Here is a 72089-nt window from a genome sequence, read left to right as displayed (position 1 = left end):
TACAAGCTTTACAATCAATAAATTCAAAGGCCTCAGAATTGCAAAAGAACAGCAAGGCTTCAAAAGCCATTCAGTCCCGAAAGATGATGTTTTGGTAATTGGATATCATCACTGGCCAACAGAACCAAGCTCTAAAGAGGGTTCAAACTGACCAACCAAGTCTTTTATTGGGAAAACAAAATACTAAAGAAAAGCATTACAATCAATCAATTCATAGGCCTCAGAATTGCAGAATAACAGCAAGGCTTCAATGCCATTCAGTCCCGAAAGATGGTATTTTGGTAAATGGATATCATCACTGGCCGACAGCTCAAAGCTTTGAAAGGTCAAGCTCTAGCCAGGATTTAATATCACATGACTAAAAATATATTTTATATGACCTCAAAGCATAATTAAATGTTGAGAAAGAACAAATGCCACAGAGGATTTTTATGGTTTCAGTCAGTGCAAAAATATGATTTTTTTTTTAAAAAAAAAATCTCGTGATAACATCACAAGATTTTGAAAAACTCATCAGATTTTAAATATTGCATTCTTATACAAATATATTAATATATATTTACATTTTAGATGTATAATATATACTCTTAAAATATTCTCCACTAAGACACCATTTTCAATAAAATACTAAAACAAATAGTGATTTAAGTTTGCAAGAAACACCATCAATCATGGAACCCATCAAAAAAAGGTTATGCAAGCTGAACATGAATGACACTTGCAGTGGAACGCAGAGGAAGTGAGACTCAAGAAAAACACACCTTAACTGTACACTATTCAACTAATTATTTAAACTGAAACAGTTAGATAAAGCTTTAACCGAAAATAATAAAATTAAGTGAACACCGAGATGTCAGAAGAAGGAACAATAACAGATGGCTAGGAAATGTATGTCTCATGGCCTGTCCAAGGAGGTCATGGCAGCAACACCGCTCCTCGAGGCAATGGAATATGAGACCTGCACAGTGACGGAAGAGCTCCACAAGGAAGCACCCTCAACATCAATGGGCATTTTTATGTGACGTTTACAGAGGAATATACAAACATTGGATGTCTGCTCCATTATGTAAAGGAAGTTTTTACCCAAAAACCTCCCCCGTCACAAAATTTAGGAAAGAGGTTTAAAAGGAAAATGAAAATATAATGTGAAAGATGAATTTAGGGGTTGTCTGAGGTTAGGGATTTGAGGAAAGGAATTGTTAAATGCATGTATTTCCTAAATCCACACCAGCATTAAATCATGGATTTGGGGTAAATCCAAATCTTTAAAAAAAAAAAAAAAAAAAAAAAAACAAAGGACTTTCAACATCAACGAAATGAAAGACTTCTTGCAATAAAAGTTATTTCTTTGCAATAATGGCCTGAGATCTCCACAGAGATGCTCTCAAATCCAAAGATGTGTATATCTTCATTGCAAAACAGTGAACTTTGAGATTTGCCAAGTAAAGAAATCCAATGCAAATCCATGAATTTGCCTAGCTCATAGATTTTTCAAATTCGTGGTTCATTTTCCTAATCCCAAACAGGACCTTGGAACAAAAAAATGGAAGCTTCAAGTCCAGCATGAGAATAAGGTATGATAACAGTTGGCTAGGAAATGTATGTCTCATGGCCTGTCCAAGGAGGTCATGGCAGCAACGCCGCTCCTCAAGGCAATGGAATATGAGACCTGCACATTGACGGAAGAACTCCACAAGGAAGCACTTCAACATCAATGGGCATTTCTATGTGACGTTTACAAAGGAATATACAAACATTGGATGTCTGCTCCATTATGTGAAGGAAGTTTTTACCCAAAAACCTCCCCCCGTCACAAAATTGAGGAAAGAAGTTTAAAGGAAAATAAAAGTATAATGTGAAGGATGAATTTACGGGCTGTCTGAGGTTAGGGATTTGAGGCAAGGAATTTTTAAATGCATGGATTTCTTAAATCCACTCCAGCATAAAATCATGGATTTGGGGTAAATCCAAATCCCACCCCCAATAAAAACCAAAAAAAAAAAAAAAAAAACCAACAAAAAAAACCGAGGACTTTGAACATCAACGAAATGAAAGACTTGTTACGATAAAAGTTATTTCTTTGCAATAATGGCCTAAGATCTCCATAGATGCTCTCAAAACCAAAGATGTGTATATCTTCATTACATAACAGTGAACTTTGAGATTTGCCAAGTAAAGAAATCCAATGCAAATCCATGAATTTGCCTAGCTAATAGATTTATCAATTTCATGATTCATTTTCCTAAATCGAAACAGGGCCTTGGAACAAAACAAATGGAAGCTTCAAGTCCAACATGAGAAACTGGAAGGCAATTTAAAACAAAAAACTAGAAACAGCCAAATAAAGAAATCCAATGCAAATCCATGAATTTGCCTAGTTAATAGATTTATCAATTTCATGATTCATTTTCCTAAATCGAAACAGGGCCTTGGAACCAAAAAAAAGGAAGCTTCAAGTCCAACATGAAAAATTGGAAGGCAATTTAAAACAAGCTGGAAAGAGTAAATTAATCCAATCAGACCAACACAAAGATGTTAAAAATAAGGAACCATAATAGTGCAATTCAACAAATGGCTAAGACATGTATGTCTCATGGCCTGTCCAAGGAGTTCATGGCAGCAAAGCTGCTCCTCAAGGCAATGGAATATGAGACCAGCACCTTGACGGAGGAGCCCCCACAAAGGAAGGACCCTCAACATCAACAGGCATTTTTTTGTGACGTTTACAAAGGAATATACAAACATTGGATGTCTGCTCCATTAGGTGAAGGAAGTTTTTACCCAAAAACCTCCCCCGTCACATAACTGAGAGGAAATAAGTCAATGAAGCATAATTAAAATCCAAATACATAATGAACAGAAGAATCAAAAGCTTCTTTACTACATATTAACATTTGCAATAGAACCCATATAACCAACCCATAATTTTAGGGGAAAAAATCTGAGGAAAAAAATCTTACCGGGAATCTTCTCCGTGAGCCCAAGTGATCGGCACAAATCAATAGTCTGCTTCCGCCGAGCAATGAAAACAACAATATCCAACAATTCATCGACATCAAAAGAAGAAACCAGGCCATATGCCGACAGAAGATGCAAAAATGCCACGCCCTCTAAAGGGTTTTCACCATTTTTACTAACCTTCCCCTCCCATTCCTCAGCCAATTTCTTGGCCCTATCCTTTACATCATTCGAGATCTCCGGTGAGATCGACATCAGCCGGTCAAGAAGAAGAATGCAGGTACGTCGGACTGCAGCCAGCTGGACGTCCTTATCGCCCTTCGATTTCACAGGGTAGAAACCCTCCATCGACTCCAACACCATTTTTGCGGGATCTGACGCAGTCCGGAGGGCCGCGCTGAGCTCCTCCCGCATGTCCTGCAGATCTTTACGATGTGCAATGACAAACAACCGCAAGCCCTGGCCATCCATATTGGCGCAGAGAGACTTCAGCTTGGGCCGTGGGACAACATCCGACGATTCAAGCTCGACGGCGGAGGAGAAAGCGGCCGCCGCAGCAGGGGCCGCCTGCTGCTCTTTGGACTCAAGGTCCTTGAAGCGCTGCTCGATCGATTTCTCGATCGAAGCGAAGTGATCCTCAAGATCCTGCCATTGGAGATTGAAGGAAGCGAGGCATTCGGAATGCGATCGGAGGGCTTCAAAGGCCTTTTGAAGCTTCTCCTTCGTCGAAGGAACGGATTGAATGGATGCAGAAATCGACTTCAGAGAAGCCATGGATCTCTGCAAAGGATCTAAGAAGAACAAGAGGGAGAGAAAAAAAACCCTAGAAAGGGAGACGATCGAAACCCTAAAAACATATGAACGAAAGACCAAAACCCTAACCCTAGTATGAATCTCCTAAAACCCTAGAACGCGTAGAGACGTCCTAAAACCCTAACCCTAGAAAAATCTCATCCCCGGAGGAATACCTTGCGGCGCCTGTTGGGAGAGATGCAGGAGAATACCGAGCGAGCGGCAGCATTTACAGGGCTAAGCCATTTACTACCGCCGTTGGATTATAATCGTGCCGTTCTAGTTACTTTAAGACAGGGAACTATTTTGGACCGTTGATTTCTCGAGATGTGCGGATTATATGCACTTTTGGCGTGGGCAGTGGCGCAATGGTTCTTGGATTCTATACGCGGATTTCCTTCGGAAGACCGTTCATCCACTGAGATGTAAGTGGGTCCCACCGTAATGGTTGTCAGAAATCCGGCCGAAAGCGGATTGGCTCGTGTACCTCACACCAGCTATATACAGCTGCTGTATTGACGTCAACAAGTTCTGGGCGTCTGATCATGAGGTATATGTTATATCCAAACCGTCCACTCATTTTGTGAGCTCATATTAAGGCTTGAGACTAAAAATAAGACAGATCTATGTATCAAGTAGACCACACTGCAAAAGGCAGTGGGGGATTGAACGTTTACCATTGAAACCTTTATGAGTCAAAGAAGTTTTGTATTAATATGAAATTTGTTTTTCTCCTTCATTCAAGTATTTGTGACCTTATGAACAGACTGTATTGACAATAAACGTTACGGTAGGCCCTGCGAATTGTTAAACGGTGAAAATCATTATATCCGCTGCTATTTGTAGTGTGGTCCAGATGATCTTTGGATATGATTCACTTTTTGGATAATGCTCTAAAATGATCTCCAAAAATAGATGAACGGTGTAGATATGATAAATACATCACTGTGGGGCCATCTAACTTTGATCTCCTTTGAACCGTTCCTACAACTGGGAGCTCGAGGAGCGCCAGTGCTCGTCTTCGAGTGACACGTATCTACAGCAGCTATACAGCTGATATGTGGCACACCAGCCAATCCGCTTACTAATGTGCAGGGCTCAGGCCTGAAATATCATAAATTTAAATAGGGGCGGCCTGACGTCCCAGCCCCAAACATTTCAAAATCCGCGATGACACCTGCCACAGGCCCAAACCATTGACAGCCCTAACAATGACACTTAATTTCTCTGTACCTCCTACACAATCCATACAGACGTTGCGTTAGAGTGGATTAGAAAGGATGGGATTGTATTCAAGGTAACGAGAGGTTTGTCCTGGGTTGTCCAGGACTTCCAATGGATTGGAATAACCGGGATGATTTCCATTTTCTATTTGGATGGGTGATGGGATTCGTCCATCCTCAACTGTAAATTCATGGGAGTGTTTGGAAATGCAAAATATATTGCATTACATTATGCGTTTTTCAACAATGGGCGTTTGTAGCACCACTGCTTCCTACGGTGTGGTCCATTGCAGCCTTAGATCTACATTTGTTTTGGTCCAATTCTCTATACTAAATGGACTTTATGTACGGACAGCGTGGATCAAAGTTATACATTACGATAGGCTACCTGTAAGGCGGCCTTTGGTCCCATCTCGTATCACATGCTGTGTTGAGGGATGGTCTAAATCTGGAGGGATTTTACGAATCCCTTAGGGCCTGTCTGGCCGAGTCAGATTGGATGGGATTGGAAGGGATTGGCCAGGCATGCCAAATAGACAACGGATCCTGATCCAGGGATATAGTAATCATGGATCTTAAGACAATCCACTTACATCACCATCATTACCTTTAAATCCCATCCAATCCACCCTAATCCCTTCAAAATTGCTTGGGACGTGTTTGGTTCGAGGGATTGAAAGGGATTGGAAGGTTTAATCCCGGGATTGGCCGGGCGTGCCTAATAGACTCGATATAGCAATCTCATAGATCTTGCACCAATCTACTAATGCAACTATCATTACCTTGAAATCCATGCAATCCACTCTAATACCATCCAATCCCTTCCGGTATTGGAAGGGATTGGAAGTTAAATCCTAGGATTGGCCGGGCATGCCAAACAGGCTGGGTGACCTGATTCGGGATATAGCAATCCCATGGATCTTAAGACAATCCATTGACAACACCATCGTTACCTTTAAATCCCATCCAATCCACCCTAATCCGTTCAAATTTGCTTGGGACGTGTTTGGTTCGAGGGATTGACGGGGATGGGAAGGTTTAATCTTGGGATTGGCTGGGTGTTCCAAACAGACTCGATATAGCAATCCCATGGATCTTAAGACAATCCACTGACAACACCATCATTACCTTGAAATCCATGCCATCCACCCTAATACCATTCAATACCTTTCAATCCACCCGGCCAAACAGGCCCTATCTGCGAGGCGTTCAGCGATGGAGTAACATCCAGCCATCCAAACATACCGTTGGATGGAAATAAGGATTAAATCCCACTTAATACCATCCAATTCCATCAAATACATCATGCCAAACACGCCCTTAGTAAAAGAGTTGATTAATTTTACCTAGGGATTGTTTAGAACATGGGATTAGGTGGGATTGGGTGGTATAGAATTGCATATAGTGACGTATAAATTTTGTCTGGGGTTTACCGTGAGAAGGATTTGATTAGTATATGCATTTGATGTTTCAATCCCACCAGAAGATGCATATTTGGTCCATGGAATTGAATTGTATTAGATGGGATTAACATCATTATTGCATAATGATTGCATGTCTGGAAATACCATGGTATTGTAGCCATCTAATCCCATGTTTGGGATAAAAATTTTGTTATTCACATCAGATGTCATTCACTTATACACATATAACCAGAATGTCATGTGTAAATGGTGTATATAGATGGATGACATGGATAAACACATATATCAATGTGGGGCCCACATGTGTAGTGGATTTCAAAATCCACGGAAATCCTGCATGGGACCAAATGCAATTCCATGGGACTAAATGCAATTCCATCTCAGCTAATCCCAACCTTTCCCATCCTCTCCCAATGCGGGATGGAATTGCACGGGACTAAATGCAATTATATCCCACCTAATCCCATCTAATACACTGCGTTAAACGCCCCAAAGGGATTTTCTTATGGAATTTGAAATCACCGCATATACAGGCCCCACGTTAATGCATGTCTTTTTATCCATGTTATCCATCCATATGCATCATTTATAAATGATACTCGAGTTGTGTATGAATATATATGATTTGTGTTATGGGTAAAAATGAACTGACCAGATGTACAGACTCGAAGATTATGGATTGCTTGAAGGTTGAAAAATCACCTCGGCCTTAGATACCAACATCGACCAAAGACCTCGACCTAGGAGATCGGCCTTGGATATTGACCTCAGCTTCGGGTACCGACCTCGACTTCAGGTACCAACCTCGACCTCGTATATCAACCACCATTAATACCGACCTTGGCTTCGGGTACCAACCTCGGCCTCGGATATCAACCACCACTTCGGAATATAAATACACTTACAATATCTTAAGATAGGATTATCCTACGAGATATTTGTTAATGATCTCAAGAAGTCAACCATGACATGTTTGGAGGAAGATCTCTTCCATAATATGCAATCACCATCCAAGAAGCATTAACATATACGTCTTCAAGACCAAAAGCAGCCTATAAATACACATGCTACCATGAGTAAAGGTGTATGCAATAAATATCCCGATTCTTATACCTCTCTTGCGAAACTACCAGACTTAGGCAACGGAGGGTCCCCGGCCTTGACTGACGCCCCCAATGTCTTCTTTTGTTCTTTAATAAATTGCTGATACTCGGACTAGCAAGATATGAGGCAGAATTGACAAAATTTCTGCATTAACAGTTTGTCGCTGTCAATGGGAAACGGCATCAAAGCCACTCCCATCTTCTACATTGATTCTACAATGACGAAAAGCATGAAGAGGGCCCAGGCTGTGATCACAGCAGCTGCTCCCCTACCAGTGGAGCAGTCTGCGGACCATGAAGACCCGTCCTCATAACTTCAGGATGATTTCGCACCTGTAGGCCCTATGCAGCGGTCCCGAAAACAAAGGAGGTCGGCTCGTCTCTCTGGAACATTAAGTCGAAGCATTGACCGGTAACATTAACCGGATAATGCAAATTTTGGAGAGACAAAATGCCTAATAGATAGAACATACATTCGATGATATCGAACATCAGCAATCGATGACATCGAAGGTCAGTCAATATCATTGAAGGACTTAGTGCATTATCCAGTAAATCATCTAGGAAAATATTTTGATATTGCTTGAGTAATCAAACGAGATTCGATGTTATCAAAATTCAAATTTCGATGACATCGAGAAGGGTTCAATGATATCAAATCTGAACAAGTTTGTGTCTAGCAAACTTAATAGGAAAATCTGTGAAAATGTTCGGATTCGAGATAGCCTCGATGTCATCGATATTCGAACTCCAATGACATCGAGGAATTCTCGATGAAATCGAAATGGGGACAAAAGTGTCCAACGAGCTTTCATAGAATATCATCTAAAAAGATCAAGGAATCAAACTAGGATTCGATGATATCAGAATTTGAATTTCAATAACATCGAATCAGGATCGATAACATCGATGCCTTCCTACAAAAGTCTAGCAAGCTCTATTTAATGTCATGTCGAGGAATCGAACAGTGATTCGATGACATCGAAGTTCAAATTTCGATGATATCGAATCTGTTTCGATGACTTCGATCTTCTATCAAAAAGTTCCCGGAATGTGTTTTTAGTTGAGTTCGTATCATTGAACCGATACTCGATGGCATCGAAAGTATACATCGATGAGATCGAATCAGGTTCGATGACATCAAACTCAGTCAATCACTGACAATTTTATTTCCATTGGGACTTTTTGCCTTTATGAGGAGAGCTTGTTTTTGGTTGCTGCATTGAGAAAAAGAGAGAGCTTTGAGAGAGAGCTTTGAGAGAAATCAATAGAGTGAACCAGCTCTCCGCTATGAAGATGGTCCTGGATGATGAATTGCAGGCTTTGCTATTGCTCAGTTCATTGCCTGAAAGTTGGGAGACATTGGTGGTGTCTCTAAGTAATTCCGCGCCAGACGGAAAGATATCCATGGAACAGGTTACTAAATGTCTCTTCAATAAGGAGACAAGGAGAAAATCTTAGAGGTCTACTCAGCAAGAGACCCTTGTGACATAGGAACGGGGAAGAGGAAAGAACAGGAAGGGCGGGAAGGCTCGAGATAAATCAAGAGGCAAGTCGAGTACCAGGAAGGATGTTGAATGCTGGAATTGTGGCAAGAAGGGCCACTATAAGTATGAATGTCGTAGTAAGAAGAACGATAAGAAAGGAAAAGGAAAGGAGAAGGAAGATGAATCAGATTCCACTGCGGTCGCTACAGATGGCAATGTTGTTATTATTCTTTCAGCAGATCACGATGTATGTCTCACAGCTACGAGTCAGGACACCGACTAGGTGATTGACTCGGGAGCCTCTTTTCATGCGACTCCACACAGGGACTTCTTCACAAGCTACAAGTCAGGTGACTTTAGGACCGTGAAGATGAGAAATTCTGGCCTATTGAAGATCGTAGGGGTTGGTGATATTTATGTGAAGACCGATGTGGGCTACACATTGGTTCTAAGGGATGTGAGACATATCCCTAACCTTCGCCTTAACTTGATATCGACGGGAAGGTTGGATGATGATGGCTATGAAAGCTGGTTTGCTGGTGGACACTGGAAGCTCATCAATGGTTCATTGATTGTGGCTAGAGGAAAGAAGTGTTGCACCCTTTACAAGGCAAGTGTCAGTGTGTGTAAGGGTGGGTTAAACGCAGCGGAAGATTCAGCTATTGACATGTGGCACAGGTGTCTAGGCCACATAAGTGAAAAAGGGCTTCAGCTACTAGCGGAAGCGGCTCCTTCCAGACGTGACAGGTACACCTCTTAAAACCTGTCTTGATTGTTTATCAGGGAAACAACATAGAGTTTCATTTGTTAAAATTGCTTCTCATGTTAATAAAGTGCATGCATTAGATTTGGTTTATTCTGATGTTTGTGGTCCTATAAGGACAAAAACCTTGGGTGGGGCATTATATTTTGTCACTTTTATAGATGATGCATCTAAGAAGGTTTGAGTTTATGCTTTGAAATCTAAGGATGAGGTCTTTGGTGTGTTTAAATTGTTTCATGCTATGGTCGAGAGAGAGATAAGTAGATCATTGAAGTGCATCCACACTGACAATGGTGGTGAATACATTGGCAACTTTCATGAGTACTGCAAGTCCTTGGGTATACGGCATGAACAGACGGTTCCCAAGGCCCCCCAGCATAATGGTGTAGCTGAGCGAATGAATTGCACCATTGTTAAGAGAATCAGATGCATGTTATCCCATGCGAAGTTACCCAAGACGTTCTGAGGAGAAGCAATGTACACGGAAGTGTATTTGATAAACAGGTCTTCATCAACCCCATTGAATGGAGAAGTACCTGAGAAGGTGTGGACTGGACAGGATCCATCGTGCAGTCATCTCAGGGTGTTTAGATGCAGGGCATCCGTTCACATACCAAAGGACGAGAGGTCTAAGCTCGATATGAAGATCAGGCAGTGTGTGTTCTTGGGGTACGGTGATGAAAAATTCGGTTACAGATTGTGGGATCCGACCGAGAGGAAGCTCGTCAGGAGCAAAGATGTGGTTTTCTTTGAAGATCAGTGTATAGAAGACATTGGTAAGCCAGAGAAGAATCAGCCTAGTTCAGGTGAGCTAGAGGACATGGATCCAATTATTCCTCCCATGGTGCCTGATGACGAGGGAGTACAGCAAGGTATAGAGGACAAGGGAGTTCCTACAGAAGATGGACTGGGGGAGCAACCCCCACTTGATCCACCTGCTGAGCCACAAGTGAGGAGGTCATCTAGGGACAGACAGCCGTCTAAGAGGTACTCGCCGCATGAGTACATTATGCTGAATGATGGGGCAGAGTCAGAAGATTATTCTGAGGCTCTAGCCGATGAGTATATGGGGAGTGGTTGAAAGCTATGCAAGAGGAGATGAAATTCTTACATAAGAACCACACCTATGATATGGTGAAACTACCTAAGGGCAAGAAAGCTTTGAGCAACAAGTGGGTGTTTAAAAAGAAGATTGAGCAGAAGAATTCACAGATGAGGTTCAAGAGCAGACTTGTGGTGAAAGGGTTTGGTTAGAGGAAATGTATAGACTTCGAGGAGATATTCTCACCAATGGTGAAGATGACATCTAAACGGGTGTTGCTTAGGTTGGTGGCAAGCATGGATCTGGAGATAGAGCAGTTAGATATTAAAACTGTCTTTCTCCATGGTGACCTGGAAGAAGAGATCTACATGCACCAACCAGAGGGGTTCGAAGTCAAGGGCAATAAGCATATGGTGTCTAGGCTGAGGAAAAGCTTGTATGGGCTAAAACAAGCTCCACGGCAATGGTACAAGAAGTTCGACTCGTTTATGTTGAAGCATGGGTATGACAGAACGGAGTCGGACCACTATGTGTTCACGCGCAAGTTCTCAGATGGTGATTTCTTAGTTCTACTGTTATACGTTAATGACATGCTCATCATGGGAAAAGACATCAAGAAGATCGATAGGCTGAAACAGGAGTTGGGTAAGTCGTTTGCGATGAAAGACTTAAACGCGGCTAAACAGATCGTAGGAATGGAGATAACCCGTGACGAAAGCAACAGGAAACTTTGACTGTCACAAGAGCGGTATATTGAGAAAGTCCTAGAGCGGTTCAATATGAATGCAGCGAAACCGGTTAGTACTCCACTGGATGGTCACTTCAGATTGAGCGACAGGCAGTGTCCCAAGACGAAGACAGAGGTGGAAGAGATGCAGAAGATACCCTACGCGTCAGCAGTAGGAAGTTTGATGTATGCTATGGTGTGTACACACCTAAACATAGCATATGCGGTTAGTGTTATCAGCTGGTATCTTGTCAATCTTGACAAAGAGCATTGGGCAGTGGTGAAATGGATATTGCGATATCGAAGAGGCTCATCCAGGTTGAGTTTATGCTATGGTGACGAAAAACCTGTGTTAGAGGGCTACACAGATACAGATATGGCAGGCGATATAGACTCCAGGAAGTCTACATCGAGGTTCATATTCACGTTTACAGGGGGAGCGGTTTCTTGGCAGAGCAAGCTACAGAAGGTCGTAGCATTGTCGATGACAGAGGCCGAGTACATTGCAGTTACAAAGGCATGTAAAGAGATGCTTTCGAAGAAGAGGTTCCTACAGGAACTTAGCCTGAAGCAGGAGTAGCACGTGGTCTATTGCGATAGTTAAAGTGCTATATACTTGAGCAAGAATCCAAGTCAGCACTCCAAGTCGAAGCACATAGAGATTCGGTATCACTGGATCAGGGATACTTTGGAACAGAAAGTGTTACAACTTAAGAAGGTCCACACGGATGATAATGGGTCAGACATGATGATTAAGGCTTTGCTCAAGGGCAAATTTGAGGTTTGTAGAAACCAAGCTGGCTTGAAGAAGGTGAATCCTTCCTGAGTCAAAAAGGGGGAGATTTGATGGAGATTTTCTCCTCATTGCTGGATTCGATGAAATCGAACCAGTTTCGATATCATCGATAATTATCGAATTTTTCACCGCTAGTCGCTGGACAGTTTTTGTCCTATTTCGATATCATCGAAGGACTTTCGATGATATCGAAGGCTGTCATCGAGAGACCTTTAATTGTCAAAAAATTTCACCCCTGCTCATTGTACAGTTTTGGTCCTGTTTCGATATCATCGAAGGACCTTAAATGATATCGAAGGCTATCATCGAGAGACGTTCGATATCATCGAAGAGTTACGCAGATGCGATTGCGGAAACGCAGATTCTGCGAAAATTGTTTCCTATTTTGATTCTACCTCTTTCTATTCTTATATAAAGGGGTGTATGCAGGATTGGGGTGGATTCTAGGGTATTCTAAGATTTCCTAAAGGTTTTCTAGGAGGGCTTAGGGCTATAAAAGGAGAGAGAAAGAGAGAGAGGAAGCTTATGGAAGGGTGGTTCTACTCATAGAGGTGATCTACTTCGCAGTCCACGTGTCAGCGCTTCTACGTCCTCGTGACCGGTGATATCCCTCTGTTTTTCCATTATTCTCTTATTATTCATCCACTCCTGTGTGAATGAAAAAGGTTTGATCCAAGCGGTGTGTGCTTGTGATCGTTTGTAACGTTCTGCTTTATAGTGGATTGTTGATCTGGACGAGGTCCCGTGGTTTTTTCTCTTTGAGGGTTTTTCACGAAAATTCCCTTGTGTCGTGTGGTTTATGCTCTAATTTATTTCATTGCTTTATTATTCCATAATTCTGGTTTGTTTCAGGAGGCTAGATCCTAAGGTATTGTGCAAGGCCCCCAACACTAAGGACAGGCTGAAGCACATCTGAAACGCTGTCCTTAAAGTGTTATTTGCCCCTACTCAAGTGAATTGAGTATGCTGATAGGTTACAGGCAAACCGCTTCTAGGATACGACGAGCCTGGTGTGGGTCTGCGTTCAGCAAACATGAAGGCCCACCAAATGGAACTCTGTTACACAATCTGGCAGAAATACAAAAGAAAAATCCCAGAAGAAAAGAGAGAAGAAGAATATTTAATTTAGACCACTGCACTGGTCAATTCTTCAGTCACTGGTTCAGTTGAACCGTTCTAGACCACACCGTTGGTCTGTTCTTCAAGCAAAGGTTCAACCCTTACTGTCTTGCTGGAATCACTGGAGTATATAAGAGGAGTAGTGGGCTGTCTCAGTTCGTATGGGTCTGCTGGAGTAGGTTGAGAGATGGTTTGGAAACCCATCTAGGCCCTCCTTTTATAGGCTATGGTGGTTGGGAGTTATGGTCCAGGGAAACAAATCCCATGACCGTTTTCTAGCTGTTGGAGAAAACTAGCCAATTTATGGCCGTTTTCTGACTGTTGTGCATGGGCCATTAAGCTCCTGCATGTTGACTACTGTGAGACAATAGCTAGCCATTTTCTAGCTATTCTTTTTTAGCTCTCTATATATATTGTAGGACTCTCATTCAGTCCTCTAGTCTTCCCTTCATCTGGTCATCCGCCTTAGCCACTTAGTCGCACCGCGACTTGCACACATCTCGCTCCGATTCGCTCAAGGTCACGAGGGAGTGACCCTCTGCGGACGTGCAAAGTGCCAGTGCCAAAGACCGAGCTCGTGCCCGTGCTAGTGCCCGAGCCAGAGCGCAAGCGCGTGAGTGTTCCAGTGCGCAAGGTCCATAGTCCTTAGACTAGGTAAGCAAATATTATAATACTCCACTGTTTTCATTTAAACCCCAAAAGGTTCTTCTCTTTTTTCAATGTAGGACTATTCCCAAAACCCACAAAAAGGTATTTTTTCAAACACTTTTTATATATTATATATTATTTTTTATTTTATTAAAATATATTTTTAAAATCAATATTTTACAACAATCCCCTACTTGATTTTAAAAAATATTTTTTCTCGATTAAACATTTCTGCCAGAATAATCAGCTTATATGCATAAAGAAAGATATCTTTAAATTTTAATCTTCCCTAAGTGTAAGTATCTCAAAACTCTGTCGAAATGACTGGTAGCCGTAGCGTTGAACTAGTTATTCCTAGATAACAGTCAGAGAAACCACACACATATTTACTATGTGTTTGTTAGAGTTCCCACAATCTTGCTTAACACAATTAATGGTCATGTACTTATCCTAATTCGTGAACGATCCTGAGAAAAAACTTCTAACTCTCATGAGAGATGACACCATCTCTATATTTATATAGGTGAAATCCTTCTAGTGTCTCCGTTACTATAAGACACTTGTCCTATAGATTGGATTTCATTAAGAGTTCTAAGACTCAACCCTCTTTCGTAACGCTCAACACTTATCTATTATGGATGAGGCTTTATAATTTAGTACTGAAACTTTTCACATATCAGTAACTTGTTCTTACCCATTGAACCCAAAATTAGAGATTTTCTGACTTAAGCTTGGGTTAGCATCACTGGTGGAACTTTGGTTGAAGAGTTTCAACCCCATCCCTCTAGATGTAGCCTTTACTACCTCTCTCAGTAGAAGTTTAGTGAAAGGATCTGCTAGGTTTTTACTGGATTTCACATAGAAAATTGCAATGATTCCATCTCGAATCAATTGTCTGACATAATCATGTCGAAGACTGATATGTCTAGACTTACCATTATATGTGCCATTATAGGCTCTACCTAATGCGGCTTCACTATCACAATGTAGTGACACAGCCGATATAAGCTTTACACAGAAAAAGATTTCTAATAGAAGATCCCTTAGCCACTCAGCCTCTTTGCTTGTTGCAGCTAGGGCTATGAATTCAAACTCCATAGTCGAGTGCATTATGCAAGTCTCTTTCATGGATCCCCAAGATACAACTGCACCTCCTAGGGTGAATACCCACCCTGTAGTAGACTTGTTGTCCCCTACACTCGATATTCAGCTCGCATCGGTATATCCTTCCAATACGGTAAGAAACTCTGAATAAAATAGTCCTAAGTCTTTGGTTGCTTTTTAAGTAACCAAGGACTCTACTGATTGTATTCCAGTGTTCAGTACTGGGGTTACTAGTAAACCTACTGAGTTTACTCACAGCATATGCAATATCAGGTCTAGTGCATTGCATAACATATATAAGACTCCCTATAGCACTCGCATATTCTAATTGTGCAACTGTTCTTTCAGTATTTTCTTTTAGCTTGATACTTGGATCAAATGGGGTCTTTGCTTCTTTTATATTTAGATGGTTAAACTTGTGTAGTATCTTCTCAATATAATGAGAATGATACAAAGTATAACCCCGACAATATTTTTAACTTTGATACCTAGGATGGTATTCACTTGTCCAAGATCCTTCATTTTAAATACGGAAGATAAAAACCTCTTTGTTTCAGTCACACATTTCATTTTATTACTTATTATTAACATGTCATCAACATACAGACAAATAATAATGATATAACTACCATCTACTTTAGAATACATGCATTTGTTAGCTACATTATGCATGAAACCATGAGATAGTATTTTGGAATTAAACTTCTCATGCCACTGTTTTGGTGCTTGTTTTAATCCATACAAAGATTTGATTAATCTACATACTTTATTTTCATTTTCTGGTAGAACGAAACATTCAGGTTGTTCCATGTATACCTCCTTATTAAGGTCACCATTCAGGAATGCGGTCTTTATATCCATTTGGTGGATGTGAAGATGATGTATGGAAGCTAGCGCAAATAATATTCTAATAGATGTTATCCTAGCTACAGGTAGTATGTGTCAAAGTAATCAATTCCTTCTTTTTGTTTAAAACCCTTAGCTATTAATCGAGTTTTAAAGGTTTGGATAATCCCGTCAGTGTGATATTTCTTCCTAAATACCCACTTACAACCTGTGGGTCTAGAACCTAGAGGTAAGTTAACTAGTTCTCATGTTTGATTTGATATTATAGATTCTATTTCATCATTTATAGTTTCTTTCCAGAAAGCCGAGTCTCTAGAGGATACAGCCTCTTTATATGTTTTAGGATCATCTTCTATAGTCATCACTATAGGTATTTTTCTTATAACATTTTCTCTATCTCCTTCTCCAAGATGGAAAATGATGCATTGTGAGTCTATGTAATCATCTCGTAGACTCTTCTCTATTCTTATCATTTGACTCCTACGAGTTTCAACAGGAGTTTCCACTATCTGTGGAGCTGTACTATCTGGTTCTCTATTAGGAGTTTGGATTTCATTATCCTTTGACTCCAAGGATAGTGAGTTATCAAAGAACTCAACGTCTCTTGATTCTATTATTGTATTAGACTCTATATCTAGAAATCTATAAGCTTTACTATTTTGTGCATACTTTACGAAGGCACACTTAATAGCTCTTGGTCCTAACTTAATTCTTTTTGGATCAGGGGTTCTACAATATATAAGACACCCCCACACTTTTAGATATCCTAGGTTAGGTTTTCTTCCTCTCCATGTTCCATATGAAGATATTTTATATTTTTTAGACGAAATTCTGTTTAGTATATGGCACGCTGCAAGCAGTGCCTCACCCCATAGACTTAGTGGCAACTTTGCTCTTATCAGTATTAAGTTGATCATCTCTACTAACGTTTTATTCTTCCTTTCAGCTATTTCATTTTGTTGAGGTGTATATGGCGTTATACATTGATGTATTAGTCCATGTTCTTTACATAAGTTATCGAATTCATTGGAGAAGTATTCTCCTCCTCTATTACTACGAAAAATTTTTATCTTCTTATTTAGTTGATTCTCTACTTCTGCTTTATATATTTCAAACATGTTCAATGCTTCATCTTTGCTCTTTAACAGATAAACATACAAAATATTTAGAGCAATCATCTATAAAGGTTATGAAGTACCGTTTACCTCCACGAGTAAGAATGCCGTTTAACTCACAGATGTCACTGTGCACAAGATCCAATATTCGAAACGATCTTTCAACACTTGGAAAAGGTTTTTTCGTCATTTTGGATCGTGTGCAAATTTCACATTTATCGGTTTCATTATCTATGTATGAGATTAAACCATTTTTAGCCATGAACTTCAAGGTACTATACCCTATATGGGCTAGTCTATCATGCCACAGTCCAACGGATTCAACCATATACGTAAAAGTGCTACTTTCATTTAGAGAAAACTTAACAATCTCATTACAAGCATATCCCTTTACGACAAAATTCTCATTCTTGGACAGAATCAGTTTTCCTGATTCGTACACCACCCTTATGCCTGGTTTACCCAGAAGATCCTCAGAAACTAAGTTTCACCTCATGTCTGAGACGTGCAGTACATTAGTCAGAATCACTTTCTTCCAAGAGGTGGATATCAGTTCGACAGTTCCTTTTCCGACAAACTTCGATCGAACTTCATTACCCATTTAGACTTCTTGACCATCAGTCAATTCCTCATAGGTTTTGAAGGCTGATTTGTTGTAGCACACATGTACTGTAGCGACAGTATCATACCACTAACCTAGAACTTTGCCTTGGATAGTATTCACCTCAATGATCATAGCCATAATATCGCCTTCTTCTACTGCACTTGCCTCTTTTTTAGATTTGCGATATCGGCATACTCAAGTATAGTGCCCAGTTTTCCCATAGACATGGCATGGGCCTTTGAACTTTTTGTTCTTCTTTTGGGTGTTTTTCTTGAATTTTCCTTTATTAGGTTTCAGGGAATCTTCCTTCTCGGGATTCTTGTTACTAGTATTCTCTACTGCATGTACCTTGGATGAGGCATTCCCATTATCATTCTTTCTGTCGTGGTTACGGGATTCTTCCTCAATTCTGAGGTATTCTGGATTTGTTCTAGTGTGTAGTCCTCAGTTTTATGCAGCAACTTCTTTCTATAGTCTTTCCACATCGGTGGCAATTTGGCGATTATAGCCCCGACTTAGAATGATTCAGGAAGATCAATTTTGATTGCTTTGATTTTATTTACTATTAGCTGCAGTTCTTGGATTTGGGGTAGCAACGGTTTGTTATCTATTATGTTGAAGTCAAAATACCTGGCGATGAGAAACTTGTTGGTACCTTCTTCTTCAGCCTTGTATTTGAACTCCAGAGCGGCCCAGATCTCCTTTGCTGATGACGTCTGTTGGTACAGATTATACAGGCGGTCGGAGAGCGCGTTCAGAATATGTCCTCGATACAAGAGTTCGTCTTCAGCTCGTTTGGTGCAAGCAGCCACCTGTTCAGGTGTGTCTGTGTCGGATGCTTCAGGTAGTGCTTGCAGATTTGGATCTAATATGTAATAGATCTTTAGCGCCATCAGAAGAAATTTCAGCTTGTCTTGCCATCTTGTAAAATTGGTTCCATCAAACCGATCAAAATGGATCAAGTCTTGATTCATCAACTTGATGGATGAAACACTTTCGGCTTCCATTTAATAACACTTTAAGATTGTTGGAAATTATATAGGATAAAATATTTCTGTAAAATATAGAAACCGAAAAATTACTATGATCAGAACCAAGGACAAGCTGAAGCACATCTGAAACGCTGTCCTTAAAGCGTTATTTGCCCCTACTCAAGTGAATTGAGTATGCTGATAGGTTACAGGCAAACTGCTTCTAGGATATGACGAGCCTGTTGTCGGTCTGCCAGATTATATAACAGAGTTCCATTTGGTGGGGCCTTCGTGTTTGCTGATCCATGTCTTTAATCAAATTAATCTTAGTAGAAGAAAGTTTCTATTGGCCTAAGATGAGCAGAGACGTCTCCAAGCATGTGGAGAGGTGCACAAAATACTAGTCTGTATACACTCAGATTTCAAGGAGTGGAGAGCCATAATCAATTTTGCATTTTCTTCATTGCATTGTGCTTTGCCAACTATGTGACCGTTCAGCTTGGTCACTACATCCAGTGCTTCATAACATGTATGCATGTTTCTTTCTATTTTTTTTTATTTTTTTTTTCATTTCACAGCAACGTTCAGATCCCAATGCTGTTGATAGTTTTACAGGACCTAAAATCTAAATAAAAATGCAAGACTTGAGTTCTCAAATACCAAGTCAATTTTAAGTATTATCAATTATTGATCTTTTAACAAAAAGTTTCACATTCTATCGCAAGGCAAAGTTCTTCGCAACTATGCTTCCATTCTCGTTAGATTCCATCAATTATTATTTTAAAAATGCATTGCTCAAAGCATGTATTAGTCAATTTGATTTTATTTTTGGCAGTGCATTGCTCTCTTTTATGATCCGAATGTCAATTAGATTTGTCTGTTTTGGGCGAATGCACATACAATATTGCCCAATATATGAATAGATAGGTGATGCCTGTAAAATGGAGAAAGAAACCTTGGTATTCTCGTGCCAAAATGTGTTTTCCTTGTAACGCCTCCATCTTTACCTTAAAGCTAACAGTGTTTTATGGAAATACATTTTTATGTTTGTAATTTGGATATGTTCGGAATTTGGATGATATATCTGATTTTGATTTCTTCCTTCTTTTGTGTAGACGTTGCTTTAGGGCTTTGGAGAAATGGGTATATCTAGTTTTGGATGTGTGCGTTGATTAGGCAATTAAATTTCATTATTTTTTTTTCAAATTGAGATGCTCTGGATTAGGTTTTGGGTCTGGGCATAGATCAGACTCTGTTTCTGGACCCAGGTTCTAGGTTTGGGCAGTGATTTGGGAAGATATCAAGCAGCAAGCCCATAAGGCCCTGTCCCAATACAAGAACGATCAGCTATGGAATAAGCCATGAATAATGTATCAAATCCAAATTCCATATAAATACTATCGTTTTTATTAAGTTTTAATAGCAGGTTTCATAATATCGAGAATATCACAAGGGATTATCATAGTTCCTGCTGTCAGTGGGCAGGACTTGGGCCTAGATATTGAATTGTCGGGCTGGACGTGTTCAAAATTTTGTATTTGCTTGGCCTAGGCCCAGCATATCTACAACCCCGATTATACATGCCAACATTTTGAAACTGAAGCTTCCCTGATCCCAAACCCAAATCAATAACAGTTTTTGCATGTAAAAAAAAAAAAAAAAAAGGTTTGTTTTATTTGTTTTTTTTTTTTTTTTTTTTTTTGTGAAATTTACTTTTGTATTTTTAATTAGTGAAGCCAGTAACCTTGTTTACTTGGACATTTGCAGAAGATTGCTAGTGGCCTTGTATTATTGTATCTAGTGCTAACACTTGTTCCCTAACCTGAGATTCTAGCAAATATCCTAATCATGCTAAACATACTTCTTGAAATTGGATCTAGTTGTTGATGTCAGAAATGTAACAAAAGCAAGTTACATAGGAACCATGAGAAAGAAAAAGTTATCTCTATGATGCAAAACCAAAACACAATTCACAATTGCAATAGACTGAATTTTCTATCTCTATTGATAACACCACCAGAAGCTACTTCTGGCAGCTTCTCGTACAAAATAGAAGGTATTCTAAAGTGTAGAATGGCTCTACTTTGAAAAAAGAAGCTGCCCCCAAATGCACTTTACCTCGTTTCAACACTGAGGTCTTGGTATCGATCCCTAGTGGGGGTGGCTAACAGTGACTTGTGAACTGATAGTGTTGTGTACTAACAAGCTAACAAAAAAAAAAAAAAAAAGAAGAAGCTGCCACCAAATGCACTTTTAGCCTAAAAACTTTGAAATCTAGAAATCCTTCTTAGACTCAAAAAATCGAAGGACTCCAACATCCTAAGCTAATTTCTAGCACCGGAATCAACTAAGACTCCCTAAGAATGTCATAAAATAACATTACTTGTTGAAAATTAAGAACAGTTGACCCTATGAATTTTTTATCCCACTAGAAGTGGGATGACCCCACAGTGATGTCAGCATCATTTCATGGTAACCTCACCAGATCATGAGTCCTAGTGACCCTATCCTTTGGCCTTGTTTCTTCTTTCACTGTGTCCAATCGACTCTAGATATCAGAAACAAGATAGGCAACTAATGTCAAATTTCATGTGGACCATACCATTATGTGATAAATCAAGTTGGAGGAGTTAAGTTTGAAGCTCTTACTCAACCCTTTGCAACCCCTTTTTGGTATCATAGAATGAATTTTTATAAAAATTAAATATCAATAAAAATCACTATCCCAATTTTTATCGTTGCAGCTTTGTCACAGACAACTGTATTTCAAAATGCAGTGTGTTAATTTAAATTAAGGAAAGCTTTTGAAAATCAAATATCAAATAGAAATCAATATCTCAATTTTTTATCATTATAGCTTTGTCATGGACAACTACAGATTGAAATTTCAAAATGATGTGTGTGTGTGTGTATGTTTGTGTTTCTTGATCAGATATGCAGTGTAGGTGTTTCACCAAGGTCTTCTAATATAATTTTGTAGGGGCATTACTTTCATTGATACTCCAAGAAGGATGGGTGGAAAAGAGATACATTTGATTCGGCAGCAGGGTTCATATTCCCAGAGGTCAAGAAAGCCCCACCAAGTATGACGATTCTCTTCACCTTGCTAGCGAATGATGAATCCTTTTTAATTGCCTTATGAAACAAACAAAACAAAAATCATAGATTTAGGTCTGATTACAATGGATACTGCATTGAAGACAAATAGTTCACTTAAAATGGTTATAGAGCATTGAGCATCAGTATACTGCATCTCTCTCTCTCTCTCTCTCTCTCTCTCTCTCTCTCTCTCTCTCTCTCATGTTTCCACTAGTCTTATGTTTTGAATGACATGTATGCAAGGGGTTCTTACTTCCATCTTTTATCAAGAGCAGCAAAAACAACAGCCTTCTTTATTTTTAGCTGTCAATGGTCAGTCTATTGTTCAGCAGGTCACACCAACAGTCGGCGGAGCTCCAAACAATCAAGTAACTCATTCCATTGTGTGAGTTCTGGTCTGGGGATGCAGTTGCTCCTGCTGGAGTAGCAGCTTGGCCCTGCTCTGCAGCAGCTGGCACATTCGCCACTTGTGCTAGAGGCTGTTCGCCCTATCCAACCAATGAAAACAGTAAATCAGAAACACAAAATGTTTAAACTAATGTTGTAATTCAGGTAGGAATGGTGTGTTAGACTTACAAGGCAGATCTGTGAGTTTTCAAGTTTGGTGGATGGATGGTCTTCATCCAAGTACTTATGCCCATTTCATGTTATCCAGGAAAAAGCGGAAAATCAACTTAAGAAACTACGTCAAAACCTTGGTTTCAGGTAACTTAGTGTCGTTTTCTAAACTATATCATTCATCTCTTAGTGAAATTGGTTATTGTTAGTATATGAGAGACATTATTATAATTTATATCAGGGCATGTACTACAATGGTAAGAAATAGCATTATTATAATTTCTTTTCTTTATACACACACACACACACACACACACACACACACACACACACATATATACACATATATATATATATAGGCTATTGCTACAGCTATTAACCGTAGCTTTTTATCTTGAAACTGTAGCTGTTGCTGACTTCAGCCTATCTACGATTAAATACAAATATAATCCGTAGCTATATGTCTTTTGAGTTATGGAAAGTATAGCTACGGATTTAACTCATATGATTTATTCGTAGCCATATCTTTAAGACCTATGACACGGTGCCAATTGTTACCAGTGTGCTACGGACGATTACCATAGTAATATTTATTTAGCCACGGCCTTTATCCGTAGGTTTTACACTTTTTCTGTTAGTGTAAGTTAATACAATCTGTTGCATAAATTGTGTTTTTGGTTTCATATTTTTAGGGCACCTTTGGGCGTCCATAGTGGGCCCCACGTACATGATATGTTGGGGGCCACCACTTTAAATTTCTAAACTATACATATTTCTAGAAAAATGATATTTTACTTTGGCCAAAATGAGATCCATGTGATCGGGAATCAAATCCCAAAATGGGACAAGTTGAACATAGTGGGCCACTACAATAGAACATTTTGTAAGTAGTTTTCCAGAAGGTGTTTCTTAAGGCAAGGTTGCAAGTGGTGGTTGGATATGCCTATTTCTTGAGTGGTTTGTAGAGATGCCTGTCAAGCTCTCTCTCTCTCTCTCTCTCTCTCTTTCTCTCTCTCTCTCTCTCTCTCTTAAACTTTTGTTTTTTCCTTTCATTAATTTTTTTTTTTAATCTTCTATGTTAAAAGATGTACCGTTACTTGATTGTTTCATCTGCAATGATAGATCTTCGGCCATATAATCTGCAACCATGGGAGTCTGGTTTTCAATCCTGGGACAGGTTGAATGCTTATTCCATTTAAAGGAGTCATGAAATCATACATGCATCCTTTATCATGTGAAGGATTTATAAATTTATTTATTTTTTTAAAAGAAAGAAGCCTGGAATGAACATTGCTATCTTAATTTGCTATGCTTGCTGCTGCAATACAGAGCTGCTATGCAAGAAATTCTTTGTTATGTTAGCATGACCATGAGTTGTAACATGCACGCTTTGCTTTGGGCTACATGCTGTGTACTATTCTTTTCGCTTCCTTGCATAAAGCCATCTCAGGCCTGTTGTAGAATTATTCTGCAAGAATCCTCTCTCACCCATATTTAATGTAACTTCACTGCAATGTAACCACAAATGTGTTGTTTTTACAAGAGATGTTTGTTTCTTGCAGGGGCCAAGGAGCAGCAATAGCTCTTCATCGAAGCCGGAATCCAAAACTAAAGACAAGTGTGCTGTAATGTAGAGAAAGCATTTGTATATGATGTATTTCCCTCCCATTTTTGGCCAATTTGTTGTAATACATGATAAGAACATCACCTAAGCAATCATCATTTGTGTGAATTTCCAATCAGCTTTTGTTTTTTGGTTATGAAAATAAAATAAAAATTATCTAAAGCAATAGCCTTGTTAAAGGACTTTCATTTCAAGATAAGCCAAACATCGATCATTTCATTTAATCATATTCCCATATGTTCATCATACAACCTCTAGTTTCCCACCTATTGTAAGTCACACAACGTTGAATTAGAAGCCAATCATCGAGCATTTCACAGGGACTTTAATATACCCATTTAATCATCATGCAATCACTAGCTTTCCACCTTCTATCAAGCCACAATGCATCGAATTAGAAGCAAAGAGCGCAACAAGCAGGGGGTTCCTTCTTAGGCAGGCCTTGAAATTGTCGGAACGAATAGCACCGTCATTGTCACTGTCAAACAAGTTGAATAGCTCAGATACCTGCATCCATGAACAATTGTTTCAGAACCCAAACAGGGATGGTGGAATATATATAGGAGCAGTTGCTTCTGCGCATACTTCCATTATTGTCATTCATGCTCGGCATTGCAGAATGGATGGCATCTCCTAAATGTGCACACAATAGGATCAGAGACAAGGGGGCAAAAAAGGGAAAAAGCTTGTTACGGGAAAACAACAGAGCAGATGTTACCTGTTGCCTTGTGATGTAACCCTTTCCTTTGTCATCACAACCATTAAAGGCTGCTGTGCAAACTTGCTGAAACAACGGCTGCTTCATTATATGGGCTGTTCCAAGCAAGAACTGTGGGGTAATCAATTGGAAACAATCTCGAAATTCGGTGACTCTCTTGTAGGCAAAGGAAAGTAAAAAAACATAAATTAAAAACCCAACCAACCCATTTGGAAAGATCTCAGTTCCCTCTGAAGTGTTGTTTTCATCCCATCAAGAAGAACACAGAACCAGAAAGAAAGAAAAGGAAATCCCAGATATGGGAAGGGCTCCTTGCTGTGACAAGGCAAATGTGAAAAAAGGGCCATGGTCTCCGAAAGAAGACTGCAAGCTCAAAGATTTCATTGAGAAACATGGCACTGGTGGGAATTGGATTGCTCTCCCTCACAAAGCTAGTCTGAAGAGATGTGGGAAGAGTTGTTGAGATGGATTGAGATGGCTTAACTATCTAAGGCCCAACATCAAACATGGAGAATTCACTGATGAAGCACTTGAGAACTCACGCCTTGCATTTTTATTTAGATTTTAGGTCCTGTAAAACTGTCAACAGCATTTAGATCTAAACGTTGCTGTGAAATGATATAAAAAAATAAAAATAAAAAAAACAGAAAGAAACATGCATACATGTTATGAAGCACTTGGATGTAGTGACCAAGCTGAATGGTCACATGGTTGGCGAAGCACAATGCAATGAAGAAAATGCAAAATTGATTATGGCTCTCCACTCCTTGAAATCTGAGTGTATACAGACTAGTATTTTGTGCACCTCTCCAAATGCTTGGAGACGTCTCCACGCATCTTAGGCCAATAGAAACTTTCTTCTACTAAGATTAATTTGATTAAAGAGATGGATGAGCAAATCAATTTCAGTAACTTGCTACCTGATGAAAACTCATAAATGCTACCATCAAATTGAAACTCAGAAACATTTCACAATAAGCATTTGTAGTCAGGAATCATAGGATACTGAACTTCAACAAACATACAGTTTGTTGAGGTGCAGCAACCCAGACATGTGGGGTCTACGAGTGCTTACGTTGTAAGCACTCTGTGGATAGGAGGCCTCAAATCTCTCAGGCTGCAAGATCCTAACTCTTTGATCAAAGGCCTACAAATAAACGGTTAAGTGTAACTATTGAAAGAATGGATGAAGATCCTCCAACCCCGAAGATTTTTGGGGCATCCCCCATCCAGAGCATCTCAATCTGATCCAGAGACAGTCTGATCCATGCCCAGAAACCCAGAACCTGGATCCAGAGCCAGAGTCTGATCCATGCCCAGACCCAGAACCTGATCCAGAGCATCTCAATCTGGAAAAAAAAAAACCCAAAAAACAGAGGCCTTACCTGTAACACACAATCCGAGGCTGCACAGCGTGGTGGTAGGGGCCTTACTTGTAATGCTCAATCCAAGGCTGCACAGCGTGGTAGTAGGGAATGAGGGAGAGAGAGGTGGAGGCGGTCTCGGCTGCTGGTACAGATTGAGGGAGAGAAGGAGAGAGAGATAGGTGGAGGCGAACGTTGCTGGTGGTCGGGATTGAGGGAGAGAGAGGGCTGCACAAGGACGTGGCTGGTGGTAGGGATTGAGGGAGAGAGAGGGCTGCACGGGGTGTGGCTGTTGGTAGGTATCGAGGGCTAGAGAGAGAAGGTTGCACGGCTAGGGACTCAAATGTAACTGGAACAACCGGTCTCTCTCCTGGAAATCCCATCTTGAGGATAGCCGTTGATTTTAAATTTCAGCATCCGACGGCCAGCAGAATGACAACGCTCGACCTTACGGAAGGCTACGGTAAGGTCGAGCGTATAGTACCTTTTCCCATATATATATATATATAATTTAAATCAGACCTGTTAAAATCATCTAAGTATTTTTGCATTGAAGGCCCAATTTAATCCTTTTCTGAGCATTTTTAAGTATTTGACTAATTGCATTGAAGGCATATGATCTCAACCGTAAGATGATGGTCCCATCAGGTCTTTCAAATTAAGATACAAAATAGTAAATTTAGCCTAGGGCACTTGTTTTCTAGTATGAAGTGTTTAATGTAAATTTTAAAATATTTGCATTTTTCTACTATGTATTTAATGGTTCCCATTGCCATGCAATAGTAGCTGATCCAAAAAACTAAGTTATGGTGCTCTTAGTTGCAATGGGATACTCAAACGATACAATCCATTAATCTAGACTATTGGTTAGGTCCAGTGCACATTCCATGGGCTACCTGAACCATCACACTTATCTGAGAAATATTAACAATTTGATCAATGGTCTTTATTACTATGGACGGTCAAGATTATTTACACAAAATAGGTCCAATAAAAATTTGATCCATCTATTTGTTAGGGCCCATCATAGATTGCTTATGATGTCGAAGAATCATTTTCATCAGGCATTCGTAACAATCCGCATCACGTCGATCACCTACAGCATGCTGCCTGTTTAGCTAAGCAATAAACCATCTTACTTGCCAGACGTGTAGAGGACATCTCAGCCATGCAAATGGTGGGACACATGGAAGATCACCTGGCCCCAAAAATAATAATAATAATAATAATTTAAAAAAAAAAAAAAAAACCATGGCACTCATCAACTAATCGTGTGAGCAACACAGGTATTTTGAATCAGAGACTGGACAGGTAGATCAAGCTTAACCCAAAACATCATTTCCAAAGAATACACCAACCACTGCAATAAGCAATGTGGTGTACATGCACAGCTCATATTGACACAACTTACAAGTGGGAAGCGGGGTTGACATACTGAAGTTAGAGTTACCTGGCCATAAAATCAATCTCAAGAATCAAATGATGAGGGATAATAAGTCTGCTGCCATTCCAAACTGCTAGGCTGCTGCAGCAAACCACCAGATACTTGATAACTGCCATAGCCCACTCGCGAGAACAAACTAGACGACAGCCCTGCAGTGGAGTAGAGATGAGGACTCGGTGGGCTCTTGTTCACACCGTAACCTAAGGCATTCCCAGAAGGCTAGAAACTGATGAGCCGTTGTAGAGATCAGCAGATCCAACACCAGGCCCCGCCAAGCCATAAGGTGCAGCAGCAGGAGCCAAAGATTGAGGAGCTTGGTAAGCTGATAGGGGGGAGGAAGCCAAAATACCTCGGTCAGAAAGGGCGAATGCAACCGCTGGTCGAGGCCGCTTGTTTAATGGTGGTCGCTGCAGGGGCTTCATGGCAGCCATTGTTGCTACAGAGCATTTCTTGAATTTCTTCTTCCTTTTCAACTTAGCAACAACCTTTTCATGATGCTTCCTATCTTCCTCCCACTTCTCCGACTCAGCAGTAGGCTTCTTATCATGCATCAGTTCTGCTTTCTGCTTCTCCAACTCAGCAATTCGCTTTTCAATGTCATCTGGTGGGTACTCAGATTTCAGATTGTGCTCTTCGATGCATTTCAGCACTGCTCTCAAAGCGGTAAGTTCTAAGCCAATGGCCTCAATCTGTGACAGCAGGATATTGCATCACCCAATAAGCTAAAGACGATCCCTACAAGTGGTTAGGGCTGTCAATGGGTTGGGTTTGAGTCAGGTCCTATAATACCTGTAGCCACGCTAGCCAGGTTTGGGTCTTGTTCTTGAAGACCTAGACCTGGATCCAATCATGTTCTGGTAACTCGTCAGGTCTTTGGATCTAGGTTTTGAGTTGAGGTCGGGAAAAATAAGAGCATTTACATGATTGGGCCCACCCAGTGGATGGATTAGAATGTGCACACATGTGCCACTTCAACACGTGCATGGTGTGTAAACGGGCTCCCTTACATAGTGTGCAGATTTGTATAGAGATTGAAAAAGAAGAAAGCAAGAGAAAAGAAGAAAGAGAGAGAGAGAGAGAGAGAGAGAGAGAGAGAGAGAGAGAGAGAGAGAGAGAGAGAGAGTGGGGGGGAGGGAGATTTGAGAAAATAAAAGAGATGGTGTGGAAGCAAAAATGGCGAAAATACCCCTAATACAAATATCGATATGTCTAACAAATCCCAAGACCAAAAAGACTAAGAAACAAGAGGACCACAGGCCCATAACCAAATCCAAGTGAGCCATATGCCCATACCCATAACCATTAACAGTGTGGCTTAGTAAACCTCATTTCTTTTACTAGAATAATCAATATATATCTTAAATTTTTATATAATTTTACTAATAAAACCAACTGGACCCAACCCAAACCCAACTAGAACTAATTTTTAACCAGGTCCAAAAGTGAGACCCAACCCAAGCCCAACCCAATTTCTAAACGAGTCAAAAAAATGGGACCCGGACCCGTTAAAATCTGGATGGGTCCAGGTACCCATTGACGGCCTTAAGTGTGGTGCATGGGGGCCCAGGGCAGTATACCTGCGACTCTGTTGAGCTGTTTCCACTATTCACAACCTCCTGAGCAGCCTTCTTGGATGTATTCATGTAGGCCTTCAAAAGGGGCACAGGATGGAAGTCGTCTACAAGATCAAAAGCATATGCAAAGTCAACAGCATTTTTTGTCTTCCCTGATGGATCAGCTTTCTTATGAGATCTGTGACAAGCAAGAAGCTAGTGAGTATTATGTCATCAGAAGACCAAAAGGTTGGTAAATACAATGAGAAAATAGACATGAGAAACACATCTTCCAGTTCTAAATATAAAAAGCCGAGCTAATAATGTTTCAAGTGCACCAAAAGCATGCAGATGGAGTGAAAACGAATATTTTCAAGGCTGCAGTGCATAAACAAACAGATTTGAGAGCCGACCTCAGAGTTGCAAAATAACAGCAACGTTGCAAAAGCTGCTGTCCCAAAAGATGGTATTTTTTGGTATAAGATATCATCACTGGAAAACGTAATTCAGACACTCATGCACACATTTGGTTGCCCCTCGGCCAGGCTTCCTAAATTTATATCCTTTTTTTTTTCATCTGACATGAAACACAGCCAGATGGAGGCAGAAAAGACCAAATTTCTGCATAAACAAAAATATAGTAATCTTTTCAACCAACACATTAAAGCAACTGTCGGGTGCATAATAAACTGCCCAACTTATGGGTACCAGATTGGATGTATCATGAACCAAACATTATCTTTACTTGGTCATCTAATTATTAGATTGTTGGACATCTATTGGACAGTCAAAATGAAAAATATCCAATAGTCTTATTTCAAAAAACAAGTGTCCACAAATCAGAGGTTGGGACTGTCCAAACTATCTGATTTTCAGACTTTAACTAAGCCAGTGGACTCCACAATTTAGCTGGTTTAATTTGAGTTCATATATTTAATGAGTGCCATTTCAACTGCCCATAACTCAAATTAAACCAACTAAAGCGTCTTACACAGCCAGAGTATCAGATAACTGCTCTCGAAATGCACCCTGAATGAACAGTACATAGCCATGAGGCGGAATCTCCACCAAAGTCCATGAGGTGGAAAAAACAGAAATAGAAAGTACATACAGAAAATAGAAGTATGCAGGAACATAACATAGCCACATGCCCATGAAGGTAAAGATGCTATTATGAAAGGGGACCTCAGTTAATGAAGTAGAAATTACGGAAATAGATTTACAACTAGCCAAGATATAGAGAGTTAAAAAAATACTTCAGCACAGCCATCTGTGAATTTAGCAACAGGCCAATTCCAAACAGAAAATTTTTAAACAAAAACAGGACCGACCAACCAATTGAAAATCCAGGCCAAATCCTATTTTCATCCAACTCATATCTTCATAAGCAGCAAACAAAAAAAAAGAAAAAATCCATAGGTAAATGAAAGTGAAGCAAAAAATTTTAAAAGAGGGATGCTGATTTTTATTTTTTTTTAAATGTATATCATGGCCCAAGAGGAAATAGCAGCAAAAGCTGCTCCTCAAGCATGAAAAATCCAAACATAGCATATAACAAAACTAGGTGTGCAATGGGCCGGGTGCAGGTCAGTTGAAGGGGTACCCATACCCATACTGGCCAATGGGTACTACTGTCACTCATACCCATACCCACCAGATAGACAAATAATCTAATTAGACCAACAACAAAATGTCAAAAACAAAAGAACCATAAAAATACAATCCAACAAATGGCTAGGAAAAATGTATGTCTCATGCCCAGTCCTGGGAGGTAATGACAGCAAAGATGCTCCCCAAGGCAATGGAATATCAGACCTGCCCCTTGACGGAAGACCTTCAGGATGGAAGGACCATCAACATCTAAGGGCTTTTCTTGTGACATTTAAAAAAGGAATACACAAACATTGAAGGTCTGCTCCATTGTGTTAAGGAAGTTTTTACTAAAAACCCTCCCATTCACAAAAACTAAAGAGAGGCGAAATGAGAAAAGGGTGAAGTCCAGCATGAAAAAACAGAATGCAGTTCAAAACAATGCCCATCTCAGTTCAGACAGAAGTGAAAGACTATCTACAGACATTCATAACTCCATAGGAAAATGTACCCAAATTCTGCATCCAATGCTCTAATAAGAGAGAATACTCTTCAAAGAAATGTCCTTGAAGCAAAATGAAGGTTCTGTAGCAGAGGCTGTCTCGGACACCCCACCAGCGACCAATTCTACCCCCACTCCCATGGTCCTACCTCAAATAATATTCCCCCTTGCCTCATTTAACCTACCTTCCACTTCAGCCCATTATCAATCCCCTCTCTCTGAACCTCATTCTTTCTCTAACCCATCATATTTCAAAGCATGTTCCATAGCCAAGAATGCCTTGAATCCCACTTCAACCCCTAACCCAGTCATTCTTCCACCCTTCTACAACCCAGGTAACCACACAAACACATCCATTGATCACATCGAACCCCTTGTTTCATCAGGCGATATTTAGCAAGAAAAATGCTAGTGTATTGGCTGCAGTTTCTTAACAAGGTGCAAGGGTGCAGGTTTTTGTGCATTAGTTGCTGAAGCTTAGAAGGTTTTAAATTCTCGTGCACTTTATAGAAGTGTTTGGGGACTAAGCTTCAATTCTCTAGTGTATATCATCTTCAAATAGATAGCCAAACTGAGGTAGTCAAAAGGAGCCTTGTCATCCTCTTAAGGTGTATTGTGGCAACAATGTATCTTAATAGGACTTACCTTTATCCAAACCGAGTTCACCTACAACGAAGTAAATTGTACCACAGGAAAATGTTCGTTTGAGATCATAAATGGAAAAAGTCCACATTATGCCCTTACGGCCTGTTTGTTTTTCAATTTTCCACCGTAAATGGTGGTAATCAACAATGATGACTTCTCGCCAAAGTTTTGGAAGAGAGGGAAATAGCGGGTTAATTACAGCCTAAAAAATTGTGATTGCATGCATCCAAATCCGACAGGGATTGCGTGAGTAAAATCTGTTGGCCCCACCTTGATGCATGTGTTTGATCCACGCCGTGCTCTATTTTACCATCTCATTTAGAGCATGAGCCCAAAAATCAGGTAGACGATAAGCTCAAGTGGACCACACCATAGGAAACAAGGGGGATAATGATATCCACCATTGAAAGCTGAAACCTTCCTAGGGTCCACGGAGATGTGTATCAATCATCCAACATGTTCATAAGGTCACACAGACATGGATGAAGGGAAAACACAAATATCAGCTTGATCCAAAACTTGTGGCACCCAAGAAGTTTTCAATGGTAGGCGTTTAATTCCCCCTACTTCCTGTGGTTTGGTACACTTGTGCTTCGGATTTGCTGCATTTTTTCGCTCATGCCCTAAAATGAGCAGGTAAAATGGATGGACAACGTGGATCAGACACATACATAATGATGGCCCCCACAGATTTTTACGGGTATAGTGTTTTAATTCCTCCATTTTAGCGTCAAAGCCTTTCAAACAGGTGTAGCTGTCAACGTCATGGGGAGGCAACTGGCATGAATTACTATAGTAAATAAAAATTGCCTACTTACCAGTAGTAATAGGTAATTAACCAAAAAAAAAAAAAGGTCCTTGGTAACGTTACCGATGCAAGATCGAGCAAGCAGAGATGTTGATGCTTTCGCAAGAGAAGATTTAAAAAGAAGGTGACTTGGTTATGGTTTATCCCCAATTCTCTACAAAGAAAGGTTTCCAAGGGGAACATATAACAATCTCAAAATCTAAGAAGATTGGTTCATGACGAGTAAAGAGGAAGTTAAGTGACAATGTCTATGAGATCAAGTCGCTAGATGACACTTAAATATCTTGCCAACTTTCAACATGGTGGCATGGAGTGTCGTAAAGGCTACTGCAGGGCCATAAAGGCTGTTATCGGGCCGTAAAAGATGTTACGTAAAGATAATAGTGGCAACTATTACACGTTATGGGGTCTTAAAGGCCGTAATGGCCATTTCGGGAAAAAAAATGACCCGTAAAGGCCATTACAACCCCCCGCAACGGTCCACTACGAGTCCGATACAAATTTTTTGGGTTTTTTTTTTTTTCATTAAAAAAAAAAAGAAAAAGAAAAAGAGAGACCATAATGGTTGTTATGGCTTCCGTAACAGCCGTTACACCTCGTATCATAAAGGTAATGGTGGTGGCGGCTACGCCCACCATTAGTGTTACAGAATACCTTGCATGGCGGATTTGTTTGAGTAACATAGAGAGGTGTCTAGCGTGCAAGATGGAGTCATTTCCAATGTGGATAAACATGTTTCAAATAAAAATGAAGGAAAACGTTGAACAAGTGTTACGTATGAAGACTATTGACTTGGCAAAATGGAAATTTTGGTCTTGTTTTGAATGCACATGGATCATGGGCAACGAATTAAAACAATTGGATCCATACCTCTACAACTTGCATGAAGCATCCCAAATCGCCGAAGTTGAGTTCTTTCCAACTCCAAGGGAATGATATAGGTCCACAGCCAACCTAAGGGTCCAGCATATACTAATTTTAGGCTATTTGTTGCAAGATTTGAGGCTTGAATGTCATAGATCACATTTACCATTTGTGGAAGAATTGGGGACTGGTGTGGGAGATATGATTGAAGATTTTGGGAGTATTTAGTAGATTTGTTTTTGCTATTTTAGGCCAAACCTTTACTAGTGGGATTGAAAAATCGGCCGACACTACAAAGCTTCAAAGTTCTATTTTTTTTTCTTTTCATGTAATCTTTGCACTGTTAAGAAGGTTGTAGCGAAATGGGTGACTGTTGGACGTAGCAAGTTACTCCCAATGGGTCTTTTCATTCGACTAAGAATAAGGGCGTGTTTGTACATAAAGACCGTGGTTCTTCTAGCCCTTGCAATCACATTTAAAAATAACTTACCTATATCTTCTAACATCAGATCAACACAATGAGCTACATGGGAGGTCCAAAAAAAAATGACGCCTCGTCCATAAGAAGACGATCGATGGCTACATATGAGGTTGTGTTATCTGTAATTACCTATATAACGTATTCCTCACATATTTCATCAACTACATTATCTAGTAAACTAAACAAGTATTCTCCAGTATGCGAATGACCCGATGCATCCACGAACTTCGAGAACATTGTCCCAGCTGGACAATTTACCAGAAAGTTAATGAGAGACCGATCGGATCTATCGGTCCATCCATCGGCCATAAGTGAACACCCATACGTTTTCCACGATTCCTTATATTCGGCTTTAAATGATCGTGTATAATCAACTTCGTCTTTGAGGCACGTCTCCTTCATTTCATGATATGAATGAGGTTGAAACCCAGGTCCAAATTAACCTATAGACTCAACCATAACTTTGAAGCTTGTCGATTTTACTGCATTGAAAGCAATGCCGGTTTGGTAAAACCACTTAGTAATATATTGAATAGTGATTTTTCTATCTTTTCGTTTTATAATGATTTTCTAAAATTGTTTGAGCATGCCATTTGCCCCGACCCCTTTAGTCGACCACATCCTCGAGGTGTGGTCTACACCATCTATCCATGGGCCCATGCCCTCGGGCTCTTTTCGAGGTTATTGGTTGTGGTCTAGACCGGCCTGTCGAAGTAGGGGGTGTAGGACTAGTTTTATTTACATCAACTACAATTATATCTTCATATGTATCTTGTTTAAGGTGTTCCGTAACGGTAACGGTGGCCGTAATGGCCACCACCGTTACCTTTACAATACGGGGCATAACGGCTGTTATAGCCCTGTAATGGCCGTTACGATCTCTTTTTTTTATTATTATTGAAAAAACCTCCAAAAAATCTGTATCCACCCCATAATGTTGATTAAAAAGTATCAAAAACCTATATATGTCCATAATAAACTATTATAAGGCTATTATGGCCTTTATAAGGGATGTAACGTGTCGTTAACGGCAATTACATGCCATTTTTTTTCCACAACGGCTGTTATGGCCATTACAACCCCGTAACGTGTAACGATTGCCACCGTTACCTTTACGTAACGGCCTTTATAGCACACCATGGTCTTGTTCCATATATTCTTCATGACATAGGGCACTATCGCATCTCTTTCTCGATTGTTTCTCCATATACTCAACGATTTCCCTTCGGATTTCTGGAGTAATTTTGTCACATGCTTTTGAATTTAACTCCGGTAAATGTGCAAGGTGTTGCTTGTGCCACGCAATGCCACCGGAACACATACCCACATAACTTACATACTATGTGAGTCTTATCCGTAGCACTACGGTAGTGCCCAAACTTCCAACTCCGGTCATTCGACTTGGGTTTCAAAGAGGAAGAATGGGAAGAAATTGTGTGGTGTGTGTATTGATTCTTCTTGTTACAACTTGTAAGTTGTAAACTAGTAAAAATTAAAAACTAAAGTAAAGACTAAAGACTAAAGAGTCAAGAGAGATGGAAGAATGAGAGAGAGAGAGAGAGAGAGAGAGAGAGAGTTACACACTTACACTTACACTAGTAGTAGAAACTAGAAAGAGAGATGGAAAAGAATAGAGAGAGAGAGAGAGAGTTACACAATTACAAGAATACAAATGACACAATCTAAAATTCGGAAATATATTCTTCACTTCTTGTCTTCACTCTTGAGTCTTGACTCTTGACTCTTGAATGTTGTAAACTTGTAGTCTTCTACTCTTGTTGCACTTGTAGATCGCAAATTCATGCCTTTGAGTTTGAACTCTTGATTCTTGTAAGTTGTAAGTTCAAGTTGTAACAAACTAAATAAATAAATTGCTTTGAGTCTCTTGACTCTTGAATGTAAAGAAAGAGAGAAAAAGAGAGAGAGAGAGAGAGAGAGAGAGAGAGAGAGAGAATGGGTGTATGATTATGATTTATTTATGAATGAATATGAGAATGAATATTAATAAATAAGAGAATGTAGAAAATGAAATGAATGTGAAATATGGTTCCAGTCCTTGCCCGAGTGGTAGACTCTGAGGAGTTTCGACACGAGGTCTTGGGTTTGAAACCCATAGGTGGTGAAATCCCACTACGGCATGCGTGGGTGTGTAGCGGGTGCGTGTGTGGAATTTTTTATTTTTTTTTAAATGAATGAGAAATATGAGATGTAGAAATTTATTTTTTATTTTTTTTCAAAGATAACTTATATTTAAAAAACGAGAAAAACAAAAGAAGGGAGCTACTGAGATGGCAGACCCTTAAGACATAAAAAAAAAAGAAAAGAAAGAGAGATCTACATTGGTCCCTTCCTGATAGGACACCCATTCAGCAATAAAGCATTTGACAAAGGAGGAAACTAAGTGGGAAGGCTTCGACACGTTCTGAAAGCATCTGTTGTTCCGTTCCAACCAAATAGCCCACCAAATCGCCAAAATTCCTAACCGCCATATCATGGATTTGAAGTTGCCTAATCTAACCCCATGCCAAGCTTTAAGGAGCATATCCACATCCTTAGGAGAACACCAACTGATTTTAAAACAGGAGAGAAAAGCAGACCAGATAGAATAGGCGAAGGAACAGTGGATCAACAAGTGGTTCACCGATTCTTCAGCAGACATGCAGCATAAGAATGTTTGACAGGATCATTCCTTTTCTCCTAAGGTTATCTAGAGTGAGAATTCTGTTGTTCCCTACCAGCCAATCGAAAACCTATAGTTTAGGAGCAACATATTTCCAAATGAAATGGGGATGATGATAGGGACCGGTATCAATGTTGGCTGATAAGGTCTTGAAGAAAGACCTCACAGTGAAGACGTAAGATTTATCAGCTTTCCACGTGATGCTGTCATCACAGGCTTGATTAGGGGAGGCGGTTTGGATGAGCTGCAACAATCTCACGTAATGTTCTATTTCCCAATCTTGAAGATTCCTTCTGCATTGGATACTCCAAATGACCTTGTCAGCAACAAGAGAGTAATTTTCAGCTATGAAATTATTCTTCTTGCTCGCCACCCGATAAATGGAAGGGAATTTGTCCTTTAGGGGCATGTCCCCTAACCAATTGTCGTGTCAGAACCGAATACTATCTCCCTTGCCCACATCAAACCCAATCATCCTGGTAACCTCGTCTTTCAACCGACTGATATCTCTCCAAATTGCTGAGGCCCTATGAAGAGAAGAATCGATCGTCCACCAGCCTCCCTTCGATTTCCCATATTTTCCTTTAATAATAATATTCCAAAGACTATCCTTTTCAAAACCAAGTCTCCAGATCCATTTACCTAAAAAAGCCCGATTCATCAGCTTGAGGTCTTTGATACTAGCTCCTCCTTTTTTAAAGTGTTTACAAACATCCCTCCAATTCATCAGATTGAACTTCTTCCTGTCTTTTGTACCACTCCAGAGAAAGTTGCGCCTGAGTTTGTCGATGAATTTAAGAACCGCAGCTGGGCACTGAAAAAGGGACATGAAATAGGTGGGAAGGTTGGACATGGCGGCTTTGATAAGCGTGAGTCTCCCACCAGTGGAGAGATGACGACTCTTCCACCCAACTAACCGGTGCCGAAATCTCTTGAGAACACTCTCCCATTGCAGTTTATGGGGTCGACCAATACTCAAGGGAAGGAAGGCCGACAAAGACAGTAGGGAGAGATCTTAGAGCACATCCCATAAGCTCAGCTCAAGCAGCACTCCTGCTTGTCTAAATTGACCCCATAGATTTTCGATTTGGAAAGATTCACCTTCATACCTGCAATGGCTTCAAAGCATCTTATCACCGTACGTAAATTGTGTAAGACCCGTATCCTATACTGTACCGTTCCGTAGGCTTCCGCGGTCCTTCCGGTCAAATTTCGGCGACTCGCGATCTGTTATCGGCATTTACGCGCGATCTTGAGTCGTATCCCGTATTTAAGAGTCGGCTCGACCCGAGACTTGCACCCTAGCGACCGCGTCGTCGTTGCGGTTCCAACGCCGCGTCTCGCACGCCGAGGCGATACCGGGGCCAGGAGACGTGGGCTCGCGTCCAGTTCGAGAAAAAAATATTACACGTTGCAATTCTGAGAGAATCTCTACGAAATGTCACATCAATCTATCAATCAATCAAAGTACTCCCATCACCTCACACGCCATCCCCAAGTACAACCACCCCTCCCCTAAAGTCAACACTCTCTTACAACCAAGTACACCTACCCATCACTCACCATCCCTCTCTCTCATCACTCCTCTCCCATCATCTCTCTCTCTCATTCTCTCTCTCATTCTCCCAAGCAACCCCCCATCCCCAAGTACAACCACTCCTCCCCTAAAGTCAACACTCTCTTACAACCAAGTACACCTACCCATCACTCACCATCCCTCTCTCCCATCACTCCTCTCCCATCATCTCTCTCTCTCATTCTCCCAAGCAACCCCAAAAGAAGAATCATCCATGGCTTCCATGGAGAAGCCATGTGTGGCCCACCTTCCTATCACCCAATCCCAACCTCTAAAATCGATCTCAACCGTTGAATCTTGTTCCCTTGAAGCTCTACAACGCGTTGGTGGAAGAATGAAGAAGAAGATCCTAAGGTGGGTGATCTTGAATTTGTCTTTTTATGATTTAAGGGCCCACATTGGTGGGACCCACCTTGATGTATGCATTGTATAGGGAAGGCCCATAGTGGCGGGGTCCCTCCCTCTATCTCTCTCTCTCTCTCCCTCTTTTTCCCCTTTTGCAGCCCACCCTGATGAACGGATTAGATCCACACCATCCATTAGTGGCAGTTACCTTGCTGCCCATAATGGGACCCACCTGATGCATGTCCCTTACATCTCCACCGTCCGTCAGCAAATCTGTGAGGCTGACCATGATATATGTTATGTCTGGCTGTCCATCTGCTGGACGCTAGGCCAGCAGTCTAGCAGCTGGACAGTTGCGGTATCCACGTTAACAAGTTCTGTGGGCCCCAAACACGAGGTATGTTTTAGATCCAAACCGTTCATCCGTGTGGAAACCCACATGTGATGCATATGCCTTCCATCCACACCGTCCAGTGGTCTGGACGGTGGGGACCACCTTGATATTTGTGTGCTTTATATCCAGGCCAGCCATCCAAGGGGCCTGGACAGCGGCTGATCTGGTTAGCGGCAGTGGGGCCCACATGCTATATGAGTTAAATCCTTACCGTCCAGCCATTTGTAAAGGGCGTTTTACGGCATTACACAGAGAAGGAGATAGATCTGAATTTCAAGTGGGACCCACCCTGCACGTGTGGGTGGGCCTACCATGATATTTATGTTTCATCCACATCGTCCATGGTTGGGATGGTGGGACTCCACTGTGAGGTGTCTGTACATCCAACCGTCCATCCAAGCTGTCTAGGGTGTCGTGATGTATGTGCTTCATACACACCGTCAGTTGTGGGCCCCACCTCCACACGTGTATGCATTGTATATCACACCGTCCATTTCTGGACAGTGATTAGTGGGGGCGCACCTTGATGTATTATTCATCCAGGCCGTCCGTGCAGCTCACATGGATGCTGGATCAAAATAAATAAATAAATAAATATCATATATATGATATATATGTATAGCACATATATATATATATGTGGTGGGCCCCACGTGGGACCCACCTGCTGTATAACGAGTTAGATAGTGTACCGCACACAGCTACATACAGCTAACTGTATTGACGTCAGTTGTGTCCTTGGGCCTCCATCATGAGGTATTGTTATATCCAAACCGTCCATCTCAATGGTACACCATGATGCATGCATTTCTCCTAGCCGTCCATCTATTTAACCAGCATCGGACCCACATTGATGTATTTATTTCGTGTCCACACCGGACAGTGCTGCTGTGGTACCCACGTGATGTATCTGTGTGCACCACCACAATGTATATTTTGATCCACACCGTCCAGAATGTCTGGACGGTGCTAGACCATTTTTGGATGATGCTAAGGACCGCACCATGAGGTATTTATTCCATCCACACCGTCTACAATGCCTGGACGGTGCTGGATAGTGTTTGGGCAGTACTACGGACCCACATGATGTAGGTGTTGTATCCACACCGTCCGCCCTATTTTCAGATCATTTCGAGGCCCCACCATGATATGTTTATTTTATCTTAGCCGTCCATCTGTTTTACCAACATGGGACCACCATTACGTACTTATTTCATCCACACCGTCCAGATTGCCCTGGACGGTGCTGGACAGTGTTTGGACGGTGCTGGATTATGTTTGGGCAGTGTTGTGGACCCCACCTCGATGTATGTTCCATATCCACACCGTCCACAATGTTTGGATGGTGTTGGACAACGTTTGGACGGTGCCGATTTATATGGATAATGTTTGGATGGTGCTAAGTTACATGGGGAATGTTTGGATGGTGCTGATTTACATGGGAAATGTTTGGATGATGCTGATTCACCTGGACAAGGTTTGGACAGTGTCGATCACCATTAGGGTGCCATGTGCCCCATAGTATGATGTGTACGGTGATACACATGTTGCACCTGCAATTAGTGAGATGATTTTAGATGTAATCCAAGCTCCTCCTTGAGGTCCGCCTTGATGTATTTTGTGGCCCATCCGTCAGGCCCACCTTGATATATTTGTAGCCCACATGAGGCCCATTGGCGCGGCCCATCCATGAGGCCCATTGGCGCGGCCCATGTAATACAGCTCATGTGATGTGGCCCACTTGACATATGAGGCCCATTATGATGTATTCAAGGCCCATGGGCGAGGCCCATTATGATGTATTCGAGGCCCATGGGCGTGGCCCAATGTGATGCATATGTGGCCCATGAGTGAGGCCCATGGCGATGTATGTTAGGCCCATGTGTAGGGCCATGGGCCCACTATACGTATGGCTCTATGTGGACCACTCCTTGGGGAGCGATGTCAGTTAAATGTCCACATTGATGGGTAATGGTGGTTGAATGTCCACATTATAACCTTTCCTTAAGCCTTGTTCGGCCAATTCCGATAGTCGAGGCCGAGTATCGAGGCCGATTCTGATTTGTCGAAGCCGATTGTTCGGCTGATTCCGATTGACGTGACCGATTTGCCGATTTCGATTGTCGTGACCGATTGCCGATTCTGATTAACTTGACCGATTGCCAATTAGCGATCGAGGCCGTTTATCATGACCGATTGCCGATTCTGACTAACGTGACCGATTTGCCGATTCCGATTGTCGTGGCCGATTGCCGATTAGTGATCGAGGTCGATTATCGTGACTAATTGCCGATTTTCGATTGACGTGACCGATTTACTGATTTCGATTATCGATTGCTTCCGATTGACTTGATAGATTGCCGATTAGCAATCAAGGTCGTTTATGATGACCGATTGCCGATTCCGATCTGATTGATGCGATCGATTCACCGATTCCGATTATCGATCGATTCCGATTGTCGTGACTGATTTGCCAATTTCGATTGTCGTGATCGATTGCCGATTTCGATTGTCAAGGCCGACGGTATAGGCTGATTCTGAGAATCAATTCCAATTGTTGAGGCCAATTCCGATTGTTGAGGCCCATTGTAATGTATTCGAGGCCCATGGGACGTGGCCCATTGTGATATATTTTCGGCCCATATGGTGAGGCTCGACTTGATGTATATTAGGCCTATGGGAGCGGCCCATTGCGATGTATATTAGACCCGTGAGATGCGACCCACTTGATGTATATGTGGCCCATGAGTGAGGCACATCGTGATGTATATTAAGCTCTTGAGTGAGGCCCATGGTGTTGTATATTTGGCCCTGGTGTGAGGCCATGAGTCCACTATATGTTAGGCTCTATATGGGCCATTCCTTGGGGGCAATGTTGGTTAAATGTCCACATTGTCGAGGTTGATTGTCGATGCCGGTTATTGATATCGATTATGAGTATGTGACCGCATAGCATCATGATACATGCCCATACACATCATCTGCATGTTTGTTATGAGATGTGGTTGACCATTGCATATGTCATTGGGCAGGTTGTTATGAGACTCCCTGATAGGCGGAGGTTATCTCACATGAGCGCACGATATGCGCAGGATTGGTGCATGACTGGATTGTATGACTCATGCATCTTACATTGTATATTGTGATTACTGTACACCCTAGCGACATTAGGGCCGTAGCCTCCACAGGCATATCGTGGATGGCCAGATGGGACACCGAAAATGTTTGGTTCGAGCATCGAACTGCAATAGATGGCCCTGGGTGAAAATCCCTAAAACCTTCTTGGTACCAGAGGACGCCCCAACGTCGAGACCGAGTGGATATACACGAGCGCCCGAGTGCCGGATACCAGGAGGTCGCGTCTCTTACTGTGTCGTGGTCCGTTGGGAGGGGGTGTGGCCTTACCCGCCCGATGGAGTAGGCATAGCTAGGATGAGTTTGACCAGCTCGAGGAATGGGTCCGCTATTGACGAGCCGAGTAGGTATTGGCAGACTACTAGCCAGCGGATAGTGAGGTCTCTTCCACTTACCCAGTTGTGTGCTTGATGGGGCGACAGGTGGTGTGGAGTGTACTAGACCCTGGTGATGATCCCAAAGAGGAACTGTACTGATATGTGGACTTATTGAGCAGGAATTGCATATTCATTCATTCATTCATTCACTATCCACTTGGGCTGGTGGTGCGCAACTATTTGTTACTTGTATATTCGCATGGCCAGGATTTCGATTGGGCGCATGACTAACCTGAGACCAGGAGTTTACCACATTGAGTTTGACTATCCAAATTTATGTATGGGACTGGTTTGGATAGAAGTCCCTTGTGATGGACCCCGTAGCCTACGATACTACGTACTATCATCCCGACCTCACACTCCAGCTTGTTCATTTCATTCGCATCGCATATTGCATCAGTATGCATATGGCATTTTGGGTCGTTATGTTTTCAATACTTATATGGCCTAGACGGACTAGCAGGATTTACATATTGCATTGTACGCTCAGCATCTGATATTTGGCTCTCTATGACTCCTCGTTTGTATAACAGATCCGCATTGCATACTCTGATATTATATGACTCATGGACTTACCAGTATATGTCCGCTTACTCTGATATCGTATGATTCATGATCTTGTCAGTATTTCCGCTTATCCCGATAATGTATGATTTATGAGCTTTATTGTATACTTGACACTTACCTTACACACACTTTCACCACCCTCTAAGCTTTTTATAAGCTTATGCACGATAGATGCGTGCAGGTGGCGTTAGGTTCCAGCAGCGTTGAGCTTGGAGCGTGCAGCTGTCTTCTAGAGCTTTGATTTCGATATATGTATTTCCCTTTAAGCATTGTATTCAAATGATTATATTAGTGGATATGTGATGATGATGTTGCCTTTATGATTTGGGTATACTTGTGGTTATGCTTATTACGAGATAAATGTACAAAAAAAAAAAACCTCCTTGTAGGATCCCAGGGTCGGAATCTGGCGTATGGACACTAGGAGCCGAGAATGGGGTACTACGGAGGCTGTCGGCACCGGATTCAGTGATCGGAATTCCTGTGAATTCGATCTCCGGGTTTAGGGCGTGACAAATTGCCTACAGAATAGTAGGTGGCTTTAGAAAAAATTAAAACGTCGTTCGCGAATTGGATGTGGGAAATCGGTTCGTGCACACCCTTAATTTGGATTCCTTTGCATAAGTCTGTCGACTGAGCTTTCAGAATCATCGCTGATAGAGCTTCGCCGGTGATGAGAAAGAGGAAGGGGGAGAGGGGGTCTCCTTGTCTGAGACCTCGAGTACTTTTGAAAAATCCTTTCCGGGATCCATTTAAATTGACGGAAAAGAAGGCAGAACCGATGCATTCCTCAATCCATTTACTCCATTGATCTCCAAAACCCATCCTCTTCAGCATGTAGAGAAGGAAATCCCAATCGACATGATCGTAAGCCTTCTCCATATCCAGATTACAGAGAATAAACTTCTTCTTCGATTGATAAGAAGAATGAAGGCATTCATTGGCGATAAGGGCAGCATCTGTGATTTGTCTTCCTAGAATGAACGCACATTGATTTTGGCTAATAACAGAACCAATTACTGTCTTCAATCTGTTGGCTAACACTTTAGCCAGAATTTTGTACAAACTGCCTATGAGACTGATAGGCCTATAATCCTTGAACTCAACGGCTCCTGGGCATTTCGGGATCAACGCAATAAAGGTGGCACCAATATTTTTGGGTAATCTCCCTCTTTCGAAGAATTCGGAAAAGAAAGCCAGAATTTCCTCCTGAAGAAGATCCCAGAACACCTGAAAAAAAGATGATTGGGAAGCCGTCTGGGCCAGGAGATTTGTCGCCAACCATCTCCTTCACTGCCTCGTGGATTTCCTCCTTAAAGAACCGAGATTCCAGCAACCTTCCCTCTTCTTCACTGATACTTTTGAAAGCAAGGTTGTCCAAACGAGGTCTAGCCCAATGCTCTTTCTGGAGAAGATTTTGAAAGAAAGATACCGCCGATGTACAAATCGTTTCTCTGTCGTCAGTCCATTTCCCATCTAAAGTCATACAACTGATGCGATTCACCTTTGCTTGAATAGAAGCGATGTTGTGGAAATATCTCGTGTTCCTATCCCCCTCCTTTACCCATTTCGCACGGGCTTTCTGCTTCCAGGAGAGTTCCTGCTGATAAATTTTTGCTGATAACGCCTAAATTAACTGAATTCTGTTTGCCAGCATTTGGGAAGTCATAGGATTGGTTTCAGCTTGAGTGTCGATCTTCTATAAATCCGTAAGAATCGAATCCATTTCCTCCTCCGACCAAATTTTTTCCTCTTTTGACCATTGCTTGATTTTTTTCTTTCAGGAATTTTAATTTGCAGCATAATCTATCTCCCGCATAGCCCTGGAACTGAGCTTCAGTCCACCAGTCCGCGACCAACGATTTGAACCCTGTCACATGAAGCCAAGCGATATTAAATCGGAATGGCTTCGGGCCCCAGTCTGCCTCCTCTGCCGATAAAATCAAAAGCTAGTGATCAGACGTTATCCTGGGAAGAATCGACAGGGAGGAGGAAGGCTCGAGGGTCAGCCATTCAGTAGAGATAATAAAGCGATCCAGTCTACATAATATAGGATTCAATCTCCCGTTCGTCCAAGTGAAGTGAGAGCCTAAGAGAGGGAGATCAATCAGGCTATTGCTATCGATCCAATCAGAGAAACCCGCCATTTGGGAATAAGGGAAATTCCAAGAAGATTTCTCAGACGTGAATCTAATGGTGTTGAAATCCCCAGCAAAACAAATGGGGCCTATGAAATTCTGACGAATAGAAGAGAGTTCCTTCCAAAACTCACTCCTTAGATTACTATTGGTGGGCCCATAAACTAAACATATGAGGTAATCGGTTCCTGAAGAATTCTTCCTGAGAATAGCTGAGAGAGAGAAAGAGCCCACCGACGAATTAATCAGGGACCAGTACTTTGAGCTCCAAGCTATGACAATGCCGCCTGACACTCCCGAAGCTTCCTTCAATGCCCAATTAGCATCCGGAGCTTTCCAAATGGACTTCATGAGCCTATCGTCCATCGCTTTCACTTTGGATTCCTGAAGACAGATAATCTGAGGGTTGCTCCTGGTACAAATTGACTTGATTAGTCTCCTTTTTTGTTTGGACCCCAGCCCCCGAACATTCCAGAATATTATCTTCATGGGATAACTTCGCTTCCCCGCTGTCCCTGATTCCTTTTTTCGTCAAAGTTATTGGAAATAGAGTCTGTTCTGGTAGATTCCTGTTGCTGCTCTCGTTTCCTTCTGCCTAGTAGAGATTTTTTCTGAGAAGATCTACATGGGTCCAACGGTCGACCCCTGTTCTTGACACATTGAAAAAGAGCTAAGTAATCATCAGGACAATCACCAAAGGAGAGACCTAACAATCGATCGATGTGACCCATGGTGTCCCTAATCCAACCCGTTCTCTGAATTTTCTTGCTGAGCGTGGCCCTCTGTTCTTCCTCTGTCGATCTGGCTTCTAAACTGGTTGTTCTCGCCTGGAGAGGTTCCGCAATGATGATGTCTGTTCCTGTAGGGTCCTGAAAGAGGGATAGAAGATTGAAATCGGCCCCCTCGAGAGGGAGTGGGAGACGCTCCGATGTGGGGGATGCTATGGAAGATTGGGATAGTGAACAAATGGATAAGTCATCTTCGGGGTATTAAGGGTCTGGAAACGTGTCGAACGGAATGAGTTGTAACTGAGACCCTCTGTCTTCCGTCGACGCGAACCCAAAATCTTTGAATCTGCGGTCCTCCATCTCCAGACAGAAAACCAAGTCTGAGGGAGAGGGCAGAGGGAGGGACCACGCTGCTATGGATGTGTTTGGCGAGACGGGTGTCCAGTTGAGATCAAAGGGGGCCGCTCGCTGATTTTCGCCACTTGGAGTGAGGGAAGAAACCACCACCTTCTCGATTCGAGAAATGGGGTTACATGTCGGTGACATCGAGCAGGTGGCTACATATCTTGGGAGAAAGACTCTCCTCACGCCATGTGTAATATGGTCAGAGGACCTGACCGTGGGCGCTGCTCGAGGCGAAGAAACCTCAGGGCTAACGCCACGTGGCGTAGAAAGAGAAACTTTCGCTGCAAGAGTAATAAAGTCTTCACCTACCCCTGGAAAAAGATCCGGTGCTCCACGGGTGCACCGAAGTCGAGTATCATCGTCTGCTCTAGCTGGAATAGATGAGGCCTCCGGCGGACGCTAAGGGGTCCTGTTCCTCCAGATGTCCCCCCAACACGGAAGAGAGGATAGCGGTCCTTCTCTTTGAACGGGGAGTTCAATAGATCTGTCGTGGCAATGATCGTAATAGAGGAGGGAAGGGGCAATCCTTTCTTCCTCCTTATGCAAAAACGAATCACCCCCATCTCAACTCCTCTGTTGGTCTTCAGATCAAGTTCGACTAATGATCCCAAACGCGATGCGACTTCATGAAAGAATCGGTCATTCCAAAGTTCAAGGGGGAACCCCCAAACAAGAATCCAAATCTCCTCGAATCTGAACGCTGAGAACTCGTTCCAGGAAAAGACTCTCCTGACAAGTTCATCCTTGTGGATTGCCTCTGCAATGAGCAAAGGGTCCAAATTTACCCCCGGTTCTCCTTTTACCCATACCTCATTGAAGCCAATAGGTCGAAGACTGTAGGAGCCTGCTCGGATATTGGTACAACCATCAATCCAGTCATATAGTTGGTCGATGGTAGCGTTATCATGACTCAGAATGACTACCGTATCCTTCAATGCCTCCTTAGCAGCCAGTAGGGCGTCGATGTTGATACGAATGACATTAGGAGGATCAGGGGTATCGCTGGGGAGGGTGGACTTTGTTGGGACGTTTGCTAATGGCGACGCATTTACTTGTTGCTAAGCAATAGGAGGTGATGGTGGCTTTATTGCCGGATGCTTGTGACTAGGGTATCGAAGGAGCGCATCTCTGAAGGATAGAAGTTTGCGGGCCGGATTAGGATTAGGAACAGGAATGGCATTGGAAGCTGATGGTGGGTTGATGGTGTGCCTATTGAAATTGTGTTCTAGTCCAAACCATGCTCGCTGCACTAACATCTTTTCTCCCCCAAAACTCTGACCATGCAACATCTGAACTGCTCGAGCCAGTTCCGTTTCGAAGCTCATCCTAACAAGGGCAAATCCCCTATATTCACCGGTTTTCTTGTTCCTAGGCATGATTACCTCCATGACAGCTCCTGCTATCCCGAATACTCTTTCGAGATTCAGAGTAAACCAATCGTGCGGATAGCCTTTGACATATAAAGTAGGAAAGGAATCATACTTGCCTTTTCTGGTGGGTCTCGTTCGCGATTTTCCTTCCACCTTCGTCCATTTGGTTTCGTCTTCCTGTGGTTCGCTTTCTTTCTGAAGAATAATCTGTCCTTCATCGTCGAGTAGACCATTTCCCGGTGGATCAATATGCGAGGGTTCTCTGACTTTGGCAGCTTTCTGCTTCTCCAGGTTCTTCTCTCTTGCCATCTTGGCTTTCTCTAACATCCCTCACATGTAGAAAATGAAATGATATCTAGAAGAAACTAGAAAGAGATAGAAGTAGAATTAGAAAATGAAATGTAAGACTTGAGTTGACTTGAATTCAATTTCGATGTATTCTTGCCTGCTTTACTTTCTTGATTCTTGAATCCTTCATTGAAACTTAAAAGAAATATGGAGCTTGGGCCTTGGAATTATGTAAGAGAGAATGAGAAATTTGAGACTTTAAAAGTATATGGGAGTAGAGAGAAAGAGAGAGAGAGAGAGAGAGAGAGAGAGAGAGAGAGAGAGAGCGAGTTTGAGTGCATGTAGTATGCAAATAGGAGGGTTTGAATGCCTTTTTATAGGGAAAAAATGCAGAATTTAAAAAAAAAAATTCCAACGGTTAGATTTCTGACCGTTGGCCAATATGCGATCGCATACATCACATATGCGATCGCATATTCTCGCACGCATAACATATACGATCGCATATGCCACTGTCGCATACGCGATTTCTGCTCCATTGTGCGCATATGCGAATGTGCAGTCGCACATAACAACACTTTGCACAATGCTTCTCCTCTTCTGGTGAGTGGCAAATGAGTTGTATCAAGCTATTGACTTGTACTTTATTTTTTTTGTTTTGGTGCATCTTAGCATTATCAGGATTTCTATATTGTAGACATTTTGAATCCGTGGGCCCATTTTTATGACCCAACTCATGATTGATTTAGCCAGATTATCGGCTTAAATATTCATTAAGATGGGCTTAACAAAATGTCATAATTGGTGCCAAGATTTCTTCTATGATCATAACATTTTGAAATAATTTCTTACTAGAGCTTGGTATGAATATACAACTTCTAACTGTAACTAATTTGCAAGTTACCCAAACATAAAAAACCAACTTACCTGTAAATGACTTACAGCTCACATCCAAACAGGATAACCTGTAAGTGACTTTCTCCTGTAAGTCACTCACAACTTAAATAACCTATGGGCATCTAAACAGGCCCTTAATAACTTGAAACAAAACAGAAAAAACTGTAAACACTTTACACCTGAAAGAATTTTAAGTATATGTTGTTTAGAACTTGCATCCAAACAACTCCTACAGGATTTTAGGGGCATCCAAACAAACCAAAAACATGTTCTCGCAGAAACCTACAATGGTGTCGATGATAATTGCAAAAAGGAAGCTGTTCGTAACATGTTCTTACCAGGAATCTTATCTGAAAGGCCGAGCACACGACACAAATTGATAGTCTGCTCCCGTCGAGCAGCATGGACAACAAACCTATCCAAAAGCTCATCTGTATCGAACTCAGAACCCAATCCATACACAGCTAGAAATTGCAAAAACGCATAACACTCAGCAGCATTCTCGCCATTCTTACCCACTGTCACCCTCCAATTGTCCGCAATCTTCTTTGCCTTGTCCTTCAGATCCTCCGTAACCTCCGGCGAGATTGATGCCAGCCGGTCCACCAAATGATTCTTCATATGGGTAGGATAGAACCTCTGCATCGAATCCAAGACCACCTTCGCCGGATCCGGCGCGGCACTGAGGGCCTTACTAACCTCAGCCCAATGGATATCTTTCCGATGCGCGACGATGAAGGACCGTAAGCCCTGGCCGTCCATATTGTCGCAGAGGGGTTTCGGCTGAGATCGCTGCTCTCTAGATTCAAGAGCTTTGAAGCGATCCTCAATCGATTTCTTGCTAGAGTAGAGGTGATCTTCAAGATCCTGCCATTCGGCGGTGAAGGAAGAGAGGAGTTGAGAGTGCAGACGGACATCTTTAAAGGTTTTCTGGATCCCCTTATTCGAAGAAACGAATCCAATCGCCATTGATGAGATCGAAGAAGAGAGGAAGATTGAAAAACTCTAGAAATCTCCCGAAACCTTAAACTGGAGACGAGGATTGAAAAACTCTGGAGATCTCCTAAAACCCTGACGCTAGAAATCCAGAGGTATCTCACAACCCTGGAAAATGTAGGCAAGAAGAGAGAGATTCTCTCACTTCTGCGACTCCTGCGACGAGAGGAGTGAAAATGAACGGTGCTTGCGTCCACACAGCTCTAGACTGCCTTGCGGGAACTGATCGCTGAGTCGGACAAACGTGTGTCAAATCTACCCCGTCCATCAGGTGTAGCGTCATTATTTCACCATGGATACTAAGATCAGTCAAATCAAAGACTTGGTGTGTGGCCCTGTGAGTCCAGGAATGTTCTAACTCCTGGCATGGTCCACCATATCGAAGAAATATCCATATCCTTGTTATATTGTAGTCGTTGCAATGTGATTGGTCCTGCTTGTGGAACAATTACGTTGCAATAGGCAGGATATCCAGACCTGTGGCAAGCCAAGCATCAGGGACTCACGGGAGAATTTGGTTGGCACATTATAGCTACGTCGGAGGCACATACAATTTGAATGATTTTAATAGTATTGACATTATTAGAAAAAAAGAGTTGGATATGTCGAAAATTAAAAATGAAATAAAATAAATCTCAATAGTTTCGTTTTCACTTGGTTGAATCACGTGTATTTTTGTCCTTAAGGTGTGATTTGTTGCTTCCAAGATAACACAAGCCTGTTTAGATTCAGCCTGCAGCGATTACGATGGGCCCACTTAGGAATAATTCAACGAAGCTGTTCTATTATGGTAAAATCAATCAGTGAATATGATTACAATATTCTATGAAGGAGATCTAGAAAATCTGATAGAAGGGGAGGGATTAGTGTTTGAGTTGATGAATTTGGACCGAAATGGTTCAGTTTATATAGTCACCTCAAAGTGGACCGTTGCTAGGTGGCCATCAATGGTTGTGCAAAGTGCGCCAACTAACACCACTATAGCCACACTACCCAAGCACATGCGTGCGTTCAAATGCACAACCCGAGCATCTCAATCTCCAAAGCATCTAAGTAAGAATACTACACACATATCACATATAAACCCCAAAATCCTTTTTATCATTTTTAATGTGGGACTAAAAGCACACACTCGCACTTTTCTATTTGAAATTCCCGAAAATCATTTTGGCGGCAAATTTCCAAAAATTTAAAATTTTGAATTAATTTTTCAAAAACTACAAATTTCAACAGACGTTTCCCTTACTCCCATGGTGTGAACCAACTAAGTTAGAAAAATAAAAATAAAATTGGCTCTATCCATAGATAGGACCAACCTTATGAATTGGTTGGATCTCTTCCTTACTCCAAAATTCACTTTTATTTAACGGTTGTTATTAAGAACATGTTTGGAACTAGATGTAAATAGATTATGAAATTGTATTTGATTAGATTAAGACCATTGTTACACAATGATTATATATTTAGAAATTTTATTGTATTTTGACTGTCCAATCTCATATTTGGATTCAAATTCTTCCTTTGGAAAAAGAATTGTATTAAGTGAAATTTGTGTTTGGTATACCATGGAATTATAATCAATGAACCAAATTTCATAACTAATGCCAATTACTATATACATATGCAACTTGAATATAACGTATTAAGGGTATATATAGATGGACAGGATAGATAATACACATGCATCCGTGTAGGCCCTAGAAATGTAGTGGATTTTGAAATCTGTTAGAAATCTCGTAGTATCTATTGTTGGATGCGGATGATATGATACCTAGATATAAATCTAATCTTTATTGTCATTTCCAATCATTGGATGGAATTTGCATGGAACCAAATGCAACTCCATACTACCTAATCCCATGTTCCAAACATGTCATAAGAAAGGTTGCATTAAGTGTTTAAAATTCATCTGACACTTATATCTTTAGAGTTGACTGTAGCAATACCTCAAACACTTTTTGCAATTATACGTGACTATACCTATGCCAAACTAGGGACGCGGATTGCGTCCTACCCCCGCCCGTCTCCAGCTAGGAACGAGCAGCAGCTTTGAGTGGCCCACTGTGATGTATGGGTCTTATCGACACCATCCATCCATTTTTTTTGTATCATTTTAGGTGACAAGCCAAAAATGAGTTTGGCTGATCTAAGGCTCTAGTGGACCACACCACAGGATGTAACACCCCGATTTCTAAACTTTTCTAGGGCCCATCGTAATGTTTATTTGCCATCTAACCTATTCATAAAGTTACATAGACCTGGATGAAGAGAAAATACAAATATCAGCTCCATCCAAACTTTTGGCCTTCAATGGTGGACATGTTTCAACATAAACAACTCAAATCGGCCATAGAAGAACAATAGGAAATTGATATCCAATAGATATAAGGAAGATTGTTTTTTTATAATCTAAAGACAAAAACAGAGAGAGAGAGAGAGAGAGAGAGAGAGAGAGAGAATTTTTTTTCTCATATTGAGATGTTATATATAGAGAGAGAATATTAGAAAATGCTTTTAATAATAATTTCAAAATTAACTTTCAAATTTCATATGTAAGAAACAATAATTATGCATCGACCACCACACTCCATGCCCCAACAATAACCCCCAAGCCCAACCTAGCTCAGCTTTGCACACTTGCATGTGTGAAAAATTACATCCAGAACCCTACCACATGCTTATGCTTGTATACTCTTAAGAGCTCAAAGCTCTTAGCAACTTTCTTTACTTATAAACTATATGGAAAGCTTGTCTCCATCTAATTTAAGACAAAGGAAAGAACTTAAAAGGAGCAATATACCCCTACCACTTAATTTTTTTGGAAAACTAAAGTCTACAAATAATGAAATTTTGAAACATAAAACTCAATAAGGATTTTCAACGCACATTTGATTTGTAATAAGTATAACCAAAGGCAAAACCCACAAACAACAACCAAAAACTCTATCACATTTCCACTATGATCAAAAATCTACAAGTACAATGAGCATAAAGGGAAATACAATGATAATGAACAAAAATCTCGAAGATGATCTGCAAAGCACTCCTGCCTCAGCTACTACGCTCTAACGTCACCTGCACGCAGCGGTCGTGCATAAGCTTATGGAAAGCTTAGAGGGTGGTGTAAGTGTGTGCACAAAGTAGTAATGTAATTATGTAGTATCAGAGTAATGCGGAATATTGATGAATGCCAAGAATACCATTAGCGTACGAGGTTATGCGATGCAAGGCATGAATGATGTTGGCCGTACGAGACCATGCGATGCGAGATGCAACTCAAGCATACAAATCCTCATCTAAGTCCACATATCAGATGACTCTTTAGGATCATCACCTAGGTTTAGTACACTCCAAGCCGATTGTCGCCCCATCGCGCGTAATAAGGTAAGTGGAAAAGACCTCATTATTCGCATGGAATATCGGACTCGGCTCGTCGATAGCGGATCCATTCCTCGAGTGGTCAAACTCGGCCTAGCTTTGCTACCTCCTCTCGGGCGGGTAAGGCCGCCCCCTTCCAACCGACCACGACACGGTGGAAAGCATGGCCATCCGGTAATCGGCACTCGGCGCTCATGCACCCACTCGGCCTAGACATTGGAGCAACCTCCTGTACCATAAGGGTTTAGGTACTTTCACCCGAGGATATCTATAGCACCCATGTAGAACAAGATTTTCGGTATCCAATCCTACCAACCACGATACACATGGAGGCTATGGCCTTGATGTCGCTAGGGCGTATGTATCATATCACACAATGCAAATGCATGAATCACACTATCCGAGGCATGCGGCAATCCTGCGTGTATCGTGCGCTCATGTAGAGCAACACCACCTATCCAGGAGCCCATAAAGTCCGCCTGAAGGCATATGCTATGGTCAATCACTCCTCATACCAAGCACACATATGATGCGTATGAGTATAAATCATGACACTATACTAAACATGTTATATGGTGATAGATGTTGTTCATGACAAAGATGGGCCTAGGGACACAATAATTATGGGCCTAACAATGGGCCCTAGGGAGAATCATAATGCGGACATTTAACCAACATTATTCTTACAATGTGGACGTCAAACCAACATTGCTCCCAAGGCATGACTGTCATAAACATCATTACACAAACCATGGTAGGGTCATACATTGTAATAGATTTGTGTACATCCAATTGGGCCTCGACCCATGGGCCTTAGATACAACAAATGGGCCGCATAACATGGGCCTTATGTATATCAGGTGGGCCTCAATGGATGGGTCATAATTACATCAAGATGGGCCTAATCATATGGGCCTCATACATATCAAGGTGGGCCTCAACAACGGGCCTCGTATATCACATCTGCCTAACCAACTGGGCCCCAAGTACATCGCACAGGGCCTAGTCAAATGGGCCTTGTCAATGGGCCGAATTAAATGGCTGAGTAATATAGGCCAAATGTATATCAAATCGGGCCCACCATTATGTGTTTTAGATTCAACATATCCATAAGTTATCATAAAGATAGATGAAATGAAAACAATTTGAAATTTTTGTGGCCCTTAGGAGTTTGAACGGTGGATGACACGGTCTATTATTTAAATGGTGGGGTCCATTGAACTTTGGATTTCACTCATTTACCTCACGCCATAAAATGATCTCATAAATGGTTGGGCGGTTCGGATACAACACATGCATCATGGCGGGCCCCATCGTTCAAACAGTGGATGGTTTCGATAAGACACAAACATCAATGTGGGCCTGCGGGCTTGTTGCCAACGAGGAACAACTAGATCGACGTGGGTCCCACGTAGGGCCTACCCTTATATATACATAAAACATATATATTATATTTTAATATATATATATATATATATATATATATATATATATATATATATATATATATATATATATATATATCTATATATATCTTTGCCGGTCAACTTTATGTACTAGAAAGAGAGAGAGCGCAGCCACGTGTTGCTTTAATGAGCAGCATTGCTCCCTTTTTCTTTTCTTTTCTTTTTCTTATTTGCAATCTGACAGCAGTGGGTCCCACGTAGGGCCCACACCACAATATATAAAATATAATATATATATATATATATATATATATATTATTTTATATAATATATCATATATAATATAATATGATATATAACATATATAATATGATATAATATATATTATATATCAATCGTCCAGGCCTTGCACGGCCTGACTCATCGGGAGGGCCCCACACGTGGGGTGGGTCCCACCTTGTCTAGGGACGGTGGACACCACGCACATGTGGCCCACTCCAAATGAATGGGCCGGTATAGATGGGTCCCATGCCCCAGGCCTCGGCGTTGCACGAGGTATCTTTCACTCGTCTACCACTTGAGCTATGGACTGGGTGGGTCCCAGCATTGAAACGAGGCATCTCTCACTCAATCTACCACATGAGCTATGGAGCTGTGTGCATCGAGGAGGGCCCCACACGGACATGGCCCCACCGTCCAGGGTGGCGGACGGTTTGGATGAAGCACGCACACCATGGTGTGGCCCATGAGGATGGATGGCGTGGATGGTTCCCATGGACCCCACCGTCGGTCCACACTTCACTGTCAGTGCACACACTCCATCTCAGTACACACTCATGTCAGCACACACTCCATGCTAGCCACCTCCATAGGGATCAAAACCAAGACCCCCTGTGTTGAAACAAGGCATCTTTCACTTGGCCTGCCACCTGAGCTATGGAGCTAGGTGGGCTCACGTCAGATCACACTTCACTGACAGCCACACCCCACTCTAGCCACATCAAGGTGGGCCCCGTATGGATGGTTGGGATGGCATAAAAAATATCATGGTGTGTCCCACATAGATGGGGTCCACCGGTAGATGGCATGGATGATAAACATATATTAGGTGGGCCATAATCATAGAAAGAGAGTGAGAAGGAGGGAGACATCGGCAATATCAGAGGGGCCCCGCCACTATGGGCCCCTCTTGAATATAAGCATACATCAAGGTGGGTCCCACATATGTGGACCATTAAATAAAAAAAAGGTAAAAGACAACATCCACGATCACCCACCGACTTCTTCTTGCTCCCTTGGCTTCCTTTGCTCCTTAGCTTTGATTCCAATGGAGGAGATGAGGTTTGGATGGTTGAGATGGGAGATGAAAGGGTAGGAAAGGTGGGCCACACTTGTAGCTTGGAAGAGATTGGGAGAGGCTTGGACGTGTGAATTTCTTGCTTGCTTGGAAAGTGAGTTAAGAATGAAGGAGAAAGAGGATTGTAAAGAGAAAGAAGGAGTAATGGGTGATGGATGTGGTGAGTGATGAGTGTGTAAGAGACTTTTTGACTTTGGGGTTGCTTGGTGTAAGAAAAGTATGGGATTGTGTAAGAACTTTTTAACTTTGGGGTTGCTTGGGAATGGGTAAAAGGTGATGTGCACTTGACATGATGGGATGGAATGATTGATTGAGGTGACATCTCGTAGAAATTCTCTCGTAATTCGCACGCGCGGCGTTTTCCTCACACCGAACGCTAGCCCACATCTCCTAGCTAGAGTATTGGATCAGCGCGCGAGACGCGGCATTGGAACCGCGGTGACGGCGCGGTCGCTAGGGTACAAGTCTCGAGTTAAGTTGATTCGGGTTGACGGTATGTGACGCAGGGTCGCACGTAAATACCGGTTAAGGGTCGAAGGTTACCGGAATTCGCCAGGAAGACCGTGAAGCTGGATGGTACGGTTTAGGATATGGTTCTCACGGCTCTCCCTTCCTAATAAAAATTTTGTCCTCAAAATTTATACAATCATCACAACTAGACATAACTCATGAGGGAGAAGAAACATAACATCGCTATATAAAATCATAGATAGCATACAAAATACAACACAATCAATCATTAAAGAGATGGAGATAACGCTCTCGAATCTCGGCCTCGCACTCCCAAGAAGCCTCCTCAACCGAATGGTGACCCCATTGAACCTTCACCAACGGAATGACCTTCGTCGGAGGACCTACTCTTTCCGATCAAGGATACGGTGCTCAATATATGAAGCTTCCTCCCAAACCTCTAACGGCTGCCAATCAATAACGAGAACGATGTCGACCCACACTTTCTCAACATAAAGACATGAAAAACGTTGTGAACGCGACAACTAAGATGACAAGGCAAGCCGATAGGCCATGGCGCCAACGCGCCCGGTAATCTCAAAAGGTCTATGAATCTCGGGCAAGCTTGCCCTTTGCTCCAAATCGAACTACGCCCTTCATGGGCGAGACCTTGAGATACACATGGTCCCCTACATCAAACTCTAAAGGACGACGCCAACGATAAGCAAAACTCTTACCCGGCTCAGCCGTGCGCATCCTCGCTGATGATATCAATGGCCTCTGATGTCCTCTACATAAGCTCGGGACCTGGAGACGACGCTCTCCAACCTCGGTCTAACAACTCGGTGATCTCGAATGGTCCGCCATATAGTGCCTCAAAAGGAGTCATGCCGATGGTCGCTGATAATTGTTGTTGTATGCGAACTCGGCCAATCGCGGATGCTCATCCCAGTATCCCCGAAATCAATCGCGTAGGCACGAAGCATATCCTCGAGGATCTGGTTGACCATCTCGGTCGGCCATCGGTCTACGGATGGTACGCGGTGTTGAGCTACAAATCGGTGCCTTTCGCTCTGAAAGCTTCCCCAAAACTAAGACGTGAACCTCGGGTCTAGGTCAGAAATGATCGAGGCTGGAACACCATGCAATCTCACAATATCCTCGATGAAAATCTCGTAAGTCGGTCCAAAGGCCAAGTCGCACGAATTGGAAGAAAGTGCACCGACTTCGTCAGACGATCACGACGACCCAGATGGTGTCATGACCGCACTAAGTCCTCAATAAACCCATAATGAAATATGTCGTGCTCCCACTTCCACATTAGGACACTCAACGGCTGCAATAGACAAGGGGGTCTCTAATGATCGGCCTTGACAAGGGCACGTGTCACACTCGGCCACAAACCTGGCAATCTAGTGCTTCATTCCCGCTCAAAAATACTATCGCCTCATATCGCGGTACATCTTCGTTGAGCCGGGTAGATAGAAAACCGCGATCGTTGTGCCTCGGTCATAAGATCTCTGCATAACTCGGGAATATCAGGGACACATAATTGGCCTATGAAGCGAAGTCCACCATTAGAACCAATCCGCCAATTTGTCTAACTCTCAGATGTTGCCTCTGCTCGGTAATCCTGTAACGACTTGTCTGCGTTGAGCCTCGATCACCCTTACGACAAGAGAGAGTTGAATCAACAAGCTCGATAACCGCACAATAGAAGACTGCAAGCCAAACTCAAAGTCGTACTCTGCTATATCCTTGAGCATCTTCTACTCTTGAATCATCATATGCGCCACCGAGCCTCGTGGATGGCTGAAGGCATCCGCCACCACGTTCACCTTGCCCGGGTGTACTGAAGATCGAAGTCATAGTCCTTGAGAACTCCATCCAGCGCCTCGCCTCATGTTCAACTCGGTGTGAGAAGAGGTACTTCAAACTCTTGTGGTCGGAGAAGAGTTTGAACTTAACCCCATAAATATAGTGCCTCCACACCTTCAGTGCGAAGACGACTGCGGCCAGTTCCAAATCATGCGTGGGGTAGTTCGGCTCATGGATCTTGAGTCGACAAGACGCGAAGGCCATGGTCTCCGTCTTTGCATCGACGACACCCAAACCAATATGCGAGGCATTGGTAAATACGATAAATCCATCACTCCCAGAGGGAAGAGCGAGGACAGGAGCGGACGTGAGGCAGTCCTTCAACTCCATAAATGCTCGCTCGTAGGCGTCTCTCCAAATAAACTCTGCGCCCTTCCAAGTCAACCTAGTCAGTGGGGCTGCAATACTGGAGAAGCCCTCAATGAAACGCCGGTAGTAGCCCACTAAACCAAAGAAACTGCGGATCATGGAAGCAGTATTGGGCTAGTCTCACTGACGCACTGCCTTAACCTTCGAGAGGTCCATTATGACACCCTCCCTCGTCACCACGTGACCGAGGAGCTTCACCTCCTCCTACCATAACTCGCACTTCTCTAGCTTGATAAAGCTGATGTGCGCGGAGGGTCTGCAACGTAGCCTCCAAATGCGACTCGTGCTCCTCACGGGTCCTTGAATAAATAAGAATGTCGTCGATGAAGACTACAACAAACCGATCGAGATAAGGGTAGAAGACCTCGTTCATTAACTGCATGAATACTGGTGCATTGGTCAGTCAGAAGGACATGACTTGAAACTCAAAATGATCATAACGCGTCCTGAAAGCCGTCTTTGGAATGTCCTCCTCTCGGACTCGAATCTAATGATAACCGGAACGCAGTCAATCTTCGAAAAGAACCGTGCCCCTGCAGGTGATCAAACAAATCATCAATCCTCGGGAGCGGGTACTTGTTCTTAATCGTGACTTTGTTGAGCTCGCGGTAATCCATGCGAGCCTCAACAAGCCATCCTTCTTCTTCACAAAGAGTCGGCGCTCCCCACGTGAACTGCTTCGACGGATAAAGCCCAACTCGCGCAACTCATCCAACTGCTTCTGCGGTTCCCACAACTCCAACGGTGCCATACGGTATGGGGCCTTTGAAATAGGCGTGGTACCGGGCACAATCAATCTGAAACTCGATGAGTCGACGAGGTGGTGATTGAATCTCCTGAAACACATCAGAAAATCACAAATAATCGGCAACTGATCAATGCAATGTCAAGGCTCCTCAACGCGCGAGGACATCAAGCAAGACAATGGCTCTCCACGGGCTCTGCAACGAATTGAAACTGCGGCAAGCCGGGTATAAAGAATGTGACGTCCTCGCGGAACGTTCAAGATGGCGTGGTACTCGGTAAGCCAATTCATGCCCAAGATGAGGTCGAAATCTGACACAACACGTTCAAGTCGGCGGGCAAGAAAATCTCTCCCACTAACACGGGCAAGACGAACAGAAGTTAATACTGTAGTCTTCCCAAGGGCGTCGATACGGTCAACCCTCTCGAGCAGACTCTGTCGACAATCCAGTCGAACAGCAGAATCCCTCGGACATGAACGAGTGCGAAGCACCGGAATCAAATAAAACCTAAGCAATGCATGCAGACCGGAAGTATACCCTCAACGACTCCTCCGGATGACCGAGGATCCTGTTGGGCGCATAGAATCTAGCTTGGTGGCGGGAGGTGCTTGTCCCCTCGAGCGTCTTCGCTCGTTGTCCCCGAGCGGTCGAGCTGTACCTCTGCTGCTACGGCCTCGGAGGTGGTCGATCTTCTGCTAAGATGGCCTCGGTGGTGAGGCTGCGCCTCTTCTTTGTGGGGGTCTCTCTGCGGGTGGGGAGGCTGCTGTGGAGCTCTCTACTACTGCTGGGGGCGAGGATACTCCCACATACGGTGCCCGTCGCACCGCACCTAAAACAAGAGCCGGTGAACGGCCTCGGAGGTGGTGCTAGAAGTGCTGCTGGCGCTCAAAAGGCTGGGCGGCTGTGTGCCTCTGCTGTGGTCGACCTTGCTGGGAATCCGGAGGGGCCTGCCTCTTCCAGTCTCTCCTCTGACTGCGATCAGACTAAGAACTGGCCCACTCAGCCTCAAAAATCTGGGCCTTCCGTACCACTCCCTCGAAAGTTGGGAGCTCATGCCCAATAACACGGCCTCAAAGACCGTATCGCAAGCCGTCCTCAAATCGGCGGGCTCTCAGCTCCTCATCATCTACCAGGTATGGTGTAAATCTAAATAGTGCTAAAAAACAAGCAGCGTACTGAGCCACCGTCATATCACCCCGCACCAAGGCCTCGAACTCCAATGCTCGCTGTCGTCAGATGTGATCAGGAAAATACTGTCGGTCAAATCGATCCACAAAATCCTCCCAAGTCCATACAAAATCGGCGCCTGCTGCTCAGGAGACTACTGTCCACCAGTGCTCAGCCTCACCATAGAGAAGAAATACGGTTAATTGGACTCGCCGCTCGGTCGTACATCCCATCATATCGAATATCTTCTCCACATCGGTGCGCCATCTCTCAGCTACCGTTGGGTCTGGCTCACCCTGAAAACGTGGGGGATCAAGCTGTCGAAACTCTTGAAGGAGAGCACTCGCGCGCTCCTGCTTGGCCTGGGCCGGTGAAATAATGGGGTATCTGCCTGCCCCTAAAGTGCGACCGTCATAGTCTGCAACATCTGCTGTAACTGGGAGGCACTCATGGATACAGTCGGATCCGCACCGGTCTCTAGTGGAGGGGCGGCATCCTCGGGCTAGGCAGTAGGAATCTCTGGTGGTGGAGTGGGGATCATAGGTGGTAGGGTGGGAGCCGCAGGTGGTGGAGAGGGAGTCGATCGGGTCACTCTCCTACGTGGTATGTCCTACAGGAAAGAGCGAAGGTGCCTATCAACTTTGAAAACTTTCAAAGGCACGCTCGTTAAGGGTCTATAATAATAGATCGCTAGGCTATCCGAACTTAGGACTTAATCATTCATAGCAGACATGTAATGTTGTTCTTAGTTATCCCCAAGTTATGCTCGATACCAACTTCATCACGCCCCAAACTCGAAAACCGGCTCACAAAATTTTCGATCGCCGAATCCAATAGACGACCTCCGTAGTACCCCATTCTTGGCTCCCAACGCCCATTCGTAAGGTTCCGATCCTGGGATGCTACGAGGAGGATTTTCAACGTCAGAGTTTGATTGTAATAAGCATAACCAAAGGCATAACCCACAAACAACAACCAAAAACTCCATCACATTTTCACTATGATCAAAAAAGTTTACAAGTACAATGAGCATAAAGGGGAAATACAACGATAATAAACAAAAAACTCCAAGATGATCTGCGAAGCGCTCCTGCCTCAACACTGCTGCGCTCCAACGTCATCTGCACGCAACGGTCATGCATAAGCTTATGGAAAGCTTAGAGGGTGGTGAAAGTATGTGCACCAGGTAAGTGTCAAGTATACAGAGTAATGCGGAAATATGCGATGAGTCCATGAATACCATTAGCGGACAAGGTTATGCGATGCAAGGCATGAATGATATCGGCCGATCGAGGCCATGCGATGCGAGATGCAACTCAAGCATACAAATTCCCATCTAAGTCCATATATCGATACAACTTGGAAAATCAACCGGGTCTATTACACTCCAAGCCAGATGTCGTCCCATCGCGCGCAATAAGGTGAGTGGAAAAGACCTCACTATCCGCCGCCAATATCGATTCGGCTCATCGATAGCGGACCCATTCCTCGAGCCGTCAAACTCACTAGCTTTGCCTCTTCCTCTAGCGGTAAGGTCGCACCCTTTCCAACCGACCACGACACGGTGAAAAGCGCAACCGTCTAGTAATCGACACTCGGCGCTCATGCACCCACTCGGCCTAGATGTTGGAGCAACCTCCCGGTACCAAAAGGGTTTAGGAACTTTCACCTAGGGATATCTATAAGACCCCATGTAGAACAAGATTTTCGGTATCCAATCCTACCAACCACGATACGCTTGTGGAGCTACGGCCCCGATGTCGTTAGGGCGTACGTACCATATCATATAATGCAAATGCATGAATTACACTATCCATTCATGCAGAATCCTGCGTGTATCATGCGCTCATGTAGGGCAACATCGCTCATTCGGGAGCCCTAATTTGCCTAAAGGCATATGCTATGATCAGTCACTTCTCATATCAAGCATATATATGATGCGTATGATCATGAATCATGGAACTATACTAAACATGTTATATGGTGATGGACGTTGTTCATAACGAAGATGGGCCTAGACAGCCTACAAGTATGGGCCTAACAATGGGCCCTAGGGAGAATCATAATGCGGACATTTAACCAACATTATTCTTATAATGTGAATGTCAAACCAACATTGCTCCTAAGGCACGACTGTCATAAACATCATTACACAAGCCATGGTAGAGTCACACATTGTAATGGATTTGTGTACATCCAATTGGGCTCGAACCATGGGCCTTTGATATAGCAAATGGGTCGCATAACATGGGCCTTATGTATATCAGGTGGGCCTCGATGTATGGGTCATAACTATATCAAGATGGGGCCTAATCATATGGACCTCATATATATCAAGGTGGGCCTCGACAACGGGCCTTGTATATCACATTAGCCTAACCAACTAGGCCCCAAGTATATCACATCGGGCCTAGTTAAATGGGCCTAATTAATGGGCCGATTTCAATGGGCCGAGTCAATGGGCCAAATGTATATCAAATCGGACCCACCCTTATATATTTGAGATCCGATATATTCATAAGTGATCAAAGAGAAAATAAATATCAACTTAATTGGAAACTACTGAGGTCCTTAGGAGTTTGTGCGGTAGATGACACGGTCCACTATTTAAATGGTGGGGTCCACTTGAACTTTGGATTTCACTCATTTACCTCAGGCCGTAAAATGATCTCATAAATGGTTGGATGGTTCGGATACAACACATGCAACATGGTGGGTCCCACCGTCCAAATAGTGGATGGTGCAGATAAGACACAAACATCAATGTGGGCCTGCGGGCTTGTTGCCAACGAGGAACAACTAGATAGCTGCTCCACAGGCAGCTTGCTGCACTCCTAAATGGCATATATAGGTGGGTCCCACGTAGGGCCCACCCTTATATATATACATAAAACATGTATATTATATTTTAATATATTTAAATATATATGCTGCTAGTGTAGCTTTATGTACCTGAGAGAGAGCGCGAAAAATAAGTTGAGAATTACAGAACAATTTATATAAAATCGAATGATTTTTGAAAAACAATCCAGATCCTAGAATTCTATGATTCATGAATGTTGGGTATAATTCTCTCCTAAACTCAAGCACATGGTAACTTCATAATTAAGTTCAAAATATTAATCTGTCAATTAGAACAATTCTAAACATTGAATTCCATGGATGTATAGTCTAATCTCAACTTATCATCATTAAATTTCACTTCTTGATCTCAGGATATCATTGGTAACCAACACGAGAATTACCAAAAGTTCCTCATAAATCAACTTTTCAAATTTTTTATTATTTATTTATTTATTTTTATTTTTTTTAGTAAGAATAACGCTAAGAAGGGGCAAACCTATGATGAAGACCATTGCCCACCCCTTTCCGCCAGCTACTTTGGGAAATTGAACCTTCACCTATAGGGAGCAAACCTATGGTGACAATTACTCACCCAATCCTTTCAATTTTCTCAGGCCGGTTCCTTTCATGCTTAGTGAGTACCAAGTAAATCTTTCAATATCAAACTGAAACCTTAATGTGAAAGCGAGATGTGACACGTGAGATCATAACTCAATTAATGTTTACAACTTCTAATTTTGGATTAACAATTCAAACTTAATTATGCAATCCAACAGATACTGAATCCAAGCGTCTTAAATTTCCAATATCATGTATCTTAAAATTCCAAGTGCCCTAGATGGCTGTCAAAATCCCTTCGAATTCACAAGAAAGTCCAGAAAAATTAAAAATTTTCACAATTTTTGTTCAAGACCAAGAAAATGCTGATTAAGTCAAGAAAATGCTGATTAGGTCACCTAATCTCCCACCCCCAACATAAAATCTATGTTGTCCTCAATATAAAAGATATGAGCGTGCAATGCACTTGGGACAACGAAAAGTGAATATGAAGTGATGGGAAGATAGTACCTAGATGATGAATCGAGAGACACTTTCCAAGAGATCGCAGCATGGGCGTCGGTCAGCACGAGAGAGAAGGCAACACAAAAATAACAAAAATAAAATCCTACCTATACCACTTTCGTAGGTGCTCTCGATTGCATTTAGCATATGCAACAAGCCTTTAAACCCCTAGGTTGCCCCTAGTGGACGAGTTGTAGTCTCGTGAGGGTTTGCAATAATGTTACCTACAAACATTGAACTAACTAACTAAGAAAAATGAAAATGAATGAAATAAGGTTACCTCCCAGGAGTGCTAAGTTTACCGTCTTCAGCCAGATAAATAAAGCAACTACCCTAGTCCTATGAAAGCGATAAACCTACCTATACCTCCATCAGACTAGGAGATCAATCCTGGTAAACAGGAGCAGTCAGGGGCATGGACATGTCCTCTGAATCAAATTTCTCGACAAATGGTTTCAATCGATGTCCATTGACTTTAAACTCCTTGCCATTGTCGGAATCTCTTATCTCAACGGCCCCATGAGGAAAAACAATAACAACAATGTAAGGGCCGGTCTAACGAGATCGAAGCTTACCCGGAAAGAGATGTAATCGAGAATTGTACAAAAGGACCTTCTGACCAGGCGTGAATGATTTTCGCAAAATGTGTTGGTCATGAAATGCTTTCATCTTGTCCTTGTAAATTCTCGAATTATCGTACGCATCATTCCAGATTTCCTCAAGTTCATTCAATTGAAGTTTGCGTAGCGAGCCAGCGTTGTCCAGATTGAAATTAAGATTTTTGATCGCCCAGTACGCTTTATGTTCCAGCTCCACAGGCAAGTGACAAGCTTTCCCATAGACAAGTCTAAAGGGAGACATTCCAATAGGGGTTTTAAAGGCAGTACGGTATGCCCATAAGGCATCGGTCAATCGGATTGACCAATCCTTACGATCAGGGTTAACCGTTTTCTCCAAAATGTGTTTAATTTTCCTATTAGAAATCTCAGCTTGCCCACTTGTCTGTGGGTGGTACGGGGTGCTCACCTTATGAGAGATACCGTATTTCTTCATTAAGCTCTCAAATGGTTTATTACAAAAGTGTGAGCCCCCATCACTAATGATGGCTTGAGGGGTTACTAATAGTGTAAGGATGTTTTCTTTTTTGTATTTAATGACCGTGCGATGGTCATTAGTTCGACACGGAATTGCTTCACCCATTTAGTGACATAATCCACAGAGAGCAAAATACAAATTTTCAAATGATTGGGGAATGGTCCCATGAAATCGATGCCCCAAAGAATCAAATGCTTCAATGATAAGGATGGGATTCAAAGGCATCATATTTCGACGGACAATGCTCCCAATTTTCGACAACGCTCACAAGCTTTGCAAAACTCATGAGTATCCCTAAACATAGTGGGCCAAGAAAGCCACACTGCAGAATCTTGGCCGTGGTCTTTTTAGTAGAAAAGTGACCACCACAGCTTGAGAATGACAAAAGGAGATGACACTCTGACGTTTATTGTCTGGCACACATCTCCTTAGAATTTGGTCTGGGCAATATTTAAACAAATAAGGATCATCCTAAAAAAACTTACGTACCTCGGTGAAGAATTTCTTTTTATCTTGCGCGGTCCACTGTGTCGGTATGTCACCTGTAGAAAGATAATTAGCAATATCAGCGAACCAAGGTGAATGGGAGTCTCTGAACAGTTGTTCATCAAGGAACATGTCGTTGATATAGGTCGTCTCAAGGGAATCGAGGTATTAAGGCGAGAAAGGTGATCGGCCACAACGTTTTCTACTCCCTTTTTATCTTTAATTTTCAAATCAAATTCTTGGAGTAGAAGGATCCATCATATCAAACGGGGCTTAGAATCATTCTTAGAAAGAAGATACTTAAGTGCCGTATGATCTATGTAGATAATAATCTTGGATCCGATCAAGTAGGACCTAAATTTGTCCAAGGCAAACACTACGCTAAGAGTTCCTTTTCCGTAGTCGAGTAGTTCACCCGGCGAATTTAAAGTTCTACTTGCGTGATGAATGACGTAGGGCCTCTTATCTTTTCTCGGACTAGGACCGCCCCAAGAGCGTAATCGAAGCATCGCACATAAGCTCAAAAGGAAGGCTCCATCGGGTGGCCGCATGATAGGTGCAGGGGTTAACGTGCCCTTAAGCTTGGTGAAAGCTTCCTGGCATTTCTCAGTCCACTCGGACGGAGCATCCTTTTGAAGAAGATTACATAAAGGACGAGAGAGGAGACTAAAGTCCTTTATGAATCGCTGTAAAATCCTGCGTGTCCTAAGAAGGATCGCACGTCTCTAATGTTCTTGGGTGGAGGTAGGTTAGAGATAAGATCAATTTTTGCCTTATCTACCTCGATTCCCTTGGACGAGATGATATGCCCAAGGACAATTCCCTTCGAACCATGAAATGACACTTCTCCCAATTAAGTACCAAGTTCTTTTCTTCACATCTTTTCAACAGCACACATTTAAGACTTTCCAAGCACTTCGAAAGATGGACCATAAACAGAGAATCGTCCATGAAGACCTCTAGATATTGCCCCACCATATCGTAAAAGATACTAAGCATACATCACTAAAGTGGCGGGGCATTACATAGTCCGAATGGCATCCTTCGGTAGGCAAAGGTGCCGTAGGGACATGTAAATGTAATCTTTTCCTGGTCTTCGGGGCTATCTCTATCTGGTTGTAGAATACCCGCCAAGGAAATAATAACATGAGTGACCAGCTAACCTTTCCAGGATCTGATCAATGAATGATAAAGGAATGTGGTCTTTTCTCGTGACGGTATTCAACTTCCTGTAGTCAATGCACATTCTCCAACCAGTAGTGACTCTGGTTAGCACGAGTTCATTATTAGCATTGGCTATGATGGTGATTTCGGACTTCTTAGGGACCACTTGAGTTGGACTCACCCATTCACTATCAGATATAGGGTATATGATACCCACGTTCAATAGTTTAAGAACCTCGGCCTTAACCACTTCCTTCATGTTTGGATTTAGTCTACGTTGTAGTTGCCGAGCGATTTTTACATTATCCTCAAGATATATGCGGTGAGTACAAATCAAGGGATCGATTCCCTTGAGGTCCGCTATCGTCCATCCCAGGGTTCCTTTATGCTCAATGAGAGTAGATATGAGCATACTTTCCTGTTCTTTCTCCAGGTGGGCAGAGATCATCACCGGGTATGTCTCATCTTGACATAAATAGGCATATTTCAAATCAAAGGGCAAAGGTTTTAGGTCAAGCTTCGGCGACTTAAGGTAAGACGGTAGAGGCATTACATCGGTTTGTGGCAATTCTTCAAATTGTGGCCTCCACCGATTAACTTCAAGTACCGGTGTAGTATCAAGCAAGGCACATGTCTCCCTAATCATGTCATCATCAAAATCATGGGAGTGGGCCAGACACGTCTCTAGAGAGTCAGAGGATAAGGTTAGAGGTGTCGTATCTTCCACTAAAGAGTCAATCATGTTAATGTCGTGGATATCGTCATCCTCCTCTAAGTTTCTACCGTTATTGAAAAAGATGTTTGACTCCAATGTCATATTCCCAAAAGGCATACTCATGACATCATTCCTGCAATTGATAATTGCATTTGAAGTGGCAAGGAATGGGCGGCCAAGAATGATGTGGATCTGAGTGCTTATGGTATTGATGGGTTCGGTGTCCAGGATGATAAAATCTACAGGGTAGTAAAATCTATCAACTTGGACCAACACATCCTCAATTATCCTTTTTGGTACATGAACAGAGCGATCAACAAGTTGTAATGTGGTTAGGGTGGGTTTTAATTCACCCAAACCTAACTGTTTGTATACCGAGTAGAGAATCAGATTGACGCTCGCTCCTAAGTCAAGAAGTGCGTGATCAATTCGATGGTTCTCGATTACACATGATATGGTTGGGCTACCGGGATCTTTGAATTTCTGTGGCACGTCTTGCTTTAGGATAGCACTCACTTTCTCAGTCAAGAAAATTTTCTTTTGAATACTTTGCCGTCTTTTGGTCGTGCATAAGTCTTTCATAAATTTGGCATATGAAGGAATCTGTTTCACAACATCAAGTAGAGGAATGTTGACTTTCACTTGTTTTAACACCTCTAGGATATCCTGAGAGTTAGAGAAAGGTTTTGGTGAAACCAACCGTTAAGGGAACGGAGCAACTGGCTTCTCTAGAAGTTCCGGTTCTAATTTTTGTGGGGCATCACTGGATCCATCATTGTTGTCCTCTTCTGGTTCTTGAGGTTTTTCGGGCCTAACCGGAAGATTTTTATTAATGATCTTTCCACTCCTAAGAGTGGTGATGGATTTAGCATGCTCTATCTGATTTGAAGAGTTGGGATCATTAATCTCGTACTACGGTTTAGGATTGGGGAGAGGTTGTGCAGGAAGCATCCCCTTTTCTATAACCGTCATACGAGAATCTATCTTTTGCATAAAATCTGTAATTCCCCGCATTGCCTGAGCCAGCTCTTGTATGGAATTTTGAACCGGTTCCTCTTGAGGTTTCACTTGATTTGGATTTTGATTGAAGAAACCTTGAGGGGTAGCCGTTTGTCCATTCCTCCAACTAAAGTTTGGATGATTTTTCCAACCAGGATTGTACGTATTGGAGTTAGGTCCAGTAAAAGGTCTTTGATAGTTGTTTACGGCATTAGCTTGTTCATTCAACACTCCTCGAAAGGCGAGTATTGTAGGACAATTTTCAGTTGTATGAATGTTGCAATCACAGATGCCGCAAACAATTTCATTAACCTTATCCTTCTTTCCTTCCATGGCCTCAACTTTCCTTATGAGCGTAGTCACTTTACACTTGAGATCATCCTCTTCTTTCAAGAGATATAATCCACCTTTCTCCTTTAATTGAGTCGGCCTAGACGTGGTGTTCGACTTTGGGTAATAGTCTCATGATTGTGTTTTTTCAGCAAGACTATCGAGGTAATCCCATACCTCGTCAACATCTTTATTAATGAACTCTCCATTACACATTGTCTCGACCATTTGGCGCATGGAAGATGTCAGTCCATCATAGAAAAAATTTGTAATGCGCCACGTTTCAAATCCATGTTGTGGGCATGAACTGACCAAATCTTTGAACCTTTCCCAACATTGGAAGAATGTTTCATCTTCCTTTTGGGCAAAGTTCATGATTGCTTTTCTGAGGGTAATCGTTTTATGATGTGGGAAGAATTTTTTTATGAATTCCCTCTGCATGTCGTTCCATGTGCCAATGGATCTAGGACGCAGTGAATGTAACCACGTCTTAGCTTTCTCTTTTAAGGAAAAAGGAAAGAGTTTCAGCCTAATTGTATCCTCAGATACATTAGGAAAACATAATGTAGCTATAATCTCATCGAACTCTTTCAAATGTAAATATGGACTTTCTGATTCAAGTCCATGGAATTTGGGAATGAGTTGGATAACTCCTGGCTTGATGTCCATTTGTCCTGTGTTTTCAGAAAAAATCATGCATGAGGGCATACTCACTCCCGCCGGTTGTAGATAATCTCTTAAAGTACGAGGCGGGGGTGCTTGTTGCACCTCATTCTCATCTTGGGTATCCTCCACCCTGGGTGGAAGTAGAGGAGGTGTTAGTCTTCAGCCATAACTTCAATTAACTCAGGGGATTTCGAGTGGTGTCTAGTCCTGCGATGGATAGTCAACCCCTCAACCAATCCTCCTTCAGTCAAGAGACGTCGAGTGTCGTCACGGGCCCACTTGGGCATGAAAAATTTGAAACCTAATTCTAAGAAAGGAAAAGAAAATCTAGAAAGAGAGAGAGAGTTCGAAAGAAATTACCAACTTGAAGACCCTAAGTTAAAGACCTGCAAAAGAAAACAAACAAGTCAGTTTCTAAAAGAAGAAAAGTCTAAACTAGAAGGTAAATTACTAAAAGAGAACTGAAAAATAGAAAGTGGAGAGAAAGCTTACCGAATTAGAGATTTCTATCTTAAGGGCCTACAAAATAGAAAGGTTAGTTTCTAAACTAAAATTCTACAATTAGAAGGTAACTAAAAATAAAAATAGAAAGTTAATTTCTAAAAAGGGGAATAACTAACCAAGTTTCTAAAAACAAAAGAGGAAAATTTCTAAAAATAAACTATTTCCTAAAACTAAAAAATTACTAGAAAAAATTTTCAAAAATTTAAACCCTAATTCTAAAAAGTAGAAAAAGTAGAGAGATTAGGAAGGAATTACCAATTTAGAAACTTATGTCAGGATCCTACAAAACAGGAAAACAAGTTAGTTCTAGAAATCAAATAAAATAAAAACCTTTAACCTAAAGTTAGTAAAATCCTAATCTTAAACTAATCCTAAAACTAGTTTATTTCAGAAAACGTAGCCGTCAGTGCCCGGCAACGGCGCCAAAAACTTGTTCACTTCCCAAGTATAGGGTTGTGATGTAGTAATAAACTCGGTGAGACCGAGGTCGAATCCCAAGGGACTGATACCTGTACGTTACCTGAAACTAGGTAGAAATAGAACTAGCCTAAGATCAAATCTAAATCAAATATAAATTGATGAATAATGGTGAGAGATTAATCTAAAACTTAAGAGAAATCAAAGATAAGAAACTAGGGATTCAGAGGATCCACTTGTAGAGATCAGGGAGATCTTTTGGCTGCATCAACATTATGAAAATTAAACTGAACTTCCTCAGATATAATTTTAAAGAGATGAAAGGTATATGAATTAGAATGGATTCCATCACCAAACCATGCCCAGGGGACAAAGTCAACAAAAGAATTAAACTAATTACCAACCAATCAGATGATTATGAATGTTAGGAAGGGTACCGTCATCCGACCATGCCCATGAGACGATGGTGAACAATAGAGCTTCCTGTCGTCATAAACATAAAAGGAAAGGAACATGCTCAAAGCTATCACAGACCCATTGTAATTTCAGTCACAATAGACCATTAAGAACTACAAACATTCCCTTAAGAATTAAACCACAAGCAAGTTCAATTCACAATGAAATAGTTAAATCAACAAATAGAGTCTCCCATCTCACTAAAAGCTTCACCTCTTAGCCCTAGCTAAGAGGTTTAGCCGACCATGATTGGCTAAATCAAAAAATAAACAAAAAGAAGGGGAAAAAAAAGAAAAGACAAACAAAACAAATAACTCAACTCAATCTTGTTCACATCCAGCCGTCTCCCTGCCTTCGTGCTCCCTGTCTTCACCTTCCAATTTCCAGCCGTCCGTCCTCCCTTCCCATTCTCTCCCTCTTTCTTATAGCCATCCAGGGCCCTGGAGAAGTCGGTTTGATGTTGCTGCTGTTGGCGAGGTTTCTTACGCAGCAGCATGTGCACACAAGGCCTGCGGACCGAGCTGCGTTGTTGGTGGGGCCCATAATCAGTGTCAGACGAGAAATCCACCACGTCCATTGCGTTCTCCTCGGAAAACTGTTCGGGACAAGCTGATTTGTCTCGAGTTTGATGCGGCCCATGGTACCAGATCTTCTAGTCGTCCATCTTGCATTTGATCATGAGTTACATGTGTGTGCGCGCATGGGAACAGAAGAAGACATTGGACAGGGTCT

General features: G+C 42.1%; 3 protein-coding genes, 1 long non-coding RNA gene and 3 other non-coding genes across 9 annotated transcripts in view; 2 read left to right on the top strand and 5 right to left on the bottom strand.

Moving 5' to 3' along the window:
* The window catches only part of LOC131229224 (FRIGIDA-like protein 3), a 5277-nt gene extending 1270 nt beyond the window's left edge, over positions 1-4007 (bottom strand). Inside the window, exon 1 of the mRNA XM_058225119.1 lies at positions 2961-4007. Coding sequence (XP_058081102.1) covers positions 2961-3732 — 772 coding nt within the window. The 5' untranslated portion in view covers positions 3733-4007. The remainder of the gene's footprint in view (positions 1-2960) is intronic.
* Positions 28-118, bottom strand: LOC131230000 (small nucleolar RNA SNORD96 family). Its single transcript, XR_009163731.1, has one exon. It is a non-coding gene; the product is annotated as a small nucleolar RNA SNORD96 family (small nucleolar RNA).
* Positions 216-305, bottom strand: LOC131229988 (small nucleolar RNA SNORD96 family). The gene has a single exon (XR_009163720.1). It is a non-coding gene; the product is annotated as a small nucleolar RNA SNORD96 family (small nucleolar RNA).
* An 18213-nt stretch (positions 4008-22220) lies between the features above and the next one.
* LOC131229615 (uncharacterized) lies at positions 22221-24121 on the top strand. Its single transcript, XR_009163485.1, has 2 exons — positions 22221-22526; positions 23942-24121. It is a non-coding gene; the product is annotated as an uncharacterized LOC131229615 (long non-coding RNA).
* A 78-nt stretch (positions 24122-24199) lies between these two features.
* LOC131229614 (lysophospholipid acyltransferase LPEAT2-like) lies at positions 24200-26148 on the bottom strand. Of its 3 annotated transcripts, none has more exons than XR_009163484.1 (2): positions 26107-26148; positions 24200-24510 (listed from the first exon to the last, which is right to left on the bottom strand). XR_009163484.1 is itself a non-coding variant. In XM_058225609.1 (2 exons), exons 1-2 carry the CDS (start codon positions 24806-24808, stop codon positions 24349-24351), a joined length of 249 nt encoding a protein of 82 aa, XP_058081592.1. In that variant the 5' UTR covers positions 24809-24861; the 3' UTR covers positions 24200-24348. The 3 variants fall into 3 exon arrangements, 1 of the variants encoding a protein (XP_058081592.1); XR_009163483.1 differs by lacking the exon at positions 26107-26148 and adding an exon at positions 24589-24861; XM_058225609.1 differs by lacking the exon at positions 26107-26148 and adding an exon at positions 24722-24861.
* Positions 26149-27401: 1253 nt separating this feature from the next.
* LOC131229035 (truncated FRIGIDA-like protein 1) lies at positions 27402-50029 on the bottom strand. Its single transcript, XM_058224892.1, has 3 exons — positions 49211-50029; positions 29107-29281; positions 27402-28218 (listed from the first exon to the last, which is right to left on the bottom strand). Exons 1-2 carry the CDS (start codon positions 49839-49841, stop codon positions 29208-29210), a joined length of 705 nt encoding a protein of 234 aa, XP_058080875.1. The 5' UTR covers positions 49842-50029; the 3' UTR covers positions 27402-28218; positions 29107-29207.
* A 19571-nt stretch (positions 50030-69600) lies between these two features.
* Positions 69601-69707, top strand: LOC131230085 (small nucleolar RNA R71). The gene has a single exon (XR_009163810.1). It is a non-coding gene; the product is annotated as a small nucleolar RNA R71 (small nucleolar RNA).
* Positions 69708-72089: the final 2382 nt, after the last annotated feature.

The sequence above is a fragment of the Magnolia sinica genome, chromosome 16, assembly GCF_029962835.1.
Source record: "Magnolia sinica isolate HGM2019 chromosome 16, MsV1, whole genome shotgun sequence".
Taxonomy (NCBI): domain Eukaryota; kingdom Viridiplantae; phylum Streptophyta; class Magnoliopsida; order Magnoliales; family Magnoliaceae; genus Magnolia; species Magnolia sinica.
The sequence above is the reverse complement of the archived record's forward strand: the minus strand, read 5'-3'. Positions and strand labels throughout refer to the sequence as shown.

Bases quoted from the DNA above. Each gene is read 5' to 3' on its own strand.
- LOC131229614 (XM_058225609.1), bottom strand. From the start codon at position 24,808: ATGAAGCAGCCGTTGTTTCAGCAAGTTTGCACAGCAGCCTTTAATGGT. The intron at 24,511-24,721 runs GTAACATCTGCT...TCATGGATGCAG, and splicing joins GTTACATCACAAGGCAACAG to GTATCTGAGCTATTCAACTT.
- LOC131229035 (XM_058224892.1), bottom strand. From the start codon at position 49,841: ATGGCGATTGGATTCGTTTCTTCGAATAAGGGGATCCAGAAAACCTTT. The intron at 29,282-49,210 runs GTAAGAACATGT...TGCTTGTCACAG, and splicing joins CCTTTCAGATAAGATTCCTG to ATCTCATAAGAAAGCTGATC.